The following is a 72089-nucleotide window of genomic DNA, read 5'->3' on the forward strand; positions in this document are numbered from 1 at the left end:
TCTAGATGCATCTGCCCCTTCCCTTCCGCATCCCACTCTTCAAGTCGCAGGCAGTAGGGTGTCTCAATTTCGTTTGTACATGAATTTCATGCAATTGCCTTTATTGGCATAATAATAATATAATTAAAAAAACAAACACCAAACATTACTGTGCTTGATTTTAAATTTGAATTTCAAATACACTGTTCATATGTAAAAACTGTAAAAATATTATACAATGTAGCCTTTAAGGCTTGAACATAACTCATTTGCATAGCTTTCATTTAGCTCAAATGTAGAACCACTTGAAAACAATTTCGAGCATCTCTGTGATTAATTCCAAAGATTTTGATACTGTCGATTTCTCTCTGCTACTCGGCACTGTCTCAGCTTTAGAAATTAAAGGTACTGCACTCCTATCTCTTGTGTCTCCCATAATACCTCTTTCACCTCACACTGGCCTAGGACCCCTACACCGAGAACACATAGGAGTATATTTATTAAGCAGCGGTTAATAAAACTGATGTTCTAAAAAAAAGATGACACACCGCAGAGAATCACTGTTTAATCATACCCACTGCTTGATAAATATACTGCATGGGGTCTTGGTCAACGTATTAGCTGCCTTTTGGTTCAGTACTCTGAAATCTGTATACTGTTTGCTGGTGATAAGTATATCATCTCAACTGGTATGTGTTCCTGTATCACACAAGTCTCTTCCCTTATGTCCTCTCACTGCTTATAACGCATTATGGATAAATCAGAACATATATATATGCATCTTCTCTTTGCCTTCATTGTATTCTTGTTTAAGTTCATTTTCATTGTATGTATTGTTTACTTTGTGTTTGTTCTATTGATTTATATAACTCATATTTATGTAACTATATTAATTATTATAATATTGTAATATTTATGCATATAGTATGTAATTCTGTGTGCTAGTTGTTGGCCTGGTTGCCTAGTAACACCTTCACACACAATGATCTCAAGGCTGCACAAGGTATTTAAACAGTGTCTGCACACTTATGTCTCCTTTAGAATGGTTACCCTGACACCTGTACCTGCATTGTCACAGTTGACTGCACCTTTTTATTACCTGTGTGATTGTTGTATATAATAAAGACACTCTGTTTTCAAGTACAACTACTCCTCATGGTATTCATACTGGGAACAGTAACAGTGGGACAAAATAAGCCCGCCCACCATCTAACCAAACCCCACCCGCAAATGGACATATTTATACAAAACCCCAACCACTTTTCTATTAAACTCCACCCCTTTTGCGACCATCCTGTTGGGTTGTCCCGCCAATTTCTGAACAGAGTATACAGTGCAGGGCAGCATGACATATGACTATCTATAGAAGCAGTAAATAAAACAATGAAAATAAAGGGAAAATTACCCAAGTACAGTTAAGCAAGAAATATTTCCCACACAAGTTTTACTGATGGATTAGGAATCAAAATGCTGCTTGGGCCTGTAATTAGCTTACCTCCTAACATGACACATTTCCCTGGGCACAGACTGTTCTGCTACGATTTTTCACACTGTTTTCCCATTTAATTAATCAGGGCTGTTTTAAATAATTGATGTTAAAGGTGCTATTAAGTTCAGTTGCATAATTCAGTACGGGTTGATCATTTGGAAAATAGCTGTGAAAACAGGAGCTTGTCACTGTCTCATGAGAGGAGTGGGTCATCTTGGGATTCAATTTGGCTTTGTTTCAAATTGAGACTTGTGTGACTAAGATAGTCAAGCAATATTTTAGGATGCATTTCTCAGAACCTTCATTTAACAAATCAAAGGGATGGTTCAACATTTGGAAGTTATATGAAAATTTGAAGAGATATCAGAATTGCTGAGACCCTTTGTGGCTCCTTTTAAATATATTAATAATAATAATAATAATAATAATAATAATAATAATAATAATAATAATGATAATAATAATAATAATGATGCAGGCATTCTTGTCCTCAGCCCTCGCACAGCATTTCAAATGTCCAGCAAAATGCAGCTGTTAGAGCAAATTTACTCTAGTAAGAAACAAGTAACATTTTATGTGGTAAATGTATCAAGCTGCGAGTTTCTGGCGGGTTTGAAAGGTGGAGATGTTGCCTATAGCAACCAATCAGATTCTAGCTATCCTTTTGTAGAGTGTACTAAATAAATGAGAACCAGAATATAATTGGTTGCCATAGGCAACATCTCTACTTTTCAAACCCGCCAAATAACTTGCAGCTTGATACAGTTACCCCCTTGGCTCTAATAATTTTATTAATAAAGGTACACAAAAGTGGAGTTAGCCCTTAGTCTATCACAGAGACTCAATGGGTAATGTTTGTTAATGCTGATTACTTGTTTCAAGATATTTACTGATGGAAATCAGTTGTCAAATCAATTGGCATTTAAATTTAAATATGGATAACATGTTTTAGTTTCAGCATAACTAGATATCTACAGTTTCTTTAGTTTACATACTACTACTAAAGCTGTAGTTTTACAGACATACTTGGATAGTCAGTTACAGACGAATGTTGGCATGTGCAATTTATACTTTTATCATTTTTCTGTGTGAATATATGTAGAAGATACATTTTAAGGTTTTGTCTTGTTTTTGTAATCTGTGACATGTACTGAAATTCCCATTGTGTCATTTATTATAACTACTTTGCAGTATATATCTATAAGGCTTCCATTTTTTCAATTATTCATATAGAAAGCGTATGACTCACATAAATTGACCTTATTTTCTAACCCATCTAATGGGACTGTTTGAAAATCAAATGTTCTATGCATTTGTGAATTGCTTAAACAATCCGCTGTATAAATGTATTGCATAGCTGTCATCTGTTAAGGCCAGGGACTTCTTGCTTCAAAATTCTCATTATTTTAGTGCTATTTGCTAAAGTGCTGCAAATATTTTAGGCATTTCCCGTTCACTGCCTCCAGTTAAGCTACAAATCTGACCTCCTCCTATACAAGATTATAAATGAGATAAACACAAACATAGCATACTATGCCACCTGCATATTAAGGAAACATGTATGGTACTTGCTGTTTTGTCAAAAACATTTAAGAGATACTAGAGTAATACAGCACCCCGATAAAAACTTTGTGCTCTTACTGGGTGGATTTATCAAACCTTCTGAGAAGGAAAAATTAAGGTGTTGCCCATAGCAACCAATCAGATTTTAGCTATCATTTATAAAGTACATGGCTAGGATCTGATTGGATGATATAGGCAACATCTCCACTTTTAAAATTTAGAAGGTTTGGTAAATCTAACTCATAGGTCCTCAAACATTAAATAAACATATTGGGCCTGAGTCATTAAGGAGAGCAAAGCATAAAAAAGAAGAAACTGTGCACCTGGGCAAAACCATGTTGCAATGGAGGGGGAGGTAAATTTAAAATGTGGGTACAGATTTATAATTGTGATAGGGCATGTCCTAGATCAAATTTACATTTCAGTGTAAAAATAACGCTATCAAGTATTTGTGTGCTAGATGAATAGCGCCAGTATTTATCTTATGTGCAAAATAATAAACTAATGTGCACCCCTTGCATTGTAACATGGTTTGTCCCGGAGAATATTTACCCCTTTCTTTGCCTTACTCTCCTTAATGACTCAGGCCCATTGTATATACCGTAAGAATATATTACAATGTCATTTGTAAGGCTATGAAAATGTTAAACTTTTTCATTCAGTTCTAGCAAAGCAATTTATAAATTACTCACCCTGTGTTCCAGTACCACATGTCAGAACAATGCTGACTCTGATTTGATATTGTTAATAAAATTAATCGCAGTATATAAAACAATGCTGTGTTCTCTACCTATGCATTCATTATCTATAATAACATATATATAACATAACAGGGTGGGAGTATTACAACACAATTATTTTGTTGATTGCAGCTCTGTAGGAAGAATCTCTCTTTTTCATCCACCCATTTTAATTTGTAACTTGATATTCATACCACGGTGCTTTAGCTACAATATGTGCATTGAGATTAGAAATGCATATTTGTTCATTTAAACGTTCCAATCCGCCACAATTGTAAGTGTGTATTTTGTTGTAGAAGAAATGATTTCGCTTTTTATTTTAAAAATCCAATCATTTTCTACAGCCCAAGTAGCGAGGCATAAACATAAACACAATTCTTATAAAGTCATTAACAAAAACAGTCAATATATTACTGAGAAGGGCTGGTAGACTACAGGATACAATCAGCAGAGCTGAAGAACAAAGTGGATTGGTATGTTCCAGTTGGCTAGCTCATTACAACACCGGAGTGTGCAAGTGAATCAAAGGTTAAGAGCGAAGGTCCAGATGTGCAGTTGTCCATGTATGGTTTGTGAGGTCTGGTATTAGGGTAGATAATATTACGCTGCTCTAGACAGGTGACTTTTCAAGAATCGTTAATATATGAAAGATGAAGATCATTCTGAAATATACATAGAAAATATTAGATAAATATACTGTTAAATAATCTACTTAAACGCTAAAATATAACAACATTTCTAGTAGTTTACCAATAATAAAAAGGGCTCCACAACAGAAACATATTTGAAATTCTTAATTTTTCCTAAGTGTGCATTACCGACATCACCTCTTATTTATTAAATGATAATAATAATCTGATAGGAGGACAAGGACTTTGTAAGCTTTAATTAACTAAGGTCACTCGTGTTCTATTGTAGCTTCAAGCTCACAAGATTATTTTACAGCAGAGATCAGCAACCTTTGACTCTTATGCAGGAATTATATATTCCAACAGACCCTGCCAGCCACACCTGTTGGGATGTATAATGCCACAACAAAATGACCAAGCCTTCTTCATATAAGCAACAACTCCCTTGTATGGGAAGACTGTAGAATTTGAAATTCAATTATACCAATTGTTCATACAATTGATTTATAGGTCTGTTTTACCCTGATTCTGCCAATTTATATTTTGAAAACTTCAGCTCAGTGTGTCACATGACTCCTCTGTGTTCCTTGATGGAATGCACGCTGGAATGTATACTTGCACGTACGTTCATATAAAGAATAACTCATCAAATGTTGTAACTTGTTGTGCTTAGTGTATTGGCCACATTGGAGGCATAGAATCGAGTCACAATGAGAAAACGTGGTGGGACGCTAGTGCGATTGTCCGTCTGTGAACTTCTACAGTGAAAGTTTTTTTTAATCAATGTTTGCATATTTAACTTAAGCTTGTAAAATATATCCCATTTTTTGGTGATAGCGCACTATAGGAATTTTTATGCACAGAATGTGTCAACCCCTGTAGGGCCACGTTTGACTGATCCTGCTATTTGGCACATGAATAGGATGGGGTATAATCAGTGCAGTCAGGAGATGACCACACACAAACTGTCAGATATGACCATATTTTCCACCAGTCCTGATTAATATCTGATAAATCTAGGTCAGATGTGGAACAGGAAGCGCAGTGATTTTAAACCAATAAACACAGTGATTTGTGGCCAGATCAGTCTAATTGGTTGTTGCAATCAATGTGTCTGTGGGCAGCTTTAAAAAGGGACATGTAGATAGAAGTAATGGTCTCTTGAGTTCTATTTTATTGGTGCTTGTCCACAGTCTTTACCTATCAACATAAACTTAAACATGCATAGTATAGGACAATAAATTTAAATTGTCTAAAATTAAAATGTGCACAAAATTTGGCAAACTAATAAAAAGTTTAATATAATACTTTGCATAATTTCACAATACACATAAATGCAATTATAACAATGCAAATGTATAGCATAGATTAAAAAGTCACACTGTGAATATCAGGGAAGTTGATATGTTACCATCGCCCTTTACAAACAGCTATATATATATTTACAAACAAACTGTTCACTGACTAATAATAATAATAATAATAATAATAATAAAAGCGTCCACTTTGTGCTGCAAAGGGACTATAAACCTTCTTAAATCCCAGAGTCTCTCATTGCCAAATGTCAGCTACATTGGTCATGTACACGCTCTTATATGCTACAGAACAATTGTAGCATATATGATCCCAGATGATAAAATTACATCCATGAGATAGTAGGCCTCTCATTTGAGAGGTTTTTTTTATATTTTTTCAGTAATAAGCCTTAGCAATATCAATATCAAACAGCCCATTGACATGATCTCTGCTCTCTTGCACTATCCCTAGCAATATCAATATCAGCTAGCCCATTGATATGATCCGTGATCTTTTGTGCTCTCTTGCATAATCCTTAGCAATATCAATATCAATTAGCCCATTGACGTGTTCATGTCTCTCTTGTGCTCTCTTGCATAATCCCTAGCAATAACAATATCAATTAACCCATTAGCATGTTCTGTGCTCTCTTGTGCACTCTTGCATTATCCCTAGCAATATCATTATCAATTAGCCCTTTGACATGTTCTGTGCTCTCTTGCATTATCCCTAGCAATACCAATATCAGCTAGCCCATTTATATGATCCGTGATCTTTTGTGCTCTCTTGCATAATCCTTAGCAATATCAATTAGCCCATTGACATGTTCTAGTCTCTCTTATGCTCTCTTGCATAACCCCTAGCAATAGCAATATCAACTAGCCCATTGGCATGTTCTGTGCTCTCCTGTGCTCTCCTACATAGCAATATCATTATCAATTAGCCCATTGACATGATCTGTGCTCTTTTGTGCTCTCCTGCATAACAGCACAGATGAAATATAATGGAATCTCAAAAACACAAGAGAAAATTCATTGGCACATTGGGTCCTTGTTTGAAATCTAAAGACATTGTCCATTTGTTATTGTAAGTTCTAGCATTGTTGTTACATAGAAAATGACTTATTTACACGGTCAGGACAATCCAGAGAGTGTCTCTTGTGCTGTTCATGCTCCTCACTCCAGTCGGAGTCAGGATCATATGTCCCCATTAATATGGCCAGCCTCTCTGAGGGAGTTCTTGAGTATGGACTGAGCACGTAATTATACATGAAGGAAGCTATGACACCTCCTGCCAATGGCCCAATCCAGAAGACCTGAAAAAATATGCAAAGATTGTTAAGGTTTTTGTTGTGGTCATTTGAAGTAGTAGATTCAACAGGACTAAAGTTTACATGTAGGAATAATTAACAAAAGAGACAATGAGATTAGTCCATTGACAATTCTACTTTTTGCATTGTATATTATAAAAAAAGGGGTCTTTGCAAGAAAATAGGTAGTAAACAGACTGTATCCTTAAACATTTTTGTTGTTTACTTGTGTTTAGCACAAGGGAATATATTAACTTGACATATTTTTATGTGATCTCTATGCAGACTCTGGGGTCGATTCAATTCTGCCGCGAATAATGCGGTGTTAACAGTATTACCGTTAATACGGTAATTTTAACTTGGATTTCATCTCACTGCTCAGGGTGCGAGAAAATCCAGCGTTGAGATTACCGCATTAAGTGTAATTATGCGCAGTTTTACCGTAATAACTGTAATACTGCTAACGCCGCGTTATTCGTGGCAGAATTGAATTGGCCCCTATGAGTAAACTGCGATGGCTCTATCGAGCAAAAAGCCGGCGTTAAAACTAATAACTGTATTTACGTGCACTATTACCATAATAATGGTAATAGCGCGCAGGCCGCGTTACTTTTTTAAGTAACGTGGCTAATTGAATTCCCCCCTAAATGTCTTATTTTTTATTGATTTACATAATAATTTGCAATTCACCTATTTTTTTTAATAAATTGGAGAGTTTGGGGAATTAATTAACAATGTTGATTTTGAGCTATGGCAATTTCTGATAAAATTGCCCTTGATACAGTAGATTTCTGTCTACAGCAACTTTGTTAACATTGTATTTAGGTGCAAAACTTTACTAAATCACAGAAGCCTGTCATACACAGTGTGAGAGATATCCATTTAATCAATTTCTGAAGAATAATACATTTTGTATAATTAATGTTTGAGCAATAGTCTGCAGGGCTCTGCAGACCATTACCATGTAACCGATACTTGACTTCTTGTTCTTCTGCTTTGTTTCACATGTTCTCATGAAGTCTGCACATCTAGCAGTTTCCTGTGAAAACCCCACACCATTGAAACCGCAGCTATTTCTGCCACTGGCTTACGCGACTGAAACAAGAACATCTGCTGATCCTAAATGTCAAACTGCTGTTTTGTTGTGTAACCATACATCTTTTTATGCCATCTTCTGTGTATAAATAAAACTACTCTGACTGGGGGCTGGTCAGAACCAGATCGAGTTTCAGCCTTACAACTGAACTTTGTCTGTCTCTCTATCGATCGATACCCACTTAAGACAGGTGCCAGGGCTCGAGAGAAAGGACCCAATAGAGGCTATCTCTGACAGTTTCAGTGGGGGCTCGTTTGCCGGGATCCCCAATACATCAGACCTCTCGACGCCTTTGGGACCTCTTCTTTGTACACAGACAGACATCAACAAAATCCAGCTGGTGAGTAAAAAGCTTTATTTTTACTCTTTTACAGTGCTGTCTCTGTATAAGGAGGTAGTGTCTTAGTTCGAGGGTACCTCAGTCTGATTGACGGGGATCTCTGAGCTCTGGCAACAGATACTATTAAGGGTATCAAGGTAGATTAAAAGGTTGAATTTTTTGTTTAACAAAATTACTGCATTACATCTATATGATAAATGTCTAATGTGACCACATCTGAAATAGGAGAAGTGAGTGAAATCACTTTAGAAATTGTTACAGTATTGTTTATAATTGTCTTTTTCTGTTGGATTTTATTGAAAGTCGTGAGAAATATTAAAAAAGGCAGAAGTCCTACAAATTTGTTATAAAAATCCTCATTCAAATAAAGGGACCATAAGGTAATTCCTAATGGGAAATAAAGGGTCCATAAAGGGACCATAAGGTAATTCCTAATGGGAAATAAAGGGTCCATAAAGGGACAACAAAGACCCGAAATATATGACGGTCTGAGTCCAATACAGTACGTGTCTAAACGTGGAGGTAAAGACCTCACTAAGGGAATGAGGAAATTATTTAAAGTAGTAGGACTGTCTGAAGAGGGCACATTAAAAGTTGCATTCTGGAAACAGTTTGTGAAAGACAATGAGAAAGTTTTAAAGGAAAAAGGATATTTTAAAAGGTGTCAGATGTGGTGCAAATTGGCAGAACAGTTAGAAGATGATGATATCCCCAGTAATATGTTACAACTGACAAATTTAAGTGATACAGAAGAAGAAACATCAGTGGTGGGGGTCCCTGGTGTTCCAAATAATAATAATAATCCATTTCTACCTCCATATCCACCCTCCCCATCAGGATCCATCTTGTACCCTGATTTAAGACCCCTCTCTAATAACCAATCGGGCTTGAATTTAAGACAAAGACCCACGAAACAGCCCGATTTCTATGGACAATGGGCGTTTCCTCTGGTCACCGGACCACCGCCATATAATCCTAATACTAAACCTTTCAACAATAAAGTCAAAAGTGATCTCCCTTACGGAATCACTTGTAAAAAAATGTTTTAGATGTGTCCCCCCATATTCAGAAGTCTGTCCATTCTGTGGCCGTCCCCAGGAATCCACTGATGAGAAGTGTGATCCCCCACAGTTAACCATGGATATGTTCCCCTTGGGAACTTCCACCACATTAGATAATGCAGACCCCCCTGTAGTAATACGCAGAACTGTCCAACATAGACCATGGACCCCGAGTGAGTCAAGGGATATCTGTGATAAGAGTCCCGATCCCAGAAAACATCCCACCCAGTGTCTTGCCTACTTTAGAAGAATGAATAGAATTTACACTTGTACATGGTCAGACTTGGAAGAATTAGCCAATATTATAATCGGCCCGAGTGGAACTGCAGTCCTTAAAAACTCAGATAATGTAGAATGTCCCGTAGATAATATCTGAATCTGCAACTACCTTTTTAGCCAAAATGAATGTATGGGCAGCTGCAGAACAACGTAAAGTCCGGGTAGGCACTCCCTTAAAGCAAGATAACGAGGAAGACTGCCGTAAGTGGTATGATCGGTGCCTAATCAATCACACGGACGGAGGATTCGGCACTGCTGAACTCCGTGAAGTACAATTACTAAAAAATACCTTTCTCATGGGTCTTAAACAAGAAATGAGAGAATCTCTATTCAGAAACAGACCAGAGGCAGGTAGTATGGACATGGAAGTCCTACTTGATATATTACGGGTAATGGAAGATAGGGAAGAGCAGAAAAAGAAAAAAAAACCTATTTATATTATCCAAACTACCAGTGATAAAAGAGGGGCAAGAGACCCTAGTGGCACAACCCTCGGAGCATGTTTCTTTTGCAAACAGACAGGACACATGAAAAGAGATTGTCCCAAATCCCCATGTATTACTCAATGACATTCCAGCATCATCTACCAGGTTTTCTGTAATTGATTTAGCAAATGCATTTTTCTCTGTACCACTACACCCAGATAGTCAGAAATGCACTGCGTTTACAGTAGATGATGCACAATATTGTTGGACTAGATTGCCCCAGGGAGCGGCCATTTCCCCATCGGCCTTCTCTGAAGCCCTGCATACAGTCCTAACTGCATGGGCACCAGAACATGAAAATACACGTCTAATACAGTATGTAGATGATTTACTGCTCTGTGCAGACACTGAAACAATTTGCTTAAAGGAAACAAAAAGTTTGCTAAAATTTCTAGCACAAGAGAAATGTAAAGTCTCAAAAGAAAAATTTCAGTGTGCTTTACCACAAGTACAATTTTTGGGTCACTGCATATCAGCAGGCGCTAAACACCTGTTGAGTTCTAGAGTAACTGCAATACAAAAGTTCCCGCCTCCCACCACAGTGAGACAGCTACGTGCCTTTTTAGGACTTGCTGGCTACTGCCGGGAGTGGTTAATGAATGCTTCAGAACTCTTAGACCCTCTTTACACTGTAACCAAGGGTAACGCCACAGGCCCAATCACTCTAACAAGTGAACAACTAATAGCCTTTGAAATAATAAAGGAATTGATTGCAAGTGCCCCGGCTCTTGGCCTCCCTAACTATGAACTACCGTTCAATATGTTTTGCCACGAACAAAATGGTCATGCACACGGGGTACTGACACAAGAACATGGGGGTAAACAGAGACCACTAGCATACTACTCTCAAAAGCTAGACCCTGTTATAACAGCAGCTCCCACGTGTATAAAAGCAGTAGCTGCGGCTGCGTTACTGCTACAAAAAGTTGCAGACATAGTGTTGGACCACCCACTCACCATTCAGGTTCCACACTCAGTAATGGAAATACTTAATCAAGCCAGAACAAAACACATTTCTGCAGCCAGACTAACCAAATATGAAGTGGCACTTCTCACACCCTCGAATGTCACACTAAAAAGATGTACAGTTTTAAATCCAGCAACATTGCTCCCAAGTTGCATGGATATAAAAGAGGGGAGTAGCAGTAAGAAAGACGGTGACATCCGCCCGGGCACTAATGACAGTGGCATCTGCCTAAGCACTGATGTAAGCGCAAACAGCGCACACAGTGACAGCGCAGAGAGTGCACAATCTGTGACAGGGCAGGAAATGCAACTCAAAAATTTTCACAGTTTTAATGATCATGACTGCTTAGCCCTAATGGACTTGGAAACCACACCTCCAGGCAATGTAAAAGAAACACCACTAGCAAATCCTGACCTACTACTATTCGTAGACGGGTCCAGGTACTACGAGGAGGGTTCCCCTAAAACGGGGTATGCAGTCACAACTGAAACTGAAATATTGATTCAGCAACCCCTTCCACCCAGCTTTTCAGCACAGCAGGCTGAACTAGAAGCACTAATCAGTGCATGCCAATATGCAGAAGGGAAAACAGCTAATATTTACACAGATTCCAGGTATGCTTTTGGGGTAGCACATGATTATCAAAGCATCTGGAAAAACAGACATTTTATGGCCTCCAATGGGAAACCAATAAAAAATGCAGACATCATTTTGAGATTGTTCACAGCTTTAGAACTGCCTGAAGAAGTGGCAGTCATAAAAATAAAAGCGCACACAAGGGAACAAACCTTAGAGGTAAAAGGAAACAGACTGGCAGACCAAGCTGCTAAGGCAGCAGCAGATTTACCATTGGTCAAACATTATCTACTGACCGCTGCCACTCTCACACTCCCTGTAGACCTAGAGATGCTTAAAATTCTACAGAAACAGGCTACAGAGTCAGAAAAAGAGGAGTGGAAAAAGAGAGGAGCAGAACCTGAAAAGGGATTATGGGGATCAGCAGACAAACACTGTCTTCCCAGAGCCCTTTTTCCCACACTGGCCACACTAGAACATGGCCCCACACATGTCTCAAAAGATGGGATAATTAACTCTGTGTTTAAACACTGGATTGCACCAGGCTTCAGCACTGCTGCCAGTAATCTGGTAAAGGCCTGTGCCATCTGTAACACAAACAATCCTGGTCACACAGTGACCGTACCCCTCAGAGTAACCCCAAAACCTCTCTACCCATTCCAACGTATACAAATAGACTATATACAGTTACCCAAATGTGGGATATATGAATACGTCCTAGTGGTCATTGACCTATTCTCAAACTGGCCAGTAGCTAAAGCCACAGAAAAAAATACAGCAAAGAAACTACTGTCAGAAGTAGTATGCAGATATGGTGTCCCAGAAGTGATAGAATCAGACAGGGGCACCACCTTTACGGGTGAAGTAATGACAACTATCATGTCAGATTTGGGGATCAGTCAGGCATTCCATACCCCCTACCATCCACAGAGTAGTGGCAAGGTGGAAAGGTTAAACGGCACTCTGAAACTTAAGATACAAAAAGTCATGAAAAGCACAGGAATGCCCTGGTTACAGTGCCTCCCCCTTGCCCTATACTCAGTCAGGACGACACCAAACAAAAAACACAGGCTAAGCCCCTATGAGATATTATTTGGGGGGCCGCCAAAAACAGGGTGTTATTTTCCTCAATCTATGGTAAAACACCAAGGTGAACTGACTAATTATGTGAAAGAATTGCAGAAGTCCCTCACTAATACACATTCTCGAGTTTTCTCTTCTATCCCAGATCCAGAGGATTGTGTTGGAACACATGTCTTAGTACCGGGAGACTACGTTGTTGTGAAGAGACACGTCAGGAGGGCTCTGGAACCACGATTTGAAGGACCATACCAAGTCCTGCTGACCACACCCACTTCAGTGAAACTAGAGGGGAAAGATCCTTGGATCCACGCCAGCCACTGTAAAAAGGCCACGGTGGCTCAGGATCAATCATGAAGGGTGTGTTCATTCTGTGTTTTGCAATAACTATAAATGTATGTTTCATTATGGATAGCCAAGATATGCATTTCAATATTGATACTATATGTTGCTTTTAAACTAAGCTTATGTTTTTTCCAATGCTGTTTGAAAAGATGCAAAAAAGATATCAAGATAAAAAGGTCACTTAAGAAACATCTAAAGTCCGATCCAGAAACCCAGGTCCAACTCGCTCTCACTAGACTCTGAATAAGTTACATACTTAAAAAGGTTCTCCCTTATGTTTTATTATTTTCAAGAACCCAGGTGTACATAAACTATAGACCTGGCTGAATGTACATTTACCATCCTCTAAGGGCCTGCTAGGGGTTCCATTGAATTGAATGAAGTAGGTCAGGTGCAGGAATACTTTGTGCACACCAAAAGGATAGGCAGGATAATTATAAAAATGATAAAAGGAGGGGTTTATGTGAGAGATATCCATTTAATCAATTTCTGAAGAATAATACATTTTGTATAATTAATGTTTGAGCAATAGTCTGCAGGGCTCTGCAGACCATTACCATGTAACCGATACTTGACTTCTTGTTCTTCTGCTTTGTTTCACATGTTCTCAAGAAGTCTGCACATCTAGCAGTTTCCTGTGAAAACCCCACACCATTGAAACCGCAGCTATTTCTGCCACTGGCTTGCGCGACTGAAACAAGAACATCTGCTGATCCTAAATGTCAAACTGCTGTTTTGTTGTGTAACCATACATCTTTTTATGCCATCTACTGTGTATAAATAAAACTACTCTGACTGGGGGCTGGTCAGAACCAGATCGAGTTTCAGCCTTACAACTGAACTTTGTCTGTCTCTCTATCGATCGATACCCACTTAAGACAGGTGCCAGGGCTCGAGAGAAAGGACCCAATAGAGGCTATCTCTGACACAGAGTATTTATGTTCTAACTTAGATACATGCTAATTGCCAGATAAATGACAGATACATCTAAAGCTAAAGCCCTGGGCCACTACTCCCTCCTGATTCTCCTCGACCTCTCAGCGGCCTTTGACACCGTTGACCACCCCCTCCTGCTTCACACTCTTCAGTCCATTGGCCTCTCCGGTACCGTCCTCTCCTGGTTCACCTCTTACCTTGCCGACCGTTCCTTCTCTGTTTCCACCTCTGATTCTCTCTCCCCATCTTCCTCCCTTCCAGTCGGGGTCCCTCAGGGCTCTGTCCTTGGACCCTTACTATTCTCACTACACACCTCTTCTCTGGGTGCACTCATCAGCTCCTTCGGCCTCAAGTACCACCTTTATGCTGATGACACTCAACTCTACCTTTCCTCTCCTGATCTCTCTCCCTTCCTTCTCTCCAGGGTATCCGCATGCCTCTCTGCCATCTCCTCCTGGATGTCCTCTAGATTTCTTAAACTCAATCTTGCTAAAACTGAACTCATTGTCTTTCCTCCCTCTCGTACTTCCTTCCCCTCTGACCTCTCTATCAATGTTGACAACTCATCTATCTCCCCTGTTCCCCAACTCCGCTGCCTAGGTGTCATCCTCGACTCCTCTCTCTCCTTTGCCCCTCACATTCACTCTCTCGCCAAATCCTGCCATTTCCAGCTTCGCAACATTGCCCGCATTCGGCCCTTCCTCTCCCAGGATGCCACCAAATCTCTCGTCCACTCTCTGATCATCTCCCGCTTGGACTACTGCAACCTTCTCCTTATCGGCCTCCCCCTCTCTAATCTCGCTCCCCTTAGATCTGTATTTAACGCCGCTGCTAGGCTTATTTTCCTCTCTCGCCGTTCCACCTCTGTCTCCCCACTCTACCAAGCCCTTCACTGGCTCCCCTTCCCCTACAGAATCTTTTTCAAGCTCCTCACTCTGACTTACAAGGCCCTCGCCAACTCCACTGCTCCCTACATCTCTAACCTTTTCTCTATTCACACTCCCTCCCGCCCACTGCGATCGTCCAATGATCGTCGCCTCTCTTCCCCTCTGATTACCTCCTCTCACGCACGTATCCAAGACTTCTCCCGCGCCGCTTCCCTCCATTGGAACAAGCTCCCCCGCTCCATCAGAACTTCCCCTAATCTGTCCTCTTTCAAACGAACATTAAAAACCCACCTTTTCCTTAAAGCCTTCCAGTCTCATGCCTAAACTCCCACCGGTCGGCTACCTCTCTTTCTCATCCCTTCTTCCCTTCTCCCCCTTCCTCGACTCCGTCTCCGTTTCTCCCGTCTCTCCGTCTCATCCATGTGTCTGTCTGTCTTCCCCTCCCTTTAGATTGTTCGCTCCTTTGAGCAGGACTCTCCTACCTCCTGTTTCCATCACTTTTAACTGCGCTCTCCAGCTACTCTGCTCACCTCCTCTCGGTCCCTCTGCCCTCTGTCTCCTCTCGCTTCTCTCCGCTCCCCTCAGTGACTCTCAACCTGTCATCTGTGCCCACCCTCTTGGGCCATAGTTACCTGCCTATACTCACTTTTCCCCTCCCTCCCTCTCTTTCATGCTGTGCCTGAGCCCCCAGTGTTATAGTGCTTACTGTTACTTGTACTGTGCCATTGTTTGTCCCTGTACGGCGCTACGGATACTTTGTGGCGCCCTATAAATAAAAATTAATAATAATAATAATAATAATACATCCTAATTGCCATTTGCTTAGTTATGTGGATATTTTGCACCTAAATGAAATGTTAGTAATGGGTCATCAAGTGTGGACTCTTCATCCTACTATGTAGACTGACAACTTTACAGCAAAAGTTGATCCATAAGAAATATATAATAACTATACCTTCCATGAAAATATATGAGGTATATTTTATCAATATTAAGATACATTTTATAACTGTTGATTGTAGTGTTCCTTTACAATAAAGCCCATATAGAGTTGAAAGTGAAACAACCTTTAATGTACATGTAAATGTGCTTACCCAGTGATTGCGAAAGCTTTTCACTACAACAGCTGGAGAAAAAGACCTAGCAGGATTCATTGAGCAACCAGTGAAGTATATCTAAAATATGTAAAAATAATAATAATGTTAAATAATTATAATACATAATTTGTACAAGGCATACTTTTACATATGTAGCACATAAAATCAAAACTTTTTATCTATTCTATTTCTATCCATGTTTTTATAGATTAAAACTCTAATTAGTTAAATAGTGTTAGAAGACAATTATGACTATCCAGCATCAAAAGACATACAAAATGTAGCTGTAAAATATCCTTGTTGCACTTTGCTATCATTCTCCCTGATGTCTACTTTATATTGTATTCTAATATCATCATCACCATTTATTTATATAGCGTCACTAATTCCGCAGTGCTGTACAGAGAACTCACCACCCATTGGGGCTTACAGTCTAAATTCCATAACACGCACACACACACACAGACTAGGGTCAATTTGTTAGCAGCCAATTAACCTATCACTATGTTTTTGGAGTGTGGGAGGAAACAGGAGCACCTGGAGGAAACCCACGCAAACACGGGGAGAACATACAAACTCCTCACAGATAAGGCCATGGTCGGAAAATGAACTCATGACCCCAGTGCTGCAAGGCAGAAGTGCTAACCACTATGCCACCGTGCTGCCCATATATCTGTCATTTTACCCACTGAAAAGGCTTCTGACAATAATTGACAGCAGAAACGGATGTATGAATTTTATTTCAGAGGAGCGTTTAACACTGCAGTTTTCCTACATAAGTTTGTTATGGGTATCAGATCACTTGTCTGTGCTGTTGGAGTTAGGGGCACTGAGAGAGGGTACAAATTACCTTGGAAGCCCATCAGTGGCAGATTATACTGAGAGCAGATGTGGTGGATGCCTGCAGCCCATCCTAGGGATGTGCAGAACCAGATTATAGTCGTGGAGAAAACAGGGAAAGGTGACTGCAAGGAGAAAGTTCATGGTCTCATCCCTAGGCTGAGAGTAAAACCATGGCTTTTACCAAGGTAGCACGGGCAGTCTGTAGGAGGGGAGAGGAGGCTGCTGGCAACAAAGAAGTTGTGTCATTCCTTCTGCTCTGTGGTGTGTTTGTGGTATAATATGGGAGAAATCTGGGCTGATCAAAAATAATAGGAAAATTCTGGGCCAGGCAAGCACAATCGGAGAATTTCAGGTGGAACAAAAAGGATTTCGAGAATTCCAAGCTGAACAGTAAAGGCCAAATTCCACACCAAAAAATGTACAGAATTCTGAAGCTAAGTCTGGAATAAGGGGAATATTCAATGAAACAGTTTTGAAACCTTTGACAAATCTTAATCTATTAAACTCTTAAAACTGATATATGATTGTGAGTGCTATAAATATAATTATTTGCTCACATAAAGAAATTTATATTTTAAGTTTAGTGTTCCTATAAGGACACCAGACAAAAACAGTACATATACAAATATATATATATATATATATATATATATATATATATATATATATATATATCAATATATATTAAAGAAGAAGTTTGTTTGTTTGTTTACTGGGGAATATCTTTGATACCCCTGCACCAATTGGGATGAAACCAATGCGAGGTAGTCCAGTTGGATCCTGGCCAAGTTTTAGGGGGGGGTATGGTGTACGTTGGGCAGAACTTTGACCCGGGGAGCCTGTTCTGAGCCATCCACTGGATGGATTTGAATGAATACTTCACAGTCTGTTAACATTGGATACCAGAAGACATACTAAGGGGTTGAGATCCCGGTCGGAGCTCCCGTTGATGTACGTTGACCAGAACTTTGACCCGAGGAGCCTGTTCTGAGCCTTCCACTGGAGGGATTTGGATGAATACTTCACAGTCTGGTAACATTGGATCCCACAAGACATATTAAGTGGTTGAGATCCCAGTCGAGCCTCCCGTTGCTGTGCACTGGCCAGAACTTTGACCCAGGGATCCCGTTGTAGGCCTTCCACTGGGTGGATTTGGTTTGTTTGTCTATCCGGCTATGCATTTGGACACCCCTGCACCAATTAGGATAAAACCAATGCAAGGTGGTCCAGTTGGATCTTGGCCAAATTTTAGGGGGGTAAGAGTGCTGGTCAGACCTCTCGTTAGTGTACTCTGGTCCGAACGTTGACCAAGGGAGCCTGTTCTGGGCCTTTCACTGGATGGATTTGGATGATATTTAATATAAAAACAAAAATGTTACTGGGCAGCCACTTCATGGGTGAGTTGAAAGAGCTGCTAAACTGCTTATTACTTTTAGAATATTGATATTTACATCCAACTCATTGGTAAGTTAATAACTTGTAGATTTAAACCCGGGCAATGCCGGATACTTTAAATAGTACTTTTTAAAGCAAGAATTGTCCCCTATGTTAGGCTGAGGTTACGAGATTATATAGATTATGTGGCCACTATTACACTGTGATCTATAGGTGATATTTAATTTTACACTGGTCAAGTAATATTGCAACATATTCAGAATACCTTCTATCCTTTTCTGGTTTGTTTCTTATAACATATAGTACAAATAAATTCTGGCTATATATTTGTTGCATTTTCCCTTTAATTTTTAAAATCAATCATATATTATGTAGTAGATATATATATATATATATATATATATATATATATATATATATAAAATCAGATTTATTCCAAGATCATATTTCAGGATATCCCAGATTCTCTACATCCCAGTTATATCTGAAACAATTTACTGGTCAGTAATAGGTGTGATTCGATAAGATAGCCCAAGATACGCTAACATCAATTTGGGATCCCACTATTTACACGCTATAGATGGATCCTGGATGTCCTCGCGCTTTCTCAAAATTAACATCTCTAAAACTGAAATAATTGTCTTTCCTCCCCCCAGGCTCCCCTTCCACCATGACCTCTCTATCACTGTCAACAACACCTCCATTTCCTCTGTCACCCAACTTCACTGCCTGGGCGTTACCTTCGACTCCTCTCTCTCCTTTACCCCCCACATTCAATCTCTTGCCCAAGCCTGTCGCTTTCAACTTCGCAACATTGCCCGCATCCGACCTTTCCTCTCTCAGGATGCAACCAAAACCATCATTCACGCTCTCATTATCTCACGCCTCGACTACTGCAACCTCCTTCTCACCGGCCTCCCCCTCTCCTACCTCGCCCCCCTCCGTTCTATTCTGAACGCGGCTGCCAGACTCATCTTCCTCTCTCGCCGCTCCTCCTCCGCTTCCCCTCTCGGCCTTGCCCTACACTGGCTCCCCATCCCCTACAGAATCATCTTAAAACTCCTGACCACCACATAGAAGGCACTCTCCCAGTCTACTGCCCCCTACATCTCCAACCTCCTCTCCATTCACACTCCTGCCCGCTCCCTGCGCTCGGCCAATGACCGTTGCCTCTCCTCCACTCTGATCACCTCTTCCCACTCCATAATCCAAGACTTCACCCGAGCAGCCCCCCCTTCACTGGATTGACCTCCCTCGCTCCGTCCGTCTCTCTCCCACTCTAAGCTCCTTCAAACGGGCACTAAAAACCCACCTGTTCCTCAAAGCCTACCATCCTTCCTCCTAACCCGCTCTCCCCTCCCTCCTCCCGTCCCCTCTTCTCTCCTTTACATCAACTGGCCCCCTTTGTACCTGAGTTTTGTTCACCCTCCCTTAGGATGTAAGCTCATTTGAGCAGGGCCCTCTTCCCTCCTGTGTCCTTACCTACTCTTCTGCTCCGTCTTTTCTGCATTAGCCTGCTTGGAGCTTCCGAAGTTTTGGTATTTTTGTTTACTGCTCAGTAATATTTTACCCTGTACTGTCTATTGTTTGTGCATTGTACGGCGCTGCGGAACTCTTGTGGCGCCTAACAAATAAAGGATAATAATAATATAGAGGCTAGTAGCTGGACCAGACCATAGGATGGTGTGCAAGATAAAATGTACTTTTTTTTGTACAAGAAAATGAATACATTTTGTACTTACCCCTACGAGATGTCCCAACGTGACAGAAAGTCCAATGGATAAAGCTGGAGAACCTACTTGATCAGCTCGACGATTATCGGTGGATGCAAAAATGCACAAAACCAGTTGGAAGGTAAGAATCATCTCCACAACGAAACCCAGGCCTGGAGTTGTGTTGTTACTGAGCTATAAAATAATATATGTTTAGTGGATCTAAGGCAATAAATTGAATGCAAGCCTTACACTTAGTAATACCAATTTGCATTGGATAAAATAGCATTTTAAAAAACAATTCACATGTATTTTTCTATGTGCTTCATCTGTAAAAAATCTCACTAAATATTAATGAAGCTTCTCTGTTTAAAGTATCTATTTAAACTGTAGGACAGTTTCTGCTCTAAGACCTTGTTCCCAGAGTTAGGATACCGCTTTTAAAATCAAGTTTGTTTTGTAGACATTTTATTAAATTTATTAAGTTTAACAAAAAGAACAGCAGTGCACACACTCACCTGATTGCACAACTGTGAGCATGCGATATATAAAGCAATGGAAAGTTATATACAGCAATTAAACGTTCCTGATCCTGCCTCTCCCTGCCTCTCCTCCATTACCTCTGCAGCAATATATATTATATACATCAATGGAAAGTTAGATACAGCAATTAAAAGTTCCTGAACCTGCCTCTCCCTGCCTCTCCTCCATTAACTCTGCAACCAAATGCCTAGTGAGTTGTGGCTGACTCCAATATTACACCTAAATATTAATTTACATTTTCATTATAATACTGTGGCTAATTAGGGAAAGTTAATAAAAAATGCTAAACATACTTTAACTTTCAAAATCATAACAGCAAAGAGCATAAGAACCAACTGGCCCCATAGCACTAACTGTGCCTGTACATGAAGGTGAATTATTAGGTGTTATAAAGCCCCTTCTGTTAGAAAATCTCTATACAGGTCTGAAGATTTATCTATTATTATTATTATCATCATTATTTGTAACTACTTGTTTAATCATTTGTGGTGTATATCCTGTGTATCTTGTCTTTATAACACATGGAAACTGCTTGATTGCACAAAAACAGCAAGCTTTCTAAAATAAAATACAATGTTTTTTTCCAGTTTTCAAGGCTAGTTGAAAATAAAATTTAAATTGTTTATACTATGTATTAATTTATGTATGCATTAACTGAAAACTGCAAATAAAAAGCAAACTTAAAGTTTGCAACTTGGAAGGGTAAATATATCGGTCTGGAGAATAGAATGTAAACCTGTCTATCAGAATTAGCAGGACATCTAAAAAAAGGAAATTATTGCACATCTTCATTTTTTTTAAATACAATTATCCACAATGACTTTCACTACTAATATTACTAATATTTATATTGCTGCAAAAAGACCAGACTATGAGCACTGGTACTTGGATCACTTTTGGGGGAGGGGTTTGAATAAAATTTTTTTTTATATATATATATATATATATATATATATTTTTAAAATATGTTTTAAATCTTCAAAAGACCATGCTGATAAGAGAAATTGTATCCTAACCTGGGCAAACCTATACAGTCCTATAGACAGCATGTACAGTATTTTGGAATGTTCACATTTCTAATCATGCATTTCAGTAATAAGACCAGTAATGCACAGCAAAAAAGCTACTATACAGCAGTATTAAAGTTTAGTGTATAACATCTATGGAAATGGTGCTGTAAAATGTGGTAAGCTATTGAAAGTGTCCTATTGAAATGGATGAGAGAATGAGGGTAGAGAGCATGAAAAGTATAAAATCTAAGTGTAAAATCGAGCGATGTAAAATAATGATTGACATGGATATGTAGATAGTTGAGAGATATGAGACAGACAGATAGATAGATAGATAGATAGCACGGTGGCTTAGTGGTTAGCACTTCTGTCTCACAGCACTGGGGTCATGAGTTTGATTCCCGGCCATGGCCTCATCTGTGTGGAGTTTGTATGTTCTCCCCGTGATTGCGTGGGTTTCCTCCGTGAGCTCTGGTTTCCTCCCACACTCCAAAAACACAGTGATAGGTTAATTAGCTGCAATTAAATTGCCCTTAGTCTCTCTCGATCTGTGTGTGTGTATGTTAGGGAATTTAGATTGTAAGCTCCAATGGGGCAGGGACTGATGTGAATGAGTTCTCTGTACAGCGCTGTGGAAATAGTGGCGCTATATAAATAAATAAATAGATGATGATAGATAGATAGATACATTAATTGTACTAGTGTTCAATTAAAGTACACATAATTCGTATATATAAAAAAATGATTACATTTCATTAGCTATTAAAAAAAGGAAAGAGAGGAGTTATATCACAAAAGGACTAATTTAACAAATTAGACAGATGTGATGAAGAAAACATTTACACTAGTATTGTGTTAATTTATTGATATGTGTTATCAAAAGATTAACTGAACTAGAAACAAATTATAACTTTTATCTCAATTGTAATTATCACTGGAAAAAATAAAATGTATAGAAATTTGTGAGTCATATCTCAAATCTTTAAATTGTTCTAAAGGGACAAGCAGTCAGAAATATGATGTTCCCTATAAAATCTGAGCAAATAATATTGAGAAAATACAATAATACAACAAATTGCTATAAAAACTTCTGGGAGATCATTGAGTGATAAAACCCAGGAAAACTGATAAGATTACTTACTTTATTGCTCTTAAAAATGACCAAACACAAGGAAATGATACCTTTTTATCAGCACAACCTTTGGATTGATTTGTAATTATGCTTAAAAACATTGCCTTGTTATTAGTAATATGAATGAATATCTATGACATATACTAAATTATTTTGAAGCAATATTGCGACAGCCAGTTGATTATAAGGGATATATTTGTAAATAACTAATATCACCCAAGTGTATACTTCTGCCTTAAATCCTTTAAAAACATATATAACGATCAGTTTGTCCTGTGGAGGTTTCATGAATTGGCACAAACAGTATATTTGCTTCCATGATCCTTAATGAAGGTTTATATGGCTGTCCCCTTACAAATAGGTTACCCCACAATAATGGGCTACAACACTATCCCTAAAATTTAAGTTGCTCTATATAAAATAACTACTGAGGACAGCCATATAAAAATATTAAAATTGTTCAGGAAATGACCCCATGTAGAGATTTTTTAGATAAAGGTTATAACTTTGTGTAAGTGTACTTTCACACTAGTCTGTTTTTCTGCAAGTCTATAAAGAGATACCAGAGGAAACCTCTTGAAGCCTAACAATGAATAATAGCCTGCAACTGGCTAATGTACACTGCATACACAATGAAAACATATTGAGTTTTCTCAGGGTAAGGGAATGCTTACATATATATTTATGAATGCTAAACTGTGAATTTGCATATTGTAGCACAGGGTTAGTTTGTATTTTAGGTTCAGCGGCTCTTTAATTTTTATGCAACTGTCCCTCGGTTTATATTTAAGTGTATTTACATAAAGGTCTAAATAGCTTGATTCTCATTTAAAACAACAAATTAGTACTTTATATCTGGTACTGTAGGACATATTTGGTTGACTTGATAAACAACATACTTACAGTATTGATAGCAAGGTTTCCTCGGACTGCCGGTGGGACCACACCATACAGAATTCCAGCACCAGCCAATCCTCCTAAAAGCTGGGCAATGATGTAAAAAGCACATCTCCATATGGAGATGTGAGATCCAACAAAGAAGGCAAAGGTGACTGCAGGGTTGACATGTGCTCCACTAATGTGACCTATTGTCTGGACAACTGTACCTATCGCCAAACCGAAGGCCAATGAGATCTGAAGGACTGTTGGGAGAGCAGCCGGCCATCGTAGAGCAGAGCCCAGTCCAAAAAACACAAAGATCAGCGTAGCCAGGAATTCGGCAAAAACTGCCCTGTAGAAGGCCCACGAACACAGTTCTCTCCTCATTGTGAAGTTGGGAACACAATTTAATTTTTCATATCCTTACAGCAGTCTAAATTTGCAGGTTGATTGGCAGCTTATATAATGTCTGCGAGGTGTACAAGTGACAAGTTGAACAAGAGGTGGAGAAGGCTATTGGTTCCTCCCCATGTTCTTCATGTTAAAAAAAAAAGTTAAGCCGAACATAATGTAAACCTCCCTCTGTGTCACCTGGAAACGATTCACATTTTTCTCATGTATGACGCATAATTAAATAGATTTATATAACATCTAAGATTGAAACTAAACTCTTATCTATTTCATAAACTCCCATTGTCTTGCTTGTAGCCTGTAACTATCCACTAGAGATTTCTCAATCATCTTATTTCTTGCTTGGCAGTCTTTGTGCCAGCAGCTTGTCCTCTTACACTAAATACAAAACTGGCAAAATGTCTTAATCTCACCAATGCCAGCTGTAGATGTGAGTCGTGTAAATAATTACTAAATATGCTGCGGCGTACATTAATTACATGCTTGGAGAAAGACAACTTCCCTTCTGAGAAAAAGGAGCTAGCAGTGAATGTAACATGTTTAATGGGTGAATACTTCATGTGTAATAGCTCATGTGAATATATATGTCAATTAATACAGTAATATCGCCTTCAGCAATGTATAACTCAACACTATGTACTGCGTGCTATTTGATTTGAAAGATTTTTGCACAAGTTGTATTTTCAATTACGCACGTGTCTTCAAAGAGGAAGGTTGCCATGTGTTGTTTGTATGTCTTATAACATGTTGGCATTTCGTACTATACAGCAAACGTGTCTATAGATGGCCTGCAGGTGCCTGTAATCTCTCCAACTGAAGAAACATTGTGGTAAAAAAAAATTACTTACGCACACATCTCAAAATTCATCCAACTTAAAAACTGTAGCGTTTGTGCTAGTCATATGTCAGAAGTGATAAGTGAGTATACTTCAGACATGAGCGGGCTCGGATTATCGCAATCCGAGCCCACCCAAACAGTGCGGATCTGAAGGCGATCCGAGCACTGTTCGGGTATTTCTGGCGGGGAGAAACACTAAAAGTGAGGCTCTGACTCCAAATCCCGCCGTCGGATCTCGCGAGACTCGGATTGTATAAATTCCCTGCTTGCCGCCGCCATCTTCGGTCGGGAATTGATCAGGGAAGCGGGAGGTTGGGTTTTTTAGTGGTGCTGTGTCCTGTCACTCTGTCCTGCTGAGTCCAGTGGTGCTTTGTCCTGTGCTCTGTCCTGCTGAGTCCAGTGGTGCTTTGTCCTGTGCTCTGTCCTGCTGAGTCCAGTGGTGCTTTGTCCAGTGCTCTGTCCTGCTGAGTCCAGTGGTGCTGTGTCCTGTGCTCTGTCCTGCTGAGTCCAGTGGTGCTGTGTCCTGTGCTCTGTCCTGCTAAGTCCATTGTTATAAAAAAATTATAAAAAAATTATAATTTTTTTTATAAAAGAATTATAAAAAAAGTCAAAAAAAATTTCTACTGCAATATCTAACTACATTCACTGTTCCTGCAGTAAAAAGGAATTTCTACTGCAATATTAAACTACGTTCACTGTTCCTGCAGTCCAGAAATATTACTACTGCAATATTAAACTACGTTCACTGTTCCTGCAGTCCAGAAATATTAGTACTGCAATATTTAACTACGTTCACTGTTCCTGCAGTCCAGAAATATTAGTACTGCAATATTAAACTACGTTCACTGTTCCTGCAGTCCAGAAATATTAGTACTGAAATATTAAACTACGTTCACTGTTCCTGCAGTCCAGAAATATTATTACTTCAATATTAAACTACGTTCACTGTTCCTGCAGTCCAGAAATATTAGTACTGCAATATTAAACTACGTTCACTGTTCCTGCAGTCCAGAAATATTAGTACTGAAATATTAAACTACGTTCACTGTTCCTGCAGTCCAGAAATATTATTACTTCAATATTAAACTACGTTCACTGTTCCTGCAGTCCAGAAATATTAGTACTGCAATATTAAACTACGTTCACTGTTCCTGCAGTCCAGAAATATTAGTACTGCAATATCTAACTACGTTCACTGTTCCTGCAGTCCAGAAATATTAGTACTGAAATATTAAACTACGTTCACTGTTCCTGCAGTCCAGAAATATTATTACTTCAATATTAAACTACGTTCACTGTTCCTGCAGTCCAGAAATATTAGTACTGCAATATTAAACTACGTTCACTGTTCCTGCAGTCCAGAAATATTAGTACTGAAATATTAAACTACGTTCACTGTTCCTGCAGTCCAGAAATATTATTACTTCAATATTAAACTACGTTCACTGTTCCTGCAGTCCAGAAATATTAGTACTGCAATATTAAACTACGTTCACTGTTCCTGCAGTCCAGAAATATTAGTACTGCAATATCTAACTACGTTCACTGTTCCTGCAGTAAAAAGGAATTTCTACTGCAATATTAAACTACGTTTCCTGTTCCTGCAGTCCAGAAATATTAGTACTGCAATATTAAACTACGTTCACTGTTTCTGCAGTCCAGAAATATTAGTACTGCAATATTTAACTACGTTCACTGTTCCTGCAGTCCAGAAATATTAGTACTGCAATATTAAACTACGTTCACTGTTCCTGCAGTCCAGAAATATTAGTACTGAAATATTAAACTACGTTCACTGTTCCTGCAGTCCAGAAATATTATTACTTCAATATTAAACTACGTTCACTGTTCCTGCAGTCCAGAAATATTATTACTGCAATATTAAGCTACGTTCACTGTTCCTGCAGTCCAGAAATATTAGTACTGCAATATCTAACTACATTCACTGTTCCTGCAGTAAAAAGGAATTTCTACTGCAATATTAAACTACGTTCACTGTTCCTGCAGTCCAGAAATATTAGTACTGCAATATTTAACTACGTTCACTGTTCCTGCAGTCAAGAAATATTAGTACTGCAATATTAAACTACGTTCACTGTTCCTGCAGTCCAGAAATATTAGTACTGCAATATTAAACTACGTTCACTGTTCCTGCAGTCCAGAAATATTATTACTTCAATATTAAACTACGTTCACTGTTCCTGCAGTCCAGAAATATTATTACTTCAATATTAAACTACGTTCACTGTTCCTGCAGTCCAGAAATATTAGTACTAAAATATTAAACTACGTTCACTGTTCCTGCAGTCCAGAAATATTAGTACTGAAATATTAAACTACGTTCACTGTTCCTGCAGTCCAGAAATATTATTACTTCAATATTAAACTACGTTCACTGTTCTTGCAGTCCAGAAATATTATTACTTCAATATTAAACTACGTTCACTGTTCCTGCAGTCCAGAAATATTATTACTTCAATATTAAACTACGTTCACTGTTCCTGCAGTCCAGAAATATTATTACTTCAATATTAAACTACGTTCACTGTTCCTGCAGTCCAGAAATATTAGTACTGCAATATCTAACTACGTTCACTGTTCCTGCAGTAAAAAGGAATTTCTACTGCAATATTAAACTACGTTCACTGTTCCTGCAGTCCAGAAATATTAGTACTGCAATATCTAACTACGTTCACTGTTCCTGCAGTAAAAAGGAATTTCTACTGCAATATTAAACTACGTTCACTGTTCCTGCAGTCCAGAAATATTAGTACTGCAATATTAAACTACGTTCACTGTTCCTGCAGTCCAGAAATATTATTACTTCAATATTAAACTACGTTCACTGTTCCTGCAGTCCAGAAAAATTAGTACTGCAATATTTAACTACGTTCACTGTTCCTGCAGTATAAAAGAATTTGTACTGCTGTATAACTCCAGTCCAGTGGTACTGTCCTGTGCCGCATATAATTTTTAAAGCCTTTGCCGGGTGTGTGTGGTTTAGGGGTACGCTCTCTTGTGCTGCATATAATGGAGTATAAAAATTTGAAAGATAAAGTAGGGAAAACAATATTGTGAGGTGTGAGGTGTTCAAAATAGACTGGAAATTAGTGGAAATGAATGTTATTGAGGTTGATAACAGTGTAGGAGTGAAAAAAAACAAAAAATATGGATTTTAGCACTTTTTATGCTTTTTTAAAAAAAAATCAGAACCCAAAACCCAAAATAAGAACCAAAACCTTTAGTGGGGTGTTTTGGCAAAACCAATTAGAACCCAAAACCTCAAGCTAATCAGAACCCAAAACACGAAAAGTGCCGGTGTACACCCCTTGTATACTTCCCCTGATAGCATAGAAATATGAGTGTTAGTTGTAAAAGTCGCATTACCCTATTTGAACACAACATAATAATGCCATGAAGTATTATATACAAACGAGACTGTCTTGACAGCTATTTATAAATATGAAAGTCACATTTTTAATATAAAATTTATTTAAATATAGCTCCACATCTGTTGTTTTCTCCAAGTAGAAATGTCAATGAAGTAATGTGAATAGACAGCTGCGACTTCATATCATATAGCCATAAAACTAATGAAATAAGTACTTACCATCAGTTGGACATGTCAATATTCCGACAATCAGAAGCGGTTTGATAGTGGAGCTGTTGGGCATCATCATTATTGCTGATGCAGCCATTTCTAATTGCATGGCAATTACAAATACAAGCCCTTAGTGTACTCAGCCTATGCTTATTTGCCCCTGTCCAACTCTGTTCTGCCCCATCAGGTCTTAGGGGGCACAAGTCGATGATGCGCAGTACAAACAAATTGATGTCCGTCCAACTGTAAATCAGGATCTTATTGTACAGAATAATTTGTAGGCTATATCTGGACATGATTCATATATGCCATACTTGTATGTATATTATATGTATGCTATGTTATGCATGCATTAAAAGTTTATTGCCATTTGACAACAAGTAAGAGTGGAATGGCTCCAATGAAAATTCCTTATTTGTGCCTGTGACATTTCCCATTCCATTGTTCTATCATTCAGTCTAACTTTTCAATTTGGAAACCCCCACCTCTGAAATTGTGTGCTTGCCCTAACAGGAGTGGATTTCTAATAGAATACAGCACGGTGGCCTAGTGGTTAGCACTTCTGCCTCACAGCACTGGGGTCATGAGTTCGATTCCCGACCATGGCCTTATCTGTGTGGAGTTTGTATGTTCTCCCTGTGTTTGCGTGGGTTTCCTCCAGGTGCTCCGGTTTCCTCCCACACTCCAAAAACATACGGGTAGGTTAATTAGCTGCTATCAAAATTGACCCTAGTCTCTCCCTGTCTTTCTCCCTTTCTCTCATGTTTGTCTTTCTCCCTCTATGTGTGTCTGTCTGTGTCTGTGTGTGTGAGTGTGTGTCTATATTAGGGAATTTAGACTGTAAGCTCCAATGGGGCAGGGACTGATGTGAATGAGTTCTCTGTACAGCGCTGCAGAATTAGTGGCGCTATATAAATAAATGATGATGATGATGACCCTTGTGTTTCTTATATAGTTCCATGATCCCTTTTCAAACCCGGTCCGAGATGCAAGCATTGGACAGAATAGAAGTTAGATGGAGGGGCAATGCAAAATAACCAGGAACACCAAGAGGGGGGGCAGATACAAAATACCAGGGCCTGGGTCAACCTAGGGGGGCCCTGACCTGCCTGTGTAGTGGCAAGAAGTTGTTGTACTGGGGCCCAAAATTCCTCTTGGCGGCCCTGGGGGTAGCCGCCTGTTTGCATCAATTATAAACAACAAGGATCAACGTTTGCCCTCCCTCTAACTCAGCAATGGAACCCTGCAAGTGTCTACGTACAGTGCTCTGAATAAAAGGTGCAAACATTCCCACCACTAACAGTGATGCTCTGGGCACATCTACAGTATGTATATGGCTCCGAGGGACCTGACCTGCTTTATACATTTTGAAATAAAACCGTTGTTCAAGTTCTAAGGCTTTTATTAGCTACCAAGACATTGCAGGGAATCAGCACTGACTTCACACAGTTGTGACCTATGTCCCTTACACCCAGCATTAGGAAATATATCTTTAGTTTGCACATTTGTAAGTTTTATGTTTTGCTTTTTAACAAAATGGAAACAGGTAATTTTAATACCCTACCCAAACTTATATTGGCCTAAAAAATAATAGAAGTTTAGGTATAAGTAAAAATACAGTTGATTTTTCTTTCAATGTATCTCTTGATTGACTTGCCTGTTTATCATACTTCCTGGTTTAATGGTTGTAAGATAGTAAAAGCAATTAATTTATCTCACATTAAAAGCTATAAATCAATGACAAGTGCCCCAAGCTTTATTATTAGCCTATATCTTATGTTGTAGAGTGTATGTTCACTACTCACGCTCCTATTATAATAGATTAACAGTTATATAACAGAAAATAATAAATAAGAATGTTCGGAATGGGGTTGAAGATTAATGTTTCCAGGGTAGAAAACGCAGTCCCCAAGTCTCAATGTTCGGCTTGTTTAAAGAAACTCTTGCAAGTTACAGGTTCATATCTTATTTTATTATTCATGAGGATCATTTACAAGTCAGTAAAACTTTGGAGGCGCAGGGCATGCGTTTTTACACAAATACACAGAGTGGCGAGTTGATATAATATCGCCAGTAAAGTGTTTCTTTCAAAATCGCCATTCTCAAAATTACTACAAATCTCAGTCCCAATGTATTGCCACTCTAGCAATACAAGTCGCCAAATGTATGAGGCTGCGATTTTACAAACTCGTCCGAGTTTGAATCGAAAATTGCCATAATCAACACGCATCAATAGGCGAGATTGGCAAACAATTCACTGTTACACTGTTGGTCCATTTTAATATAACAGGAGGCACAATATAAGCTTAACTAAAGCATGATTTTTGCTTTAGACATGCGCGCACCCAGGGGGGTTTCATAGTCCCCAGAAACCCCTGTCCTTCCTAGGGTGCCCTATGCTTACAGTGTCTGGTCCCTCTTTACTCTGTGTGTGTTTGTGTATGTGTAATTCTGTGCTTGTCTGTCTTGTTGACCCTGTGTGTGTGTTTGTGTATGTGTGAGTTTGTGCTTGTCTATGTATGTGACAGTTTACATGTCTGTGTGTTTGAACCTGAGTGTGTTTGTGTGAGTCTGTGCTTGTCTGTGTATGTGACAGTTTACATGCAAGTGTGTTTGATACTGTGTGTATTTGTGCATGTGTGAGTCTGTGCTTGTCTGTGTATGGAACAGTTTCCATGTCTGTGTGTTTCACCCTGTGTGTGTTTGTGTATGTGTGAGTCTGTGCTTGTCTGTGTGTGTGACAGTTTACATGTCTGTGTGTTTAACCCTGTATGAGTTTGCAAGTGTGACTCTATCCTGCCTAAATTGGGACAAATAGGAGATATGCATTTGTGATATAGTCTGACTATTCTAGTTAGATAATTACCAGTTGAAACAAGCCACAAAACTCTGTGAATTGCTAATCAGCTTGTGCCAAAAACCTGTTTCATAATTTCATAATTTTTTTCCATGAGGCAGCAAACACTGAATATCATTAACATTAGCATACAAAACAGTATATCACCTAAAAGTACAATACATCTATGAGTAATTTTATTCTCTGTACAATATAACATTTGGCCATGTCTGAAGAATTCAGCTTGTGTGATACAGCAATGATAAACAGACAAGCATCTTATATAGAATTTTACTTAAGAATACTCAGTAAGCAGGGTTTGTTACTATGGGAAAAGATACAGCACATGACGTTTATGCTAAAGAGCAATGTTGTAAAGCCTACAGGACCGCGCTGGGATGTGTTGAGTAAAGTTTCAAGAATGATTCTTTGTATGCAGCATCTAGGCTGTTAAACATAGAAGCATTTAGTTGTATTTATAACCAGAATAATCTACAATAATCTCTTAGTACAAAGCATCACGTATGATGATGGCCACATTCACTATGACTGCATCGGTGGTAATCGTTAAAACGATAACCACAATTCCAACAGCAAGGACACTTACAAATAAAAAACGAATTTAGTAAAAACCAATGTAAATGTAAGCAGACTTACCTGAAAAACGACTGTGCAGATCACCGATGGGAGCAGCATGCTGACCACAACTTATTCCGATTCCACAGCTCCTTGGTAGTACACTCTGATGTCATTGCGACTTCTATGAATGTTATTTAAAGCGGCAATGTCGGGTTAAGTGTTTAAACACTTAACCTGCGGGGTCCCGAAAAATGTTTTAAAATTATATTACGGGGACAAATTAATTTATGAATAAATTATTTTTGCACATTTGTGTAATTGATTTTTATTTTATTTCTCATGATGTTGCAACACTTAATATTTCCACATGAGGACACCATTTAAACTACATACTTTTGGCACTAAAACACACTGCATTTTATAAGCATGATTAGCAAACACATCAGCCATAGGTCTACAGGAGCGGATCTAGAAAACTGGTGTACCCGGGGCGATTTAGGGAGGGCGATTTAGGCCCGCCCCTTTCTAACATCTTAGGCTGCCGACGGCTGCATACTATGTGCAGGTCCGTCCAGCCGTGACAGGCAGGGACAGTGTGCTGCTGTGCTGCCCGGCTGTTTTGATTGTGTTTTAAAACACAATCAGAGCAGCCGGGCAGCACACTGTCCCTGCCTGTCACGGCTGGACGGACCTGCACATACTGTGCAGCCGTCGGCAGCAAGTGTCTGCTAGGGGATGCGATCGCCCCGATCGCCCCCCCCTGGATCCGCCACTGTAGGTCTATGCAGGTTAATGATGACTATGAAAAGGGACCCAAATGGCAATTACTTTGAGGGTGGTTGAAAATGGTTTTTGTAGGAAAAATCTTGTTGGGTGTTTTGGAGCAACATCAACTTTTTGAGTCAGCACAGAGAGGGAGAGAGGAACATCCCCAGTACCAGGCTCCTCTTAGGCTGCGCGGGCCACGTGTTTTTTTCCTTGTTTGGTTTGTTTGGTGCTTGTTTTTTGTATGTGGGGTTGCAATCATCTACATGTATTTATTTTTAGGTGAATCAGGATATGGCTGTCAATCCTGGTTTTTGACACCTCTGTCATAGAGGGACGATAGGATGTACCTGTGGCCTTTTGAAGTCCACATTCAGGTGCCTTGATACCTCTGGTGGTGTTCTTCTTTATGTCACAGGGAAGGTGGCTGATATGGTGTTGTGGTGCTGTGTGCTGCATAATTTTGCCCTAAATGGCAAAACATGGGCGATTTAAAATTGCCACAAATCGAGATAGATTGACAGCGATTTCTTATTTGAGACTACAAATCTAATTAATACATATGGCAACTTGGTGGCTATTTTAAATTGCTGAAAAAAATCACAGCTTGATATATTTAGCCCCACGACTGTCTTTATTTCATGTATTACATTTGTGCATTTTAATGGCTCTATTTAATATTTGGTTTAGGTCCACATGTAGATGTGCTTTGCCATCTAAAATGTTTCTAGATGGACCAAAGAGAGTACATTGTAAGTAATGGCCTGTGCCTACTTGCTGACACCTCAATCATGCAAAGACTGGATATCCACATCCAAAATGGTTCTACTGACGTAACTAGGGACATGTCTCCACCTCTTGAAGTTCATCGTGCCCCACCAAACAAACTTGAGTACATAACTGTATGAATTAATTCCCTGTGTAATGCCTTGATCCAGCTTATTCCACCAGAAGGAGAATCATATTGCTCTTCCCGGCAGTTGCTATCATCTTGAAAAAATTGACCCAGGCATATACCCACGAAAACAGGTTCAACAAGATTAGTTGCATGACTCTACAAAAGAAGAACAAATCGCATTTGTGTGCACATCTGCATTTTTTTTATTTTTGTAATTGACCCTTTTTGACTCAATAACTATTGTTTATTGTATAAACTACAGCAGTACTGATTAGTTGACATATCAGCCTCCCCAAGACTTGAAAAGTAACTTTCTCTCACAATCCATATGTTAAGATTAGTTACAGCAGCAAAGAAAAGTGAGCTGATGCATTGGGAAAATGAGCTGATATAGGATTGAAAGAGGTGTATAGTTACATCTTCCAGGTGAGGGAAGAGTACAGCTATACCCAAGAACCATTTTTTTTAAACTCTCTATATTTTCACACTTTGAACAGTAAACAGCAATGCAAGAACCATATTTTAACTGGGATAGGGGGGGAGAACAGTGCAGTTTCAATATATTTTGCTTGTTGAGAAGGCCAACAAGTCTATAGAATGTTCTATGCCAAAGGGGTACAAGTGTGCATGGCTCCAATGAGGTTAGTTCAAGCCTTTAAAAATTCTCAAATCTACAATTAGCTAGGATTTTGCAATAAATGTATTTCTTAAAAAGAAACACAGTGAAAGAAGTATAAATGCATCATACCTGTATTAACCCTTTGGCTGCTGCTTAGCTGGATATGTAGCCCCTATGTACAGCACATTAGTGACATTAGATAGGTGCTCTTGGGATGGCAGTCATCTTGTTTCTAGGTGGTTTGTTCTTTTTTGGAAACTACAGGAGACTGGGGGTATATTTACTAAACTGCGGCTTTGACAAATTGGAGATGTTGCCTATAGACAACCAACCAGATTCTAGTTATCATTTTGTAGAAGGTAATAAATAAATAAATGATAACTAGAATCTGATTGTTGCTATAGGCAACATCTCCACTTTTTCAAACCCGCAGTTTAGTAAATCTAGCCCTGGCACTGCTACATGTTGCTAGTCTCTGTTTTCACAAGTAGATAGATGAATGCATTAAGTTAATATTCAGAAGAGTGGCGGATGAATTGTAGTTATCCTTTTGAAAATTAAAATTGACTGAATTGCAAGACCAGATTAGATAACTAGGACTGATATTAAAAACAGTACATATCTCACTATGTGTCAGCATATACTTAAGAAGGAGAATGTTGAGCACACTATAGCTATATTGGGGTAAGCTCACATGACAATCTCAAGGCATCTCCTGTAGGTGAGACCTAGCCTGTGTATCAACAAGTGTACCTCAGGGTGTCACAATTAAAACCTTCCTGAGTCTCCATTCTGATTCCCAAAAAACAAATTAGAATCGGTGAAACCAAGGTACACTCTGTTAAATTAATGAAATGTCTACAAGTGAATAAAATTATTACAGAGAATGCTGCCAGGACAATAAAGACCACTGTGTATGTGAAAACAAGAAAAAAATATATAGTCTGGCGCTCTGTAATAAACAATATATAGGCTGAAATCCGTATGTGCCACCCTGCTTTCACTGATTTCTCATTTGTTTTTTGGAGTCAGACATCTTTCATGCAAACTGTGATTCCCAGCATCTCACTATTTGAGATAATCGCTGTGTCACTACAAGTTAAAAGTATCAAATCAGGGAAAAGGAGTGTTTTAGCAATTTAAATTAAAATTGTCTGCCAATTATTGATTTAATCAATGTTTTTATTATAATAAAAAATAATCTTCCAATGTTGTTTACGTCCATGATTTGACATCTTTCCCAGCACTTTGACAAAGGTACATTGAGAGTATTTGCATTTGGTCATAGCAACCAATCACATTCTAGCTATAATTCCTTAGAATCTAGTAGATAAATGCTAGCTAGAATCTGGTTGGTTGCTATGGGCAACAACTCCAATTTCTCTTTTTAGACGTTTTAGTAAATCTACCCCTAAATGTACTTTTTACTTTCCAAATGGCACCTGCTGGCACAGGCTATAGCTGTCACTTACTGATTGAGAAGAGGGATTAGGCGCCCGGATATTTGGAGGAAAGCATGAAGAAGCAAATCCTTCTAGAAGAACTAGCGTTAATAAGTCAATATAACATTGGACATGCTTGATCGGTCCTCCAAGACATGTTTTATAGCTGTCAAGCCAGCCTTATATTGTGGAGCATTTAGTTCTTTCTTAATGTTAGGTTTTTGTCCTATATCACCAGCCCGGTAATTAAAAATAAATGACTTCTCCTGTCAAAGCATATGTAAAATATCTGTCAAAAAGCGAGGATAAGGAACGCTTAATACCATTGGCATGTGACAAGTTGCAGGATATTAGGTGTTGGTAAGCACGTCAATGTTTGTGTTCATTGAGTATATGAGAAAAATGCCACTCCCTCACTAATCCAATTTACCTTAATACAGTAAACAACAGAGACAGAGAATTGGTTTCTGCTAGACTTTATTTGAAATCACTTAGTTGATTATAAAAACAGAATTATTTTGGAGTGTTTTCACGCATGCCAACATCTTTCTAGCCCCTGCAGCAGCTAACACTGTAATTACTAATCTTTTGAGATGCCTTTCCATCTAAGATTTACCCAATTATTTTATTTTACTTTATATATACAGTTATTTACACGGAAGTTATGTTTTGCTTCTTTTTCTGCCACATCTAATATTTCCTGGATGTAAATGTATTACGGTGCAAAACTTGCCTTTAAAGCCATTGCCATTTTAAATTTTCCCTACAAAGTCGCCCAATATCAGAGACTTATAAAATCCACGCTTTAATACATTTACCCCCCTGGTCTTTTACATGGAGAGTATGAGATGAATGTTCTAGATCTTTTAGAAGATTATAATGGATAGCTAGAAAAGAGCTGGAGCCACTACTAATTATTATAGTATATCACTCATAACTCAGTACAGTCTGAATATGCTTTTTTTTTTATAACAACTGCCTGCTGTCTATCGTTCTATACGTGTTTTATTCAGATATAGTTTTTACTTTGATACCTTCAGCAAAGTAAATAGATTAAAAAAAATGACAATTTATCATTTTAAAGAGAGTGGTGCTACAAAGAATGTAAAAGAGAGTCACTCTTGTTTTTCAGGAAAACAGATTACGTTCTATACAGTAGTTATAAGTGTTTTGTGAGCACAGTTCCCTCTAAGCTCAGCGATCTGGAAATGATCGTGTTAAAACTTGAATTTGCAAACAGAAATCCTGCAGATTGTGAAAGAAACTCTTCAAGGTCCTCAATAAATTCACCTTTTAACTCTTTCTTTTCTTTTAAAGTGAATAGGTTTGATGCATGAAAATTGTTTCATACAGAGTTGTGTTTGACACCACAGTTTCCCTGCACCAGTTTACTGCTAAATGCTGGGAAAGCCTGCCCCTTCTAGTATCTAACTCTTAGGGTAGATTTATCAAATCTACTAAAAATTAAAAGTGAAGGTGTTGTCCAAAGCAACCAGTTAGATTCTCGAATGTGCTAGATAAATGATAGTTATAATATGATTAGTTGCTATAGACAACACCCCACCTTTCCTTTTTAGAAGGTTTGATAAATCAACCCTGTAGGGGTACGTTTACTAAACTGCGGGTTTGAAAAAGTGGAGATGTTGCCTATAGCAGCCAATGAGATTCTAGTTGTCATTTATTTAGTACATTCTACAAAATAACAGCTAGAATGTGATTGGTTGCTATAGGCATCATCTCTACTGTTTCAAACGCGCAGTTTAGTAAATATACCCCTTAGTCTGTGACATCCCACTAGCCTCCATTCATCTCCTGGCATTATGATATTGCCTCTGTCACATGCGCTCCCCTAATGTCCTCGCAAACATAATCACACATGTGAAGAGGTCATTACTCCCACAAAATTAGTACACTCATCTCCTGCTGTCATTAATATTTCAAGGATCTCATTGGCTACAAGTGTTTGATGAATTGATGATTTACTAAAGGTCAAACCGCCATTTAAATGGCCCCTTACAGATCGCCATTCTGATTTTAACAATGATGAACATACAAACATCTGGATTTACTAAGCTGGGGTTTGCAAAACCGCCATACAAACAGCCAAAACAAAAGGCGTGGTTGTGTGAGACGAGATTGCTCAAACTGCTCTCATCTCACCCATTCTAAAGAAACCCAACCCTGACCCCACCTCACTCTCTAACTACCGCCCCATTTCCCTTCTCCCCTTTGCCTCCAAAATTTCGAGAGACTCGTCTGCAACTGTCTCACCACCTACCTCTCTGAACACTCCCTCCTTGACCATCTCCAATCAGATTTCCTCCCCCTCCATTCCACTGAAACTGCCCTGGCTCAAGTTACGAACGATCTCCTCTCGGCTAAAGCCAGGGGCCACTATTCCCTCCTGATTCTCCTCAACCACTCAGCGGCCTTTGACACCGTTGAACACCCCCTCCTGCTTTACACCCTCCAGTCCATTGGCTTCTCCGGTACCATCCTCTCCTGGTTAACCTCTTACCTTGCCGACCGTTCCTTCTCTGTTTCCACCTCTGGGTCTTTCTCTCCCTCTTCCTCCCTTCCAGTTGGGGTCCCACAGGGCTCTCTTCTTGGACTCTTACTCTTTTCACTATACACCTCTTCACTGGGTGAACTCATCAGCTCCTTCGGCCTCAAGTACCACCTTTAAGCTGATGACACTCAACTCTACCTTTCTTCTCCTGATCTCTCTCCCTCCCTTCTCTCCAGCGTGTCCGCATGCCTCTCTGCCATCTCCTCCTGGATGTCCTCTAGATTTCTTAAACACAATCTTGCTAAAACTGAACTCATTGTCTTTCCTCCCTCTCGTACCTCCTTCCCCTCTGACTTCTCTCTCACTGTCGACAACTCCTCTATCTCTCCTGTTTCCCAACTTCACTGCCTGGGTGTCATCCTCGACTCCTCTCTCTCCTTTGCCCCTCACATTCACTCTCTTGCCAAATCCTGCTTCTTCCATCTACACAACATTGGCCGCATTCGGCCCTTCCTCTCCCAGGATGCCACCAAATCTCTCATCCACTCTCTGATTATCTCCCACTTGGACTACTGCAACCTTCTCCTTATCGGCCTCCCCCTCTCTCATCTCGCTACTCTTAGATCTGTACTCAACGCCGCTGCTAGGCTTATCTTCCTCTCTCGCCGTTCCACTTCCGCCTACCCACTCTACCAAGCCCTTTACTGGCTCCCCTTCCCATACAGAATCCTTTTCAAGCTCCTCACTCTGACTTACAAGGCCCTCGCCAACTCCACTGCTCCCTACATCTCCAACCTTATCTCTATTCACATCCCGCCCACTGCGATTGTCCAACGATCGTCGCCTCTCTTCCCCTCTGATTACCTCTTCTCACGCACGTATTGAAGACTTCTCCCACGCCGCTCCCCTCCATAAGAACAAGCTCCCCAGCTCCATCAGAACTTCTTCTAATCTGTCCTCTTTTAAACGAACATTAAAAAACCCACCTTTTCCTAAAAGCCTTCCAGTCACATGCCTAACCTCCCACCTGTTGGCTACCTCTCCCTCTCATGCCTTCTTCCCTTCTCCCCACCTCCTCGACTCCATCTCCATCTCACCCGTCTCTCCATCTCATCCTTGCATCTCTGTCTGTCTTCCCCTCCCTTTAAATTGTACGCCCATTTGAGCAGGGCTCTTCTTCCTCCTGTTTCCATCACTTTTAACTTCGCTCTCCAGCTACTCAGCTGACCTCCTCTCGGACCTTCTGCCCTCCGACTCCTCTCGCTTCTCTCTGTTCCTCTCAGTGGCTCTTAACTTGCCATCCGCGCCCACCCTCGGGCTCAAGTTACCAGCCTGTACTGACTATCCCCCACCCTCTCTTTCTAGCTGTGCTTTGAGCTTTCAGAGCTATAGTGCTTACTGTTACTTGTACTGTGCTGTTTCAACTTGTACTGTGCCATTGTTTGTCCTTGTACGGCGCTACAGATACTTTGTGGCTCCCTATAAATAAAAATTAATAATAATAATAAACGGCATGATGTTTGAGGTATTTGGCCATACAGAACATAGAAAGAGGAAGCAAACTGACATGTAATTTATTGGGGCAATCATTATTTATTAAGGGCCAAAATTAATTTATAATTAACTTATGGAGGTACGTTTTATTTTTCATTATATTGTTCCTACCCTTCAGTTATCCTATATAGCATTATTCTTTCCACTCACTCCTCTTCAGTTTCCTACCTATCTAACAATTTTGCCATCCACTACAACTATTACTACTACTACTACTACTACTATTACTACTACTACTATCTAGCACTATACCCCACAGTTGCTACCATAAGTGGTTTGTCCTCTATTTTCCATTCCCCCTACTCCAGACATTATCTATCTATCTATCTATCTATCTATCTATCTATCTATCTATCTATCTATCTATCTATCTATCATTATGTGTCTTTCATCTACCTTTTTTCCCTTTCCCTCCCAATATTTCCTACCCTCTTCATCACCTCTTTTTCCTCACCCCTGGTATCCAATAGTACAACCTTCTTCCTAATATCACCATATCCCTCCTCGGGTACTCTCTCCCATATCCCTCCCATATCATCCGACAAAGCTGTGAATGGAGAGGTCAGCAAACTACTGCAGGGGTTAGACAGAACCAGGGACAGAGTGACTGAAGAGTACAGGGGAACTGCAAATGTTGGGTAGATGATAATTTAATAATGGGTGTGGTGTGAGAGAAAGAAGGCGGGGGGGCCTGCCTGTTACATTTACGCCCTGCAATTTTTGGTGGCAGCCCTGCATGGTATTCCTGTACACAGTAGAAAGAGAAGAATTTATTTTGGGGTTTGCATATGTTGAAGGGAAACAAAGAATTTAGTTAGATTATTTTTCCTTTGCATAAACTTCCAGGAAAGTCCCTGGTTCAAACATGCTGTTTGAAATTTGTGTCTTGTGTTTGCTGTTTGCAGCTCGCCGTTCGCTTTCAAAGTCTCCCTTTAGTGTTCGAGGTTCACCATTCATAGCCGAGGTTTGCTGTTATAAATTTGCGATTCAAGTTTGTGTTTTAATATTTTTTTTAAACATATATTTTTTAATAATAAAACAGTATTTTAAATTATTTTTTTTTTAAAGTAGTTAGATGTTTGTGTTTGAGGTTCGCCGTTGCTCAAAAATCTTACAATGTGTTAATCTAATCTCAAACCTATGAGAACTGCCTCGATCATGGACAAACATGGTCAAAACAGTTCAAATTTCTTGACTTTTTTAATTGATCAAAAATTTTAAGTTTAGGAAATGTTGGTATGTATGGGTGAAGTAAAGGAGAAAAATACTCTTTTTATGTTTGGCCATTATTGCTTACAATTTATCACATCACAATAACCTGAAATCTGGCTTGGGCATTAAGGTGGGTTTAGAAGTGATAACGTTAATTGAGTAACAAAAAACAATTACTCCTCACACTTTCTGGGGACACTGTGGCCCTTTCTTCTGGCTGAGTACATTATATTTATACATGCTAAACAAAGACAATGGACATAAATAGCTGCATTAGCTGAGTGATATAGAGTGGTAAAATATAGATGTCATTGCTATAAATGATAACGCAGTAAAGGTAATTACTATTTATTAGATATAGGGTGTGAAAAGCCCACAGGTTTGGCATCAGCCACTTACAGAATAATTACTTTTTATGTGTCATAAATCCTGACCGAATTTTTAAACCTTACCTGAATGTGTTAAGCATTGTTATGATTTAAATTAACAGATTTTTCTCCATCAGTTTTATAATATACCATGTGTTGTGATATCATATAGTCAATAGCGTGGTTTGGATTGCAGAAGCATTATTGTATGGAAGTCGCAAAGTGCACATTCAGGTGGTTATGTTTAGAAGATAATACACTATGGGCCTCATTTAGAGTTGGACGCAATGTACACTCAAACCCTAAGTGTATATTGCATCCCGTAATTTACACAGTATTTAGAGTGGCACGTATCTTTAGATCCGAGCGACTTAGAATACTGTGCAAATTGCACAAACGCCTCTTTATCTGCCTTAAGGAACGGTGTGCAAGTGTATCATGCACAGCGCCCTGTAAACCAAATTATAAAAAAAAAAATAATAAAAAAAAAATTGTTCTCCCCCTGCCCCACACAACACAAGGGTTGGTTATACTGTTTGGGAAGGGGGTGCACACTTTTTTTTAATTTATTTTTTCTTTGTTTTCTAATACATCAAGGTCTCTTGCACCAGCTGAAAGCACCCACAAAAGATACATCTCCTAGAGACCTATCTGTGTTTGCTTTCAACTCAAAATAGCATGTCAAGAGCGTGAAAATGCCTTTACATTGCTAGGCTCGCCCACTACCCCCCCTGTTCCACCTCTCTAAGCGCAAGGAGGTGCAACGGGTAGATCCATCTCAGTCGGAGTGCAAACTGAGACGGATCTTTGGCCAAAAGTGCTTTTTGTGCTCAACAGAAGGACTTGCGTCCGACTCTAAATCTGGCCCTATATGTATTCTTTTCTTCCCTTGTTGTGTATAAAACAACAATGAATTTAATAAAAACACATCAGAATATATGAACTTGAGACTTATTTGTTTTGGTATATTTGTCTGAACAGCACCATGATTTTCACTTCTATATTTGTTTTTTTATATATATTTCCATGGCTCTATTACAATCAATTCAGTGAATCAAAGCCGATTCTTTCATAATAATGTTACACTTAAGATAAATATAAATATAAATATCAGCACCCCAGTAAGTAGATAAATTCTAGGCAGGGACAATATATAAACAAAGTTCAGTTAAAATAACCTGACACGTGTATCTGCCTACTGACTGTTAATTCATAAGCAATAAGAGTCTATATAAACTATATTTGGTTCATGGGTATATAAATCCCAAATCAACCAGTCAAACCAGAAAACAAAGGCCTAGTTAACTGTTTAATATCATATATGAATTAATATCGAAAAAACAATAATAAGCTACAGATAATAATAATACAGATAAATAATAAAAATGCACTTATATGTAAATAAATAGAATTAAGGATGAATGGAGAGAGAGAAAAATAATAAACAGTCATACACAGACACATCTTCACAAGTGTTTTAAATTCATCAATTCATTGAGGCACTATAAAAGAGTGTTCTAAGTCTAAATATTCAATACTTCTTTCTCTCTTTGGCATAATAAAGTGTAACTGTTCTTGCCACTGTCTGTAGATTTAATACTATCAGTTTCCAATCATTGAATATCATTTGAATTATTATTATGTTTATCACAAAAGATTCTCATCCCACTGTCGCCTGAAATTTTCCTAAGATATTTCTCCTATGTTCTGAGAATCTGCATTTTTCTGATTGTACAAGCCACATACTGAAGGCTGCAAGTGCATTGTAATGGATATATTACATAGCTCCTTTTGCAATTTATATAATTTTATTGTCCTAAATTATTCCCTTGTAACGTTTGACGGAAATTTCATAATGTTATTATGTACATAGCTACATGTACTTTATAGCCTCTTGCCACATTTAAACTACTCACGATTTTTAAAATGAGACGAGATTTCCCATGGACCCTGATACAAATTCCCTAATCTTCCAATTTCTCCTAAAAACTGGGAGCCAAACACTCATTGATACAGCTGACTTTTTGAATGTCAATATTGGTCTATCTGGCATTACCTTTTGTAATATAGAATATTGTTTTAAAATAAAATATTTTTTTGCTAATAATCTTTTTATGTTACGAGAAGCACAATTAAATTCGGTGACAATAACATCCCAGATTTATCTTTTTTATAGGTATTGACTACATTATGCTTGGTGACCAACAACAAATATCTTCCCATTATGACAACCTGTTCAAATCCATTGCTAAGAAATTAATTTGGGTAACCTTTCTCCTTGAAAGACTCAATCATTTCCTTTGATTGCCGATCAAAATCTTTCTTCAAAGAGCAATTCTGCCTAATCCTTTGCAACTGAGCTCTTGGTATGTTCTTGACCCATGTTTTGTAAGGTTGACTAGTAAAACATGAATCATTACTAGTATCTATAGGTCCCTTTTTTATAACCTAGGAGCTGTCTTCCCAAGAATACTTTTTCCAAGACAAAGAGTGATGTTTTATCACTGTGCAGATTGGACCCTGGTTTAACTAAGGAACTGGCATGGGACATAGCTACTATAATCCCTACATTAGTCCCTATATTAGTAATAGTAATATTAACTTTATTTACCATAATACTCTTTGTCATGGATATTAATTATGTTTTGTATGTGATGTGTTTTGATTTTAAAATGGATGCAGCGTAAGTAATGAGGAGCAATCATCTGTTACTTACATGGTAATAGAGAGTGTATCTTCAAATGAATCAGATAAGGCAGTTTAGATCAATACACCCCACTAAAGGTAGAGATGTACCTTAAGTAGAGAAGAGATACCAGTGGTAGCCTTGTCCCAACTCTCCACTGCAGTTTTGTTAAAAGAAGAAAAAGTGTGATGTGATACCCTTCCATCACAAACAGCAGTAAAGGAATATATAGCTTATAGTACATTTTTAAATGGTTGATGGGTCAAAATTCTCATATTGATTAGAAAAGCATTATTTCCCTTGAAAAGTAAAGTGACAAAATTGGTAATGTCATTATGAGGAAATTCACCATCTGTGCAGCAGCAGAACACTTCTGTCATGAGTATAGCCTTATCAGGATAATTAAAATCTGAAGCTATTTAGATAACATGGTTTTCAGCAAATCGCTGTGTTTAGGCAAATAAGGGGTGATGTATTCTGATGAAGAAGTCAGACATATGTCAGGGCCTGTTTCTTGCCATCTTGCAATCAGCCCTTTTTTTATTGGCCATTGAAGAAGCTATAGCTCTTCAAAGTTTTTTTTACGAGAAAGGACTGTATTTGGGTTACTCCAAGTTCAAGGGACTGTGATATACAGGGTGATTCAAAAGTCGCAGTACACCCTTTTATTTCAAAAACTCTGCAGGAAATTGGGAAACCTGAATACTCCAGTAAGGTATGGGTGACGTGGTCTATCTTTTATGGTATGTACCAAACATGGGCGCCATTTGAAATAAAAGGGTGTACTGCGACTTTTGAATCACCCTGTATATGCCAGTTACTTTGTATATCTACAGCCAGTTACCATGTAGCTACATACTAACGTCCAGTTTGAGATTAAAATGTTCTTTTCGTTAAGTTTAAGTGTAGTATCTGACCTAGTACGGTTGCTTGGGGATGCCTTGAAAGGGGCGGGTCTCCTTGGTCTGATGCCAGAAGGTCAGTGGTGTTTGGAGCCTCAGTGGCCCATAGGTGTTTAGTTCTTGAGATAGTGGATACCCTCACTTAATAGGGAACTTAGTCATAACACGTGCATATGGGAATTTGCCAGAACATTCTAGAAGGTAAGACACGCGAATATTCTAGGTGTTTATTCAGCGATCATTCTAGAATATTCCCCTTCTGTATATACGTGATCTGTCACTTAACCAGCAGTCAGTTGACAGTTGAGCGGTTTGTGTTTTTCGTCCATGCAATATATTTGTGTACATGTAATTAGTGTAACTAAGTCAAGTTATATACGGAGTGGTTGTAGTGACAATTTGTATATAGAGATTTCTTCAAGTAAGAATAAAGTCAATTGGTTGACAGGGAAAAAATCATTCTCCAACAATTTCATATCAAGCTGGGTGAAATGAAATCATTTGTTAAGGCCTTGGACAAAGGTGACAATTGCTTCAAATACATTTGTAGATCATTCCCTGGACTAAAAACTAAAAGCTGGAATCTTTGATGGTCCTCAAATTTGCAAACTCATCAAGGATTCTAATTTCACAACATTTATGAATGGTGTTGAAGCTTCTGCCTGGTGCAGTTATGTCTCAGTTGTCAAAAACTTATTAAACCACAAAGCAGACAATTATGAAGAACTGGTACAAAACATGCTCAGAAACTTTAAAATGTGGGTACTAATATGAGCATAAAGGTACACTTTCTTCATAGCCACTTACATAGATTTGAGCATAATCTTTGTGATTTTCGTGAGGCATAAGGAGAGAGGTTTCATCAAGATATAAAGGTGATGGTGGAAAGGTATCAAGGCAGGTTGGACAGAAACATGATGGGTGACTATTGCTGGAGCCTCCAATGTGAGTGTCCTGATATCCCACATAAAAGAAAACAAACAGCATTTTACTATGCATTAATTGTAATTATCTGAATCAGCTTACTATGTTTATCTGTTATTATACTGAATAAAATGCCATTATGTATTTCACGTGTTTACTTTTCTATGATTTGAGACAGTTTTAATACGATTTGTAAGTAGGCTCTGCCTGACATAAATATTTTGGCATTTTTATGTTTATCAATAGGGTACAAATGATCTAAAACTTAGCCAATTTAACAAATCCAATGTCATATTCGCAATCAGCACCACACAGTTAGTGCATAATCACTATTTTATGATGGCAATTAAATGAGTGTTGTCCATTGTAATATATATATGTCACATTAGTGTCGTGTGAGAAATATGTAAAACAGACAGTTCAGATAGGCTAATAGTTTGCGCTCCCACACAAGTAAGAGTATATAACTGACATTGATGCAGATTTGGTTGACAAAAACATCTGTCTCGACAAGACAATGCAAAAGAAAGTCCATAATCTCAGAAATTAAGAGTACAGAATTTGGCACTGGCAAAGAATACATGTATAGGTGGAGATATGATGAATAGTAAAATCTGTAATTAATAAAACCATGAAGACGTTATAGAACAGTGTACAGCTCTATTAGCTCTAATAGAGATATCTCTCTCTCTCTCTCTCTCTCTCTCTCTCTATATATATATATATATATATATATATATATATATATCCTTGGCCTAGTATAAGTATATACACCAGAGCATCAGTGTATTATTATTTCATGTTATTAGGTACATTCTGCCCCTGTTATTAGTATTGTTAGCTAAGGTAATTACCATTTGTCTTAAATGTCCATTGTTATGAGGTGCAGCTTAGGTTTGACTTGTAATCAGAACAATGTCTGAGTTAACTAGCTGGCAGCCCATGTTAATTAGCTAGGTCAACAGGTAATCTGAGAGTTAATTAGGTTAGAACTTCTAGATGATATACAATGTGTCTCCACAGTAATATACTGGTTTAAATATATATACTGGTTTAAAATCTTCTGATTTAGAAAATAATTTGTGCATTTTCATGAGGGGTTCTATCAAGACTGAAATGTCTCAATTTACTCAATTGTGTTCCCTCACACACCAGGTCTTAACTAGTAAGTAGTAATTCTGTTTGTATTTCCTATTTTGTTTGTGAAACTTATTTGTGCAAATATGTTTTATGTCTTATTATTAATTTTAACTAAGCCTTGGAACCATTTTAAAGATTAAATAAATTGAATCTAGAGTGTTCTCCGTGATTCTTTGTGAGTTTACAAAGCCCAAGGAGACTCATTCTACATGTGTATATGATTTAAGTGGGAAACATTAATAAGTGGTTCTGGTGAACGTAAGGGCACCATAACAAATCCTTCATGGTGGCAGAAAAGGTGTATTCATTGCTAAGTGTCTAAGGTGACGCCAGTCACGGCCAGCTATTCAGATTGCTGTATCTGGGACAGGCTGGGCGTTTGTGACAGGAGGACTCTAAATTAACCTCAATACTATCACTTGTGAAGAGCACAAGTAAATGGAGCAGGCAGTGTTGGCCCTTGAAGTTTATAAGATTGTCCATCAATGATATACACTGTGTATAATACCCAAAGCTGTATTCTGTTTGTTTTGAGTTAAACTAATGTTATTTTTGTTTTATATGGATGTTGATATATTTGTGGAAATGTATGATGTTGAATGAGTGCTAGTCTGCTCTGCTAACTGTAAGGGCAAGTGTCTATGTAATAAATCAGGAAGGGTTTGGAGTTTTGTGAAACAGGAAAATCTTTAAATAATGTAAAATGCCATAAGCAGGATTTAATTAATTTAATTGACTAGGAGTTGCTCACATAATATAATAAGCTACATGAAAACTTTGTTTCAACATGAACAAGTATAATATATATATTTATATATATATATATATATATATATATATATATATATATATATATACATACACACACACACACACTTATCACTAACCAATTCTGAACCAATGACAGTTCAAGACATACTGCTATATTTACTGCCCTGTTGGGTGAAACATAAAGCTACCCATTCAGCATTGAGAAATTGTAAACTATATAGTAAGGAACACAATATAACATATATCGCAGATCAAGGTCCAGACTCACATTTAAATAATGTTACTACTGCTGTTTCATATAAAGCTGCTTACATTTTCCTCTAGTGTTCTGTGGTCGTTATTGGGGCTACTTCATACTTTTGTTCATAATCTTGTATAGCGCCCTACAAAGTGGGCAATTAGTAAACATCAGCACCCTATGGAAGAAATATGTTTTTGCAATATCATGATCTATGGCATAAGTGTGAAAATAATAGCGTTGTGTGAATACTATTAAACTGTCACAGTTCAAATAACTTGTACAGTAATACATACAACAAGAAGCAGATATGTTTCAGATATAGTAGAGGGAAGGAGTGTGTCTGAGAGGAGAAAGAAGGGAGAAAAAGAACCAGACTAAGAGGAGAAAACAGACAAGGAATTAAAGGATAAGGAGGGAGCTGGTCTCAGTAAGAGGGAAACTAGAGAAATGGACAGCCATTGATGGAGGGTCAGACAGTATATGAGAGAAGTGAGAAAAGAGAGGAAGTGAAAGTGAGAAACTGGAAATAACAGACATTTTGGGGAAGGGGGAGCAGCTGCAGGGAAAATAAGAAAAGCAATGAGAGGCTGATATAAAGGAGAGTAACATTCAAAGACAGAAAAACAAATAGAATGACAATTAAAAAGAGGAGTTAAGGATAACGATTGACAATAGAGAGATATGGGGGGTAGATTAAATTCTTTAGAACAATGCGGACCGCGCACTATTGCCGTTACTACGGTAATACCTGCACATTATTACCGTTACTATGGTAATTTCATTGCTAATTTTTGCTCGTAGCTCTGTGAACAGCGAGCAAATATCTTCGTTAAAATTACCATAGCAATAATTAGAGATGCTCAGGCTCGGTTCCCCAAGTACTGAACACACACGACCTTCGCAGATTCGAGTACGAGCCGAGCCGAGCCGAGCCGGATACTTTTGCGCGCCCTCAGAATTGAAAATGAGATAAAACGTCATTGTTAAGTCGTCGAATCTCGCGATTTTTGGATTCCATAAGTACCACCCTCCTCTGCGATCCAGTGCCATTTTACAGAGGGACACAGAAGGGGTAGCATAGTTCTTGGCAGTCTCTAGTGCAGTTGGGTAGCGTCATAGGTATAAAATAAAGAGGAGGGGTAGTAGTGTTCTTCAAAGTCTCCAGTGACATTCAGGAGAGCTCCATTGCTCCATTGCTAATTGTCATTGCTGAAAAAGAAATAATCAGGCTGTCAGGCTTGGTCTTCTAAATCTGCAGTCACATTGTACTGTGTTATATAAGAAACACACAAAGGGAAGAGCTCCATTGCTCCATTGCTAATTGTCATTGCTGAAATAGAAATAATAGGGCTGGCTGGCTTGATCTTCTACATCTGCAGTCACATTGTACGGTGTTATATAGCTAACACACAAACAGGAGAGCTCCATTGCTTATTGTCATTGCTGAAAAAGAAATAATAGGGCTGGCAGTCTTGGTCTTAATCTGCAGTCACATTGTACTGTGTTATTAAAATGGATTCACAGCAGTACACAAAATAACAATGATTTCTTGAGACAGACACAAATATAGGGAACAGTGCATAAATTAAGGCAAGACATTCAACAAAACTTCAAACAGTGATGGGTGAATGGGTTGGAGGGGGTAAGGGAGGGGGAGACACAAGCCCAAGGTTTTATTGAATAAACAGACACATAGGGGGAGAAAGAGAAGAGGGAGACAGAAAATTAATCATCTTCCTCTTCTTTAGGACTGTCAATAGTGTTATAGTCTCTTAGCAGGCTGTGTATCAACCTGTGACAGTCCTAGAAGGTCATCTTCTCCCTTTTCAAGATGAGCCGATTACTGACAAGCCAAATAGAGTCCTTAAAGCAGTTCATAAGGTGCCAAGCCTCCTGGATTGTCCCAATGGTGTGGGTCCCAGGAAATAATACATAAAATACCAAATGGTATGAAAGGCAAGTTCTGGGCACACTGTCCTTAAGTTCATGTTCCAAGGCATCCAACAGTGTCTGTGTAGTGGGGCTGTCCCAAAAAATATGCTGTGCTGTTTCCCTTCTGGTGATGCAGAAGGGGCAGTGGACATATTGGCACAGGTTCTGGGAGTGCATGAATGTCCTGAGAGGCAGACCCCACTGGATAGCCATCCATGAAATGTCTTTATGTTTATTACTCAGCCTCTTAGAGGCCACGTTCTCCCACACGTGTTTTGTTTTGTTTGTTGCAGCAGGGAGCCCTGGAACAGACTCTATAATGTCTTTAGCTCTGATGAACTTGTGGACAGTATTTGGCTTCCACAAGTCTGGTTTAAATCCCTCCAGATGGTGCTCCCTCACAATTTGTCCAACATACAGGTAAAGCAAGGTGTAGTCCAGTTGTAAGGAAAGGTCCCACTTGTCCCAACCAAGGGTCCTCCAAAGAGGCAGGAGGAAAAAGCAAGCATGGATTTCCCAGCAGAGCAAATGTTCTTTACAATAAGAGTTCTGCGAATGCAGTTGCAGACAAAGAGGAGTCACAGCATAGTGGGGATATCCGGGATCCCTTTCTCACCTTTGAGAGGCTCCTTGTTCATGACCGCCAGCTACACTCTGTCCATGTATAAACTGTAGAATTACCACAGTTATCCAAGAATCAGGTGGAGCGATCAAATGAACCATAACTGATTTCATGATTCATTCTCAGTTTCACTATACCGGCCATGTGCTCAGGGTGATGGCGATCTCCTCGTCTTCATCTTCCAAAGCTTAGTCTGCGGGGGCCGGTGACACACCCATTTGATTTTGCAGGTCTCTTAGCTGTTCTTTAAACTTTAAAATGTATCAACCTGCCACAGGGCCTCCTCTGTATTCTTCTTCTGAATCGCAATGTATCTCTTGTGTACAAGCTCTCTTACATCCGGGATCTCATACGGTGGGTCACTTTTTAACTTAAGTACAGCTTCCTCAACTGCGTCTATATATTGGTTTAAATCTCTGTTCCATGCAGCGTATTCCACCATGACAGATTCTATGCTGCCCAGTCTGTCTGAAGCAAATCTATTGCCACTCCAGTTGTAATATACATTCCTGTGTCTACATAAGTTTGGCAGTTCTTCAGGGATGACAGGGCGGTATCCAGAGATATCCAGAGAGGAGAAGGAGATTAAACTAAAAACTGTGCAGGAGGAAAGATGCAATAAAAATGAGTTAATCTGAGAGATGGTCGTCCATTCATTTGTCAACTGTAATTGTAGTGTGTTCCCACGCCGGTGTCTGTTGAACACTTGGGGCAGAGTTGAACATTCCCTGTTTGTGTAACTTTCCGAACAAGGCCGACTGCAGTAAAGTGTGCTTGCGGAACTGAGAGCCAATGCAGACATGACCGTAGAGGAAGATTCTCTTTTTACAGTCATATTATTTGCAACAGCCTAGGGGTTAGTGCAAATACACACGCATGATGATAGTGATTGCCAGCACTAGGTCACCGCTTCTGATTGGCTGATTGTGATTTCACCTTTGAAACTGCTGGGAGCTTACTTCATTGATTGTGCATATATTATAGGATATATTATAGGATTTTGTGTATTTAGAAAACAAAATGTTTTGCTACTTTCATGGATATGTGAGAAATAAGGTTATATTTGCTGTACTATATGTATTACTACTGAATTGCTAATAGCAAATGTGTTTTTACCTATGAACACAAATGCTTAGAAAGTTTTATTGAACTTATGACCAGGTTCTGTGTATGTGGGTGTAAGTATGATTGCTGTAAATCTGATGCATATACTACCCAATGCAGGGCTGGACACATTTTGATAAAAAAGTAATAATTTGAAAACACTTATTACAAAGTTTGACAAATGTACAATTTTCATTAACCATGGAAATTCAATTATCACAACCCAACATGATTAGAAAACTGCAATGCACATGTGGGCCTAAGTCATTAAGGAGAGTAAAGCACAAAAATGGAGTAACTTTGCACCTGGGCAAAACCATGTGGCATTGGAGGGGGAGGTAAATTTAAAATGTGGGGACAGATTTATTGTTGGGGTAGCATGTTGTAGATCAAATAAAACTTTCGTGTAAAAATAAGGTTATCAAGTATTTGTGTGCTAAATGATAAAACAGCCAGTATTTAACTTATTTGGAAAATAATAAACTAATTTGCACCCCTTGCATTTAGAGATGAGCGCACTCGGATTTATGAAATCCGAGCCCACCCGAACGTTGCCGATCCGAGTCGGATCCGAGACAGATCCGGGTATTGGCGCCAAATTCAAATCTGAAACTGAGGCTCTGACTCATAATCCCGTTGTCGGATCTCGTGATACTCGGATCCTATAAATTCCCCGCTAGTCGCCGCCATCTTCACTCGGGCATTGATCAGGGTAGAGGGAGGGTGTGTTAGGTGGTCCTCTGTCCTGGTAGATCTCGTGCTGTGCTGTTTAGTTCTGTGCTGTGCTGTTTAGTTCTGTGCTGTGCTGTACTGTGCTGTGTTCTGCAGTATCAGTCCAGTGGTGCTGTGTGCTGTGCTCTGTCCTTCTGAGGTCAGTGGTGCTGCTGGGTCCTGTGCTGTGTCCTGTTCAGTCCAGTGGTGCTGTGTCCTGTGCTCTGTGCTTCTAAGGGCATAGTTATTTCCCCAATATTCCCCTGTGTTTAAAAAAATAAAAAAAAGTTATTTAAAAAAATACCAAAAACTAATTTAATTTTTTTTAATTACCACAAAATTTGCACAACCAATCCTGCAGTATAAGCCCATTGGTACTGCAATATTACCAAGTTCACACATTCAGCAGTAAAAGTCCAGTGGTACTGCAATATTACAAAGTTTACACATTCTGCAGTATCAGTCCAGTGGTGCTGTGTCCTGTGCTCTGTCCTGCTGAGTTCCGTAGTGCTGCTGGGTCCTGTGCCGTGTCCTGTTCAGTCCAGTGGTGCTGTGTCCTGTGCTCTGTGCTTCTAAGGGCATAGTTATTTCCCCATTATTCCCAAGTTTTTAAAAAATAAAAAAAAAGTAAAAAAAAATTAAAAATTAAAAATAAAAAAAAAAATATATAATTATAACCAAATTTGCAAAACCAATCCAGCAGTATAAGTCCATTGGTACTGCAATATTACAAAGTTCACACATTCTGCAGTATCAGTCCAGTGGTGCTGTGTCCTGTGCTCTGTCCTGCTGAGTTCCGTAGTGCTGCTGGGTCCTGTGCCGTGTCCTGTTCAGTCCAGTGGTGCTGTGTCCTGTGCTCTGTGCTTCTAAGGGCATAGTTATTTCCCCATTATTCCCAAGTTTTTAAAAAATAAAAAAAAAGTAAAAAAAAATTAAAAATTAAAAATAAAAAAAAAAATATATAATTATAACCAAATTTGCAAAACCAATCCAGCAGTATAAGTCCATTGGTACTGCAATATTACCAAGTTCACACATTCTGCAGTATCTTGTGCTACATATAATGGAGACCAAAAATTTGGAGGATAAAGTAGGGAAAGATCAAGACCCACTTCCTCCTAATGCTGAAGCTGCTGCCACTAGTCATGACATAGACGATGAAATGCCATAAATGTCGTCTTCCAAGCCCGATGCCCAATCTCGTAGTACCGGGCATGTAAAATCCAAAAAGCCCAAGTTAAGAAAAAGTAGCAAAAAGAGAAACTTAAAATCATCTGAGGAGAAACGTAAAGTTGCCAATATGCCATTTACGACACGGAGTGGCAAGGAACGGCTTAGGCCCTGGCCCGTGTTCATGACTAGTGGTTCAGCTTCACCCACGGATCTTAGCCCTCCTCCTCCTCCCCCCCCCTACAAAAAATTGAAGAGAGTTATGCTGTCAGCAACAAAACAGCAAACAACTCTGCCTTCTAAAGAGAAATTATCACAAATCCACAAGGCGAGTCCAAGGATGTTGGTGGTTGTCAAGCCTGACCTTCCCATCACTTTACGGGAAGAGGTGGCTCGGGAGGAGGCTATTGATGATGTAGCTGGCGCTGTGGAGGAACTTGATGATGAGGATGGTGATGTGGTTATTGTAAATGAGGCACCAGGGGGGGGAAAAGCTGATATCCATGGGATGAAAAAGCCCATCGTCATGCCTGGTCAGAAGACCAAAAAATGCACCTCTTCGGTCTGGAGTTATTTTTATCCAAATCCAGACAACCAATGTATGGCCATATGTAGCTTATGTAAAGCTCAAATAAGCAGGGGTAAGGATCTTGCCCACCTAGGAACATCCTCCCTTATACATCACCTGAATAACCTTCATAGTTCAGTGGTTAGTTCAGGAACTGGGGCTAGGACCCTCATCGGTACAGGGACACCTAAATCCCGTGGTCCAGTTGGATACACACCAGCAACACCCTCCTCGTCAACTTCCTACACAATCTCCATCAGATTCAGTCCTGCAGCCCAAGTCAGCAGCCAGACTGAGTCCTCCTCAATACGGGATTCATCCGAGGAATCCTGCAGCGGTACGCCTACTACTGCCACTGCTGCTGTTGCTGCTGTTAGTCGGTCATCTTCCCAGAGGGGAAGTCGTAAGACCGCTAAGTCTTTCACAAAACAATTGACCGTCCAACAGTCGTTTGCCATGACCACAAAATACGATAGTAGTCACCCTATTGCAAAGCGTATAACTGCGGCTGTAACTGCAATGTTGGTGTTAGACGTGCGCCCGGTGTCCGCCATCAGTGGAGTGGGATTTAGAGGGTTGATGGAGGTATTGTGTCCCCGGTACCAAATCCCGTCGAGATTCCACTTCACTAGGCAGGCGATACCAAAAATGTACAGAGAAGTACGATCAAGTGTCCTCAGTGCTCTAAAAAATGCAGTTGTACCCACTGTCCACTTAACCACGGACATGTGGACAAGTGGTTCTGGGCAAACGAAGGACTATATGACTGTGACAGCCCACTGGGTAGATGCATCCCCTTCCGCAGCAACAGCAACAGCTGCATCAGTAGCAGCAACTACAAAATGGCTGCTCGTGCAAAGGCAGGCAACATTGTGTATTACAGGCTTTAATAAGAGGCACAACGCTGACAACATATTAGAGAAAATGAGGGAAATTATCTCCCTGTGGCTTACCCCACTTAGACTCTCATGGGGATTTGTGGTGTCAGACAATGCCAGTAACATTGTGCGGGCATTAAATATGGGCAATTTCCAGCACGTCCCATGTTTTGCCCACACCATTAATTTGGTGGTGCAGCATTACCTCAAGAGTGACAGGGGTGTGCAGGAGATGCTTGCGGTGGCGCGCAAAATTGCTGGACACTTTCGGCATTCAGCCAGTGCCTACCGCAGACTAGAGACACATCAAAAAAGCATGAACCTGCCCTGCCATCACCTCAAACAAGAGGTTGTGACGCGCTGGAACTCCACCCTCTATATGCTGCAGAGGATGGAGGAGCAGCAAAAGGCTATTCAGGCCTACACAGCCACCTACGACATAGGCAAAGGAGTGGGGATGCGCCTCAGTCAAGCGCAGTGGAGACTAATTTCCGTGTTGTGCAAGGTTCTGCAGCCATTTGAACTTGCCACACGAGAAGTCAGTTCCGACACTGCCAGCTTGAGTCAGGTCATTCCCCTGATCAGGCTGTTGCAGAAGCAGCTGGAGAAAGTGAGGGAGGAGCTGGTAAGCCATTACGATTACACCAAGCATGTAGCTCTTGTGGATGTAGCCCTTCGTACGCTTTGCCAGGATCCGAGGGTGGTCACTCTTTTAAAGTCAGAGGAATACATTCTGGCCACCGTGCTCGATCCTCGGTTTAAAGCGTATGTTGTGTCTCTGTTTCCGGCGGACACAAGTCTACAGCGGTGCAAAGACCTGCTGGTCAGGAGATTGTCCTCTGAAGAGGACCGTGACATGCCAACAGCTCCACCCTCATTTTCTTCCACATCTATGGCTACGAGGAAAAAGCTCAGTTTTCCCAAAAGAGGCACTGGCGGGGATGCTGATAACATCTGGTCCGGATTGAAGGACCTGCCAACCATTGCAGACATGTCTACTCTCGCTGCATTGGATGCTGTCACAATAGAAAAAATTGTGGATGATTACTTTGCTGACACCATCCAAGTAGACATGTCAGACAGTCCATATTGTTACTGGCAGGAAAAAAAGGCAGTTTGGAAGCCCCTGTACAAACTGGCTCTATTTTACCTGAGTTGTCCCCCCTCCAGTGTGTACTCGGAAAGAGTTTTTAGGGCAGCGGGGAACCTGGTCAGTGAGCGGCGAAGGAGGTTGCTTCCTCACAACGTTGAAAAAATGATGTTTATAAAAATGAATAATCAATTCCTCAATGAAGTACAGCACTGCCCTCCAGATACTACAGAGGGACCTGTGGTTGTGGAGTCCAGCGGGGACGAATTGATAATGTGTGATGAGGAGGAAGTACACACTGTAGGGGGAGAGGAATCAGAGGTTGAGGATGAGGACGACATCTTGCCTCAGTAGAGCCTGTTTAGTCTGTACAGGGAGAGATGAATAGCTTTTTTGGTGTGGGGGCCCAAACAAACCAATCATTTCAGCCAAAGTTGTTTGGTAGGCCCTGTCGCTGAAATGATTGGTTTGTTAAAGTGTGCATGTCCTATTTCAACAACATAAGGGTGGGTGTGAGGGCCCAAGGACAATTCCATCTTGGACCTTTTTTTTTTGCATTATATGACCAATCAACAGTCGTTTGCCATGTTCAAAAAGTAAAACCAAATTTAAAAAAATTCAAGAAATTAAACCAAAAGTAAAATGCCCTGTCATAATTTAAAACAAGAGGTATTGACATGCTCTAAAACTACTGTATTGTTGTTTATATTTTATAAACACTACACTTGAAAGCTTGAGTCTTTCAATAAAAAAGTAACTGTCCATTGCACGAATATTTGCAACAGGGACAATTTTAGGGTTAAGAAAGTCAACTAATAACACTTCGACGCTGTCTGTCTTTATAAACACTACACTTGGAAGTTGGAGGAGGTATTGTGGCCCCGGCACCAAATTTACTACCGGGGCCACTCCACTGTGCAGTCCATATTTAGGTGTATCAGATATTAAACAACGGTGACAGTTGATGCCCAATTTTTTAATTATATTGTGGCCTCGGTAGCAAATTGTGTACCGGGGCCACCACACTACGCAGTCCATACCCTTTTTTGGTGGAATTCTGACACGTGGAGGGTTTTTTAATTATATTGTGGCCTCGGTACCAAATTGTGTACCGGGGCCACCACACTACGCAGTCCATACCCTTTTTTGGTGGAATTCTGACACGTGGAGGGTTTTTTAATTATATTGTGGCCTCGGTACCAAATTGTGTACCGGGGCCACCACACTACGCAGTCAAGATAGATAGATGCGTATCATAGATAAAGTACATTTAGTGGTGTGGGGCAAATTGAAAAATATTCAAAATGCACTGACATTATCAAAAACAAGAGGTTGTCACACGCTAAAACTCCAACATGTATATGATGGAGAGGATGGAGGAGCAGCCGTATGTGTAGTGTAATGCAGACCTGTTGAAGGTTTTTTATATATTTTATTGTGGTGCCCAGTGCCCACTCCTCTACGCAGTCCAGATACATTTATTGGTGCGAATCATAAAAGTTCAGGGTTTTTAATATATATTGTGGTGACCCACTCCTCTACGCAGTCCAGGTACATTTATTGGTGCGAATCATAAAAGTTCAGGGTTTTTAATATATATTGTGGTGACCCACTCCTCTACGCAGTCCAGATACATTTATTGGTGCGAATCATAAAAGTTCAGGGTTTTTAATATATATTGTGGTGACCCACTCCTCTACGCAGTCCAGATACATTTATTGGTGCGAATCATAAAAGTTCAGGGTTTTTAATATATATTGTGGTGACCCACTCCTCTACGCAGTCCAGATACATTTATTGGTGCGAATCATAAAAGTTCAGGGTTTTTAATATATATTGTGGTGACCCACTCCTCTACGCAGTCCAGGTACATTTATTGGTGCGAATCATAAAAGTTCAGGGTTTTTAATATATATTGTGGTGACCCACTCCTCTACGCAGTCCAGGTACATTTATTGGTGCGAATCATAAAAGTTCAGGGTTTTTAATATATATTGTAGTGACCCACTCCTCTATGCAGTCCAGATACATTTATTGGTGCGAATCATAAAAGTTCAGGGTTTTTAATATATATTGTGGTGACCCACTCCTCTACGCAGTCCAGGTACATTTATTGGTGCGAATCATAAAAGTTCAGGGTTTTTAATATATATTGTGGTGACCCACTCCTCTACGCAGTCCAGGTACATTTATTGGTGCGAATCATAAAAGTTCAGGGTTTTTAATATATATTGTGGTGACCCACTCCTCTACGCAGTCCAGGTACATTTATTGGTGCGAATCATAAAAGTTCAGGGTTTTTAATATATATTGTGGTGACCCACTCCTCTACGCAGTCCAGGTACATTTATTGGTGCGAATCATAAAAGTTCAGGGTTTTTAATATATATTGTGGTGACCCACTCCTCTACGCAGTCCAGGTACATTTATTGGTGCGAATCATACAAGTTCAGGGTTTTTAATATATATTGTGGTGACCCACTCCTCTACGCAGTCCAGAAAGATACCTCGTTGCAACGTTTTGGACTAATAACTATATTGTGAGGTGTTCAGAATACACTGTAAATTAGTGGAAATGCTTGTTATTGAATGTTATTGAGGTTACTAATAGCATAGGAGTGAAAATAAGCCCAAAAACTTGATTTTTAAACTTTTTCTGTTTTTTCCAAAAAAAATCCGAATACAAAACCTTAAATCCGAACCGAGACCTTTCGTCAAGTGTTTTGCGAGACAAATCCGAACCCCAAAAATAATGAAAATCCGGATCCAAAACACAAAACACGAGACCTCAAAAGTCGCCGGTGCACATCCCTACTTGCATTGTATCATGTTATGTTCAGGAGCAGACTTACTTTTTTTGCTTTACTCACCTTAATGACTCAGTCTCCTAGACTCTCCCAGCCTATTTAAACAAAATATTCTTTTACAAAACCTAGAGCCAGATTGCTATACAATGGCTAAATCTGTAGGTCATGTACAGTGTCACTGCAGACAGAGGATTTATCAACAATGCGCCTTCTTTGGCCTGGCCATATTCCTTTCAGTACAGGTAATTGGTTCAGCAGAGATTAATCTCTGACCAAGTGCCAACAGTGCTAAGCAAAACAAATTCTTAATCTTCTTACCTTAACTGTATTTAATGCCCTGAGATTGCAAAAACTTCACAGCCAAATAAAAAACATTCCTTAAAGTACAAGACAGCACCTCTTATGGGATTGTTCTTATGTTCTGTATTATGTTCGGCTAAAAAAAAACCCCATAGGTTATTATCTCATTGTATTTGCTTTTGTGCACCAGCATAGATGAGGCTTTGTGAACATACATAACTTTTGTCGCAACAATGGGTAAAATGGAAGTACGTTTGTGATTCTCATTTCTGGAAGTAAATGGTGAGATGACAAAAACTAGATAGTAATGTAGCAGAAAGATTAAAAATGACAGAATCAGACAGTCTCTGACTTGTTACTTCTTGGTATCATAATTAATGCCATAGGAACATTCTATGCTTCTAGCATGGACTGCTAATATATGTTTTCATATTTTTGTGTTTTTTGAACTGTAAGGATAGGGTGGGCATATTTAATAATCTTAACCCATGTGATGGCTTATACTGGATTATTTACAGCTTCCCTACTTCAGAATCTTTAAAAAATTACTCTACCTTGGACGACTTTGTTAAAATAGGTGATATAAGGCCAAAAACTATTTTGTGACTTACAATTGCCTTCCTATTAGTTATCTTTGGCATATGATATTTATTGCACCGAATACACTATGATTTTGTGGTGACATCAGGCTATGAGAGTGATATTGTCACTCGTGTGACCACAAAAATGAGCATGTTTGTACATTGGTTGGAACAGGATTGCTGCTGACCTGAAAGTGTGTTCATCATTCTCTTCCAAATACAATAACAGACATAAGGGAAGCTGGATGGGCTCTGGTCGCATGGTGCTCAGTCTGAGTTAGTGAACTGGACAGTGTGTGACCATCTTAACATTACCTTTATCTGCTGATTCTCAACCTCAGATGACATGTTTATTTAACCAATGGTAAAGGTCAGGAAAGGTCTGTATTTACAAAATAGACTCATATGATCCATAATGCCATGTTTAGGAAAAAAAATAGTCAACAAAAGTAGACTTATCATCTAAAGGTGCACACAGATGATTCCTCCATGTGTCCTCCTTTGTCTGTGCTCCTGTAGTCAAATGCATGGGCTAGTTATACTGTACAGTGTGGTAGGAGTTAACAGAATTCAGGCAACTTGTGCACAGATTTAAAAGATGTTTTTTTTTGTACCAAACATACAGGACAGTTTCTACTGGATGAAGGTCAGTGCACACATAACTGAGAAAAATATAACTAAGAGCGTGGATCCATTTGTGTGAGCCTCAGTGAAGTTTTATAGTTCTTCTTTTCCAATTCATGCACTCATATTTTTACCTGCTGTACAAAACACTAATTATAGAATATGGCATATTGCCTATGCGATATTGATATTTATACTAACATTATGTTAAGGTACTGTCACCAATAGAATATGTAACACTTATCACTAACTTGTATTTATTGATTAGACCATTTGGAAACACTTCAATAAGAATGACGATGTGAGCCATGCCTTTTACTGAGAAGTTATGTACCAATGTTTACTAACTCAATCTGATTTATTTCTTGCATTCTTAAAGGTTTTTTAACAATAAACCAACTGTAAAACTGCCAAGATCTAACTGGTTGTTGATTGTTGTCTGATTGATCAATCATACATTATGTGAAGTTTGTTTCTATGCAAAAATCAGGGCTTGAAATAGGGAAAGTAGAAGAACAAAGGTTGCCCAAAACACTGAAAAAAAGTGACCAGCACCCAATCTTTAGTCCTCCCACTTCTGCTCTATATGAGCACAAATGCTTTGGGCCAAGACCCTACTGGACAGTAGGCCCACATAAGCATCCACCTAATGAGTCTGGCTGGGAGAGACCCTAATAAGTTTTGTTCAACCTTTGGCATCCTAGGAAAAAAGGAGATCTCCGACTGCTAAGAATAAAGTCCCCTATGTCAAATTAGTATGAAAAATAAAGTGATCTAAAAATCTGTATGATAAAATAAAGAAAATTTTGAACAGAACTATACTAGCTGTTACGAGCCGCGGCGGTGCCCAGCCGCTGTGACTAACTCAGCTGCGTCCCGGCCGTCGCTATGACGACCGGGACGTCACTTCCGGCCAGGGCAACGGTCGGACGCTTTCTGTCTGGCGCCGCGTCCCGGCGGTGAGGCTGTGTCGGGCGCGTGCGCACTACCAGCCTGTGGGCTAATTAATTCCTTAAAGTGTTTATTCAAGGGGCTGTGTATTCTCAGAGCCAGGCTCTGATTGGCTGCTCACAGTATTAAAGGCAATAAGGCCTGCTGCCTCATTGCCGGTTATAGCTTCTGTACTCCAGTCTGCTGACCTGCTTGTTCCCGTTCCTGTCCTCTGAAACCACTACTGATTTCCCGTGTATGACCCTTGGCTTTGAATTGGACTTCGCTTGTGTATCCTGTGACCCTGATCTCTGGCCTGTTTACTGTTTCTGCTATCCGCTTGTGACCCCTGACCTCAGCTTGTTTTCCGATACTGTTGTCTGCTGCCGGCCCTTGACCTCTGCGTGGACCTCACTCCGCTTACCTGGGTTCTCCCCAGCCGGTACACACCTCACAACCCTCTGTCAGTCTGCGACCCAGTCTGTCCCCAACATCAGGGGCTCCAGTGAACACCTGATTGGCAGAGTAGATTCCGGGTTGTGTTGTGCCGGCTGGAGGGGTTCCTAACACTAGTATGGTTAAATGACGCCTGAACTCTGGTATCATAATTTGTACCTGTGGAAACATAAGGGAATGTGATTTATTTGTTTTCTCCTGCTCTATCTGGAAGGGAAGTGTTAGTTGTGTAACATTTCTAACTAGGCTGAAGACTCCTGTCTAAAGAGTCTAAACTACTGGGCAGCTCCAGGATATATGAAATACAGCACCAATCTCATTGCAATTGTGCCAACAGTATTTGGAATTGTAGGGACACATTTTATGGAGTTTAGCACGGGTCAACCTATTAATTAAATTGAAGAACATTTCTGTATGGGTGAGGCATCTGGACATATGGTAAGCAGTCAAAAATATGTTCTTCCAGTTGGCTATGGAGAATTCCTAATGAAGATCTACCTCTCACTGTAGTTGGACAGGGAGATTCAGGAGGGTGTGGACTGACGTCCAAAAAGTGATACCAACTTTGTTATCAACTTTTATCAATTTAGTCAAGAGCAAAGTTGGGGGTTGGTGAAGGCAGAGGTGTTGCTTATATAGGGAGGTATCCAATGTCAGAGTTGGAGGTACTTGTAGAAATCACAGGTCAGAAGGTGAAACTGATACCTGATCTGTGTGAAAGACAATGTCCCGCAGTTTTAAAGAGATGTTTGAGAGTGGTGGCACCGTTAGCATACCAGGAGGAGAGGTTAAGGTCTGCGATAAGCTTGGCCATCACGTTTAGAGATATGGGTGCGGAAAGATAACTCATTATTTGTGCCCATGACCCTGTACCAAACTGCTAGTGAGTCTAGTGAGCTTGGGTAGAATAGCATTAGGAGGATGCCAGCCTTTAGGAAGCCAGAGGAGGTCTTCAATAGGGAAGGATGGGTTAAGGACTCTCTCCAAGTCAACCCATGGTTTTTTCATGTGGAGGGAGAGATCAATCACTCCATTTTTGACAAGAGGCAAGTCTCCTTGTATTTGGCCAGATCTCGTAGAGCAATTCCCTCTAGATTTTTATCAAGGGTCATACATTTGTGAGCAATATGTGGGGGTTAGCCTTTCCATATGTATGAGCCCAAAACTCATTCTTGAATTCTCTAGAAGAGTGGGATCTGTATTGGGACTCAAGAGCAGTGAGTTTAGACTCCAGATAATTTTAGAGGCAGAGGTTTGCTTTTCTAATACTAGACCACCAGAATTTAAAAATGGAAGTATTGTCCAGGTGATTGTTTGGGTAAACAAAACCAAGCCTCTTTAAGTGCCATTTTAGCTTCCAACAATGTAAGTAGATATTGAGGCAAGCACCATTGACCAATAAGAATAAGTGGGCGAGTTAGCTATCAAGACCATAGCAGTGGAGCAGTGAACCATATCATTGGGAGGATCTGGTTAGCAGAAGTGTTTTGTAAAGTCCATTTTTCAGACAAAATGAGATTAACGCATGCGTAAGAATTAGGAACAGAGGAGTATTATGTGTAGTCTCTCTCCTCAGGAGCATTGAACTTTAAAATGTCATACAGACCATATTCTGCAAAAAGATTCACGAATGCCATGGAAGGGACCATAAGTTTGGGGTCCGCTACAATATTAAAGTCTCCCAGAATAATTAGGCTACTCTCTTTGTGTTTATTAGACTACCCTCTTTGTGTTTGTCAATTTCTTCAAAGCTGCTTCTCAAGATCAGTATCTGTTTAGAATTTGAGGCTAAAAGAGAAACAATGGTGACTAATTTATTGTCTAGGAAGCCTATAAGGATTAAGAAACATCTGTTTTTGTCCTCAATTTTGGACTTGAGTGTAAAGGTAGTCTTGTAATTAACCAAGATAGCAACGCCATTTTGATTGACAGGACCAATGACTGTGTAACAGGTTGGAGAGTGATTATCCCAAAAGCACGGTGGCTTAGTGGTTAGCACTTTTGCCTCACAGCACTGGGGTCATAAGTTTGATTTCTGACCATGGTCTTATCTGTGTGGAGTTTGTATGTTGCGTTGGATTCCTCCGGGTACTTCAGTTTCCTCCCCCACTCCACAAACATACTGGTAGGTTAATTGACTGCTATCAAATTGACCCTTATCTCTGTGTGTGTGTATGTATGTTAGGGAATTTAGACTGTAAGCGCCAATGGGGCAGGGACTGATGTGAATGAGTTCTCTGTACAGCACTGTGAAATTAGTGGTGCTATATAAATAAGTGATGATGATGATGATGATGATGATGAAGAAAGGGGGAGCTATAGCTGAAAAATTACGGAAACTATATCAGCCTTATGCTGAAAGATGCTAAACGTTGTTTGTTTGGGGAATTCAGGCCTCGTGCATTTAAAGAAAGAAATTTAACAATAGAGAACATGGGTGGTAGTGGAGATAGTGGCAAGTGGGTTGTACAGAAGGATGTTTTGTAGGAAATGGTATCATGACACTGAGGGCCAGAGAGATTATTGTGTTCAGTTAGGGGAAGGTGCCAAGACCTGGGAAGAGGGAAAAGGGTCAACTTGGGAGAGAAAAACTGAAATAGCCCAAAACATAGGGTTAAACTGCTTGCCTGAAAAAAAGGGGGAACCAACAAACTTGGGGCGCATGGCTCAAACATGAAAAGCCGCCACCCAAATCATATATTGTAAATTAGAAGCTGGAAGCTATGACAAATAAATCAACCTATCACAGCCCAGCCTTACTATTAATCAATAATGAACAATATTCAAACAGTAGATTAAATACCTGAGAGGTCCACACAAAAACAAGTATGAGCAGGAATACAGAGATAAACAGACATGTAGATCATCTACGGGAAGTATTTCGAAATAACTGAGAGGGACCAGATCATGCCATGTCAACAAATGATGAGTCAATAAGAAAATGCTCAGCTATAGTCTAAAACTGCATTAGGAGAAAGTAACAGACACAGTTGTGTGCTAACAGTTATAGCGGTGATGTCAACCTGGAAAGAGAACACCATTGAAGAAGAAACTCACAACTGGAGGGTGTCTTGATGCCATCTGGATGACAGGAAGAAGCAGGTGGAAAGAACTGGGGCACAGAATCAGCCTTTGCCTACTCTCAACAATTCTGTATGGATATGTGCCCTGGGAGCCAGAGCTGACGCTGGGATCACAATGTTCAAGGACTTTCAAGATATTAAGTCCTTCCTCCACAGCAGAGAGGACATGAGTAGAATGCTTCCATTGAATTATGAGCTTAACAGGAAAGCCCCTTTTATACAGAATCCCATGGTCTCTCATAGAGATGAGCGCACTCGGATTTATGAAATCCGAGCCCACCCGAACGTTGCCGATCCGAGTCGGATCCGAGACAGATCCGGGTATTGGCGCCAAATTCAAATCTGAAACTGAGGCTCTGACTCATAATCCCGTTGTCGGATCTCGCGATACTCGGATCCTATAAATTCCCCGCTAGTTGCCGCCATCTTCACTCGGGCATTGATCAGGGTAGAGGGAGGGTGTGTTAGGTGGTCCTCTGTCCTGCTATATCTCCTGCTGTTCAGTTAAGTTCTGTGCTGTGCTGTGCTGTGCTCAGTCCAGTGGTGCTGTGTCCTGTGCTCTGTCCTTTTGAGGTCAGTGGTGCTGCTGGATCCTGTGCTGTGTCCTGTTCAGTCCAGTGGTGCTGTGTCCTGTGCTCTGTGCTTCTAAGGGCATAGTTATTTCCCCAATATTCCAAAGTGTTTAAAAAAATAAAAAAAAGTTATTTAAAAAAAATACAAAAAACTAATTACATTTTTTTTTAATTACAACAAAATTTGCACAACCAATCCTGCAGTATAAGCCCATTGGTACTGCAATATTACCAAGTTCACACATTCAGCAGTAAAAGTCCAGTGGTTCTGCAATATTACAAAGTTCACACATTCTGCAGTATCAGTCCAGTGGTGCTGTGTCCTGTGCTCTGTCCTGCTGAGTTCAGTAGTGCTGCTGGGTCCTGCGCTGTGTCCTGTTCAGTCCAGTGGTGCTGTGTCCTGTGCTCTGTGCTTCTAAGGGCATAGTTATTTCCCCATTATTCCCAAGTTTTTTTAAAAAAAAAAAAAAAAGTTATAAAAAAAATAAAAATAAATAAAAAATAAAATAAAATAATTATAACCAAATTTGCAAAGCCAATCCAGCAGCATATAAGCCCATTGGTACTGCAATATTACCAAGTTCACACATTCAGCAGTAAAAGTCCAGTGGTACTGCTATTACAAAGTTCACTGATTCAGCAGTGTATAAGTTCAGTGGTACGGCTATTACAAAGTTTACTGATTCAGCAGTGTATAAGTCCAGTGGTACTGCTATTACACAGTTCCCTGATTCACAGCAGTGTATAAGTCCAGTGGTACTGCTATTACAAAGTTCACTGATTCAGCAGTGTATAAGTTCAGTGGTACGGCTATTACAAAGTTCACTGATTCAGCAGTGTATAAGTCCAGTGGTACTGCTATTACACAGTTCCCTGATTCAGCAGTGTATAAGTCCAGTGGTACTGCTATTACAAAGTTCACTGATTCAGCAGTGTATAAGTCCAGTGGTACTGTTATTACAAAGTTCACTGATTCAGCAGTATAAGTCCAGTGCTACTCTCCTGTGCCGCATATAATTTTTAAAGGCTTTGCCGAGTGTGTGTGGCTTAGGGGTACGCTCTCTTGTGCTACATATAATGGAAAACCAAAATTTGGAGGATAAAGTAGGGAAAGATCAAGACCCACTTCCTCCTAATGCTGAAGCTGCTGCCACTAGTCATGACATAGACGATGAAATGCCATCAACGTCGTCTGGCAAGCCCGATGCCCAATCTCCTAGTACAGGGCATGTAAAATCCAAAAAGCCCAAGTTCTCAAAAAATAGCAAAAAGAGAAACTTAAAATCATCTGAGGAGAAACGTAAAGTTGGCAATATGCCATTTACGACACGTAGTGGCAAGGAACGGCTTAGGCCCTGGCCCGTGTTCATGACTAGTGGTCCAGCTTCACCCAAGGATCTAAGCCCTCCTCCCCCCCCCTACAAAAAATTTAAGAGAGTTATGCTGTCAGCAACAACAACAAAACAGCAAAGAACTCTGCCTTCTAAACAGATGACATCACAAATCCCCAAGGCGAGTCAAAGGGTGTTGTTGGTTGTGAACCCTGACCTTCCCATCACTGTACGGGAAGAGGTGACTCCATCCAGCATTTGCAGTACGCCCTCTGCGTATGCTGGAAGGATCAGCCACAGTCCAGTTACAGATTTGGCTAATGAAGGTGTGAATGTTGTACACTGGGAGGAGGATATTGATGTAGCTGGCGCTGAGGAGGATGTTGATGATTATGATGCAGACAGATACCAAATTGCCTTTCTCAATTTCTATTTATATTCTAGATTATATAACGGCTGAAAAGTTTTCTGTTTTACTCCTAGTGGAGAGGGGATCTGATGCAGACAGATACCAAACTGCCTGTCACTCAACGGACTGTGAGTGCTACTTCTAAGGTAGCTAGGAACCGTGTCCGTCCATTATAATGAGGTACTGCGCATGTGCAGTCCCTTCTAACTTTCAGTTCTGTTCCTTTAACTTAATTGGCTGATCAGGCAACACTCCCTATATTAAGCACCTGTGGTCAATACCACGTGGCCTGATCTTAGGAGTCTCATTCCTCATGAGTCTCTGAAGGTGTTCCAGTGCCTCCTCGTGTGTTCAGCTTATGCTGATTCCTGTTTGCTGTTTGTGGTTTCCAGACCACTTCTACTCCTCGTGTTCCTAGTGACTTCAGCAGCTGATTCCTATCCGCTGCCTCCGTATATCTACAGTTACAGATTACTGCAAACTCTCCTGTGTTTCATCGTGACTTCAGCAGCTGATTCCTAATCGCTGCCTCCGTATATCTACAGTTACAGATTACTGCAAACTCTCCTGTGTTTCATCGTGACTCCAGCAGCTGATTCCTATCCGCTGCCTCCGTATATCTACAGTTACAGATTACTGCAAACTCTCCTGTGTTTCATCGTGACTCCAGCAGCTGATTCCTATCCGCTGCCTCCGTGTGTCTAACAAGTTACAGATCTCTCCAACTCTCCTGTGTTACATCGCTACTGTTCCAGCTGATTCCTGTTAGCTACTTCAGCGTGTCTACAGAGTCCTGCTCGTCTCAGCGCTCCAGCCTGCATTCCACCTGCCGTCAGCTGACCCGCTGCCTACTGCTTCTATAGTGTGTCCATTCGTGTCAACTTGCCTGTTAAGCATCGAGTCTACGCTCCTCGGCTTCCAGCTCTGCTACATCGCTTCAGCTCTCCCGTGGTCTCCTGCTGTTCAATTCGATATACTACTGCTTCCTGAGTATTTTGTCGTCCTTGCTGGCCTACCTACAGTGCGCTGCACCTACCTGCCGCTTCCATTCTGCAAGGACTTCTAATCTCATCAGTTCCCTGCCGCTCAGGTATCCCTGCAGCTATCTCTAACAGCCTGCTCATCTGAACCACGGTATGCATACTTCTCATTGACTGTGCTGGTGTATTGCATATCCATCTGGACTGAGTTGTTCTCCTCCGGAGTTTCCATCCTCTGAGACTATTGCTATTATTGACTGTGTTTCCTTTTGCTGGACTATTCTAGTGACTTTGTTTATCTGTGCAGTGCTGTTCATTCATTATTATTATTGTGTGCAGTTCAACGTGGGATCAAGTTCAGTGTACCCGTGTAGACTCTGCATTGCATTTATCTCCTCGTGTCCTTCCTCACATATATATTCAGTGGTACAACTTGCTAGAGGCAGACCACTGATTCCTGTTTCCCTGTGTCACCAGTTGCATATATCCTCTCACATAAGCAGTGGTACAACTTGCTACACGCAGACCACTGACTTCCCCGTTACCTTCACCTGGATTCCATTCCTTCACTACAGACAGCGGTACAACTTGCTATACGCAGACCGCTGACTTCCACCTCCTTATTACTCCTGGACATTCTTCTCACTATAACAGTGGTACAACTTGCCGTGCGCAGACCACTGACTACCCTCACGTGTCCTTGTCCATCCAGATCCTCGTGTTCAGTTACCTATTGTTTACCAGTGCTGCTAGTCATAGACTTTCTGAGCATTCTCTAACCATCTGCTGTTTCCAGTTCCATTATCACCCTGCCACCAGAGTATCATATACCAACTCTACTGCTCAGATAAGACCATCAGCGGGTGATACTGGGTAAAGACTCCTAGTGCCCGTGACACTGCCTTTGTCCATTTCTTTGTATATTTGAATTTCTAGTTCTACAGTCTATGCAGGCTGCTTTATTTATATTCAACTACAAGTGTAGGGCGGGGGGGGGGGGGCATAGATAGCCACCAAAGTAACGTGGTCCATTTAATTTCACTTTCTAGCTCCACAGTCTGTGCAGCCTGCTTTTTTTATCTTCAAAGTATTTATATTTACAAGCCTTGCAATCTAAATTAACTAGAGGTAGTGACGTGGTAGAACTCCAAAAGGCAGTTTGGAAGCCCCTGTACAAACTGGCTCTATTTTTTAACTGAGTTGTCCCTCCTCCAGTGTGTACTCGGAAAGAGTTTTTAGTGCAGCGGGGAACCTGGTCAGTGAGCGGCGAAGGAGGTTGCTTCCTCACAACGTTGAAAAAATGATGTTTATAAAAATGAATAATCAATTCCTCAATGAAGTACAGCACTGCCCTCCAGACAGTACAGAGGGACTGTGGTTGTGGAGTCCAGCGGGGACGAATTGATAATGTGTGAGGAGGAGGAAGTACACACTGTCGGGGGAGAGGAATCAGAGGTTGAGGATGAGGACGACATCTTTCCTCAGTAGAGCCTGTTTAGTTTGTACAGGGAGAGATGAATTGTTTTATTGGTGTGGGGGCCCAAACAAACCAATCATTTCAGCCACAGTTGTTTGGTAGGCCCTGTCGCTGAAATGATTGGCTTGTTAAAGTGTGCATGTCCTATTTCAACAACATAAGGGTGGGTGGGAGGGCCCAAGGACAATTCCATCTTGCAACTTTTTTTTTGGCATTATGTGACCATTCAACAGTCGTTTGCCATGTTCAAAAAGTAAAAGAAAATGCCAACAAATTCAATAAATTAAATCAAAAGTTAAATGCCCTGTCATTATTTAAAACAAGAGGTTTTGATGTGCTAGAATTAGTGTAGTGTTAGGATGTTATAAACACTACACTTGGAAATTGGAGGAGGTATTTTGGCCCCGGTATCAAATTGGGTACCGGGGCCACCCCACTACGCAGTCCAGATACTTGTTTGGTGGAATTCAGACCAGTTGAGGGTGTATTTATTTTATTGTGGCCCCGGTATCAAATTGGGTACCGGGGCCACCCCACTACGCAGTCCAGATACTTGTTTGGTGGAATTCAGACCAGTTGAGGGTTTTATTATTATATTGTGGGGACCACTCTATACCACACTACCACTCTATACCACTCTATTTAATACTTTAATTATATTTAATACTTTAATTCTATTACTAATTCCCATAAAGAGGAACTGCCGCTTCTATTTAATACTTTAATTCTATTAGTAGTTACCATAAAGAGGAACAAAATAAACCAATTTTACCAAAAGTATAATATGACTTACAAACACTACACTTGAAAGATGGTGCCTTTAAATGAAAAAGTCAGTCTTCATTGCACGACTATGTGCAACAGGGACAGTTTTTTGGTTTACAAAGTCAACCAATAACACTTCGACCCTGTCTGTCTTTAACATACTTGATGGGATCTCAATGACGAATGGTCTGTACCATGTTTGGAGGAGGTATTGTGGCCCCGGTACCAAATTGGGTACCGGGGCCACTCCACTATGCAGTCCAGATAGAGGTGTATCAGATATTAAACAACGTTGACTGTTGCTGCAAAAATTTTAAATAATATTGTGGGGAACACTACACTACGCAGTCCATAAACTTTTTGGGTGGAATTCAGACCTGTGTAGGGTTTTTTAATAATATTGTGGTGACCCACTCCTCTACGCAGTCCAGGTACAATATTGGTGCGAATCATACAAGTTCAGGGTTTTTAATTTATATTGTGGTGACCCACTCCTCTACGCAGTCCAGGTACATTATTGGTGCGAATCATACAAGTTCAGGGTTTTTAAATTATATTGTGGTGACCCACGCCTCTACGCAGTCCAGGTACATTATTGGTGCGAATCATACAAGTTGATTGTTTTCTTATTATATATATTGTGGTGACCCACTCCTCTACGCAGTCCAGGTACATAATTGGTGCGAATCATACAAGTTCAGCGTTTTTAATTTATATCGTGGTGACCCACTCCTCTACGCAGTCCAGGTACATTATTGGTGCGAATCATACAAGTTCAGGGTTTTTAATTTATATTGTGGTGACCCACTCCTCTACGCAGTCCAGGTACATTATTGGTGCGAATCATACAAGTTGATGGTTTTCTTATTATATATATTGTGGTGACCCACTCCTCTACGCAGTCCAGGTACATTATTGGTGCGAATCATACAAGTTGATGGTTTTCTTATTATATATATTGTGGTGACCCACTCCTCTACGCAGTCCAGGTACATTATTGGTGCGAATCATACAAGTTCAGGGTTTTTAATTTATATCGTGGTGACCCACTCCTCTACGCAGTCCAGGTACATGTTTTGGTGCGATTAAGACCAGTTGATGGTTTTCTTATTATATTGTGGGGACCACTCCACTACGCAGTCCAGAAAGAAACCTCGTTGCAACGTTTTGGACTAATAACTATATTGTGAGGTGTTCAGAATACACGGTAAATTAGTGGAAATGCTTGTTATTGAATGTTATTGAGGTCAATAATAGCGTAGGAGTGAAAATAAGCCCAAAAACTTGTTTTTTGAACTTTTTATGCTTTTTTCAAAAAAAATCCGAATCCAAAACCTTAAATCCGAACCAAAACCTTTCGGCAGGTGTTTTGCGAAACAAATCCGAACCCAAAACATCGAGAAAATCCGGATCCAAAACACAAAACACGAGACCTCAAAAGTCGCCGGTGCACATCCCTAGTCTCTCAGCGCTTTCGTGATGGTTTGAAATCTCGTCTTGGTAATGGTGGCTGCTCTCAATTCTTTAATATGGAAGAAATGGACTCTCAGAATCGTATTTCTGGGAACAGCTTCAAATCTCAATTTAGTGAGCCTATGCATGTGGCCAATAAGCAGGTCATAGTCTGACACTGCAGGATGGAGTTTGTGGAAGAGCTCTGAGAAGTTGGAAAGTTCAGAGGTGGAAAAAGATTCTGGGATTCTATAGATCTTGATTTTATCTGGAATAGTCCTCC

The 72089-nt window shown here is 39.9% G+C and overlaps 1 protein-coding gene across 1 annotated transcript; it reads right to left on the reverse strand.

The window, feature by feature from the left end:
- Positions 1-2619: 2619 nt before the first annotated feature.
- LOC142141046 (aquaporin-5-like) lies at positions 2620-24155 on the reverse strand. Its single transcript, XM_075199131.1, has 5 exons — positions 23693-24155; positions 20135-20299; positions 16152-16232; positions 6826-7011; positions 2620-4433 (listed from the first exon to the last, which is right to left on the reverse strand). Exons 1-5 carry the CDS (start codon positions 24053-24055, stop codon positions 4398-4400), a joined length of 831 nt encoding a protein of 276 aa, XP_075055232.1. The 5' UTR covers positions 24056-24155; the 3' UTR covers positions 2620-4397.
- Positions 24156-72089: the final 47934 nt, after the last annotated feature.

This window comes from Mixophyes fleayi, chromosome 2 (genome assembly GCF_038048845.1).
Source record: "Mixophyes fleayi isolate aMixFle1 chromosome 2, aMixFle1.hap1, whole genome shotgun sequence".
In the NCBI taxonomy this organism is placed as follows: domain Eukaryota; kingdom Metazoa; phylum Chordata; class Amphibia; order Anura; family Limnodynastidae; genus Mixophyes; species Mixophyes fleayi.

Coding starts and splice junctions, on each gene's coding strand:
- LOC142141046 (XM_075199131.1), bottom strand. CDS start 24,055: ATGAGGAGAGAACTGTGTTCGTGGGCCTTCTACAGGGCAGTTTTTGCC. Junction 7,012..16,151: donor AAAGCTTTCGCAATCACTGG/GTAAGCACATTT, acceptor ATATTTTTTCAG/GTCTTCTGGATTGGGCCATT. Junction 4,434..6,825: donor CTCTGGATTGTCCTGACCGT/GTAAATAAGTCA, acceptor TGTATATTTCAG/AATGATCTTCATCTTTCATA.